The sequence below is a fragment of the Henckelia pumila genome, chromosome 4 (genome assembly GCF_033568475.1).
Source record: "Henckelia pumila isolate YLH828 chromosome 4, ASM3356847v2, whole genome shotgun sequence".
Taxonomy (NCBI): Eukaryota; Viridiplantae; Streptophyta; class Magnoliopsida; order Lamiales; family Gesneriaceae; genus Henckelia; species Henckelia pumila.
In genome coordinates this window covers 53,703,027-53,775,115 of record NC_133123.1, presented here as the reverse complement: position 1 = coordinate 53,775,115, position 72,089 = coordinate 53,703,027, and the positions used below count along the sequence as shown (strand labels likewise).

Sequence of the window (72,089 nt, the reverse complement as noted above, 5' to 3'; positions counted from 1 at the left end):
CAAAATATGCAAAACTCTTCTCAGATGCTCTGCATGCTCGGCACGACTCTTAGAATAGATTAAGATATCATCAATGAAAATAATCACAAACTCATCAAGAAAACGTTGAAAGATTCGGTTCATCAATCCCATAAAGACTGCTGGGGCGTTAGTCAAACCAAACGACATGACAAGAAATTCAAAGTGGCCATACCTCGTTCGAAACGCAGTCTTAGGAACATCCTCTTCACGAACTCTCAGTTGATGATACCCAGACCTCAAATCTATCTTTGAATAGAAACAAGAAGCCTGCAACTGGTCAAAAAGGTCATCGATACGCGGTAAAGGATACCTGTTCTTCACCGTCGCTTGATTCAGTTGGCGGTAGTCGATGCAGAGTCTCATTGAAACGCCTACTACTAATAAATGCGGAAAAACTTTTTTTTTTAATAAAATACTAAAAATAATACTATACATATACGCCCATACATATATGTATAAACATAAAAGAAATAATATTACTACATAAAAAAAATAACTTAAATACTTGCTGAAAATGTCATTGTGCATGAAGTAAAAATTCTAAGTTTGATAATTCAAAATTCCCATAATTAAAATAATAAAAAGAAGAACTTGTTTAAAAACTCAGCATAATAAAATAATTTTTTCCCCAAAATCAACTAAAATCTGCGACGGTCACGGGGTCCACTGCTCCGTGAGCTCATAAGTCCTCACCACCGGTAGGAGTTACAAAAACGTCATCATGCTCACCTGCACCATATAAGTGTAGTGAGCCTAGGGGCTCAACATGTCTAATCCTTTATAACAAGGTTAAAAATAATGCATCACATAATTACTAATACATATACATGTACATGAATGAGCATGCTTAAAAAAATAATTAAACATAGCATAAACTTAAATTAAACTTAAATATCATAATAATACACAAACATTGTTGAGCAAAGTATTTTCTAACATCGAAATGTCGTATCCATAGTGTAACCATACATACATTAAATACTGATCAGCGTGGTAAACCAACGTACGTGGCGGTGACGAATCACCTCTTAAATTGGCAGTAAACTGCCCTTCAATAGTTTACATATGGGGACGAATCTCCCTTAAATTGTCACACTACTTCAACTTCCAACATAAAAATTATTTTCTTTTGCTCAACCTTAAACATTAAATCATGCATAAAAATTATTTCATGAATGCATGCACTGAAAATATGTCCGTAATATATATTTAATTAATTTTTTTCATAATATAATATACTTATACTTAAAATAGACTTTATGCATAAAAATAATTAAATATATATACCGGACTTATTTATTTTTCATGGGTTGGTCCAGACTGCTGGTCACTCACTCTAAGCCCATTAACTTAAATAAAAGCCCAATAATCATATCTTAGCCCAAATAACTTAATTAAACTTAATTGGGCCTAAATAAAAATATTTAAACCCATTAACTTAATTAAATACAATAAAATTCTAGACTGGCCCAAAAAATCCACTGACTGGCCCAAAAATTCTCATGGGCTCCCAAGCCCATAAAAATCATTGGGCTAACTTAAATAAATTATTTAAGTCCCAAATAAAAATATTGGGAAGCCCAAATAATTTTCTAACTAATTATTAAAGCCCAAAAAAACAATTAAACTCTTAATTAATTATTAAAAATAAAATACCCGAGCCCGGCCCACCTAACCCAGACCCAAACCCAACTGACCCGACCAACTACTTACCAGACCTGAACCGGACTACCCAGACCCGACCCAGCCCAGCCCCCAGCCCAAACCCGATTCCCCCCTCTCCTACCCTCTCGGCTGTGCAAGCAGCAGTTACTTCCGGCGATCGGCCGTCCAAATCCGGCCACCAATGATCGGAGTATTACCACACACATCTAACCTACTTCTAGGCGGTTCTAACAAAACAAGAATCAGCCCAAACGGTGGTCCGAGGAAGGAGAACGAATCCTTGCAACAGGCTGTCCCCCAGCTCGCGCCCAGCCCTGAGCGGCTGCCGTAAATTCGATCGTTCTCTCTACTCCGACCATATTTTTTTGTGAAACCACTTCTCAATCTTAGCCAACATCAATGGGGGTTCTAACCATTCAAACCTCATGCCAAACCATTGCATGAGGAGGGAGAACGAAGCCTTCTTCCTCTGAACCACAAATCTGCACGCCTTGACATCCGAAGATGACAGCTTCGTTTCCAGCCTATACCAGCCTCAAATCTCGACCTAACTCGACCCTAGGGACCCTGATACACTATTTTAACTTCAATCCAGAAGCCGAGATCCTCACCATGTCATAAAACGTGAGATTCATGCAAGGAAGCATTCAAACCGTGAACATCGAAGGCATATATGCAAGAATTTCATAAAATTTCGTGATGTAACATGCTAGATCAAAATTTTTGATGCATAAAAATTTATGTATCTTATATGGTGTTAAATAAGAGAATTCGACATGCCTTAGACGAAGATAAACGAAGAAATGAGACAATAATCGCGTGTACGGCGCTCCGGGACGACGAACGGATCAAAAATAATCCAAGAAAATGATGGATCGGCTATGGAGGTTGAAGTTTTCTGTCAAAAATATGGTGGAGGCTGATGAAACGTGAGTAAGACGATGAAAAAATATGGGGGATGCGGCTAAAGATTTTTAATCGGTACAGGGATTTATTTTTAGGTTTAATTTGAGTAGATATTGGTTTAAATAAATAATAATAATCAAAATAAAGATAATATACCAACAAAACTTTATTTAAAACTCCTAATAATAATAAAAATCTGATAACACAACCAAAATCCCGAAATATAAAATTAGGGAATTTTTAAATATTAATAAAAGTCATTAAAATGACTTATTTTGGCTAAAAATCAACCTTAAAATAAATACATAACTAAATACTAAAAATTTTTTGACAAAATACCTTAAAATATTATTTTAAGGCTCATAAAACTCATAAAATATTTTTGGCTAAATATTTTGGTATCTCGTCCGTCCACGGTCCCGTCTACGCGATCAAGACAATTAATTCCTTAAAAATATAAAAATACCATAATTGCGGGTTAAAATATTGTTTACAATATTTAAATCCTTGCGAAATTCTTTCATTCTGTATACTGATCTTGAACATGAAGTTTTCCGTCTACCACACACGAAAGCATCAATACAATCATGTCAGTAGACCTTTTCCACGCAAGATCTAAAAGATCTTATCCTACTAGAGATGCCCAAAGCTTCATGAGGCATTTTCTTGGCAGGATCTTCTGACAATCTCTCCAACTACTTGCAGAGAGTCTTCATGGGCATCTATGGATGATAGGGAATCTAGAAGATCACGTCTTCTTACATTCCAATAGATCCCAAGAAGTACCTAGAGTTCAAGACTGGATATTCTCTTCCAACTTCATCCTGCTGGGATCCAAATAAGGCGAAACTCTGATTCCAATCATGGCAATGACGATCTTGGAAAATCCTATGTGTCATGCTATTCCAATTCTTGTTACTACTATCGTCATTGTATCCAACTCATAACCTCAAGGGTAACCCAAATATCAATACCATGTCCCAAAGAATCTTATTGCATGCTCTGATACCATAAATGTAGTGACCCGCACCGTGATCACCTACTAATCAAAAACTTAGGCATGCAATTAAACAATAATTAATCTAGATAAGAGTAAATGCGGAAATTAAAAAGAGATAGATTAATACCAAAAAGGTAAATCCTAGTGGCTGACCCTACAATCCTGTCTTGGTCACCACCCAATCTCTAGATCTCTAGAAGAAATACCTACAACTATCCCGTCCAATGGGGTGTCCAGACAACAGTACGAGGACGTGAGCATAAAATGATCAGTACGAAAGTATGAGTATACAATATTATATGTGCATGTATGCAAGTATACGGGTAGCATGACTCAAGGTCAAGAATATCTGGTCAAGAACATACTAGGGCCCTGGGTAAGTAGCATGTTGTGCCGTCGCTTCAGGAGGTGACCTACATACTCAACTGATGGTGACCTGACACAAGTCCATGTGTCCAACCATCCACTAACAAGATAGTGTAAATACCCTACTACATGATATCACAAGGATACAAGCTCAAGATGATCATGTATGCAACATAATACCATGTCACAATATGTGACGCCTAATATCGGATTTACTAAATTACATGCATTAATTTAATAAATATTATGATTATTATTTTTTTTTCCGTTTAATTGATTTAAATTCTTTATTTGAAATTATGTGCTAATAAAATATTTTATTATTTGTTCAAATGATTTTATTTTACTAACTATTTAATTAATGTTTTTTTTAATTGTTTAAGTTTATTTGTTTAAATATTTTGAGTGCCAAATTATTTATTTTAAATAGCATAAGTTTAGAGATTAATTATTTTAAATTATTTTAAATGTCAGCTTATTTATTTTAAATCCTTTTTAATTGTCCAAATCATTTTAAAGATTTTTATTCTGCTTGAGTATTTATTTAATTTGATTTTAAACGATTGGTCTAGCCTGTTTATATTATTTTAATCGCTCTGTTTATTGTTAAAATTTTTATTTATCGCTGCGACATCAAAATATTTAAAGTGTTTATTTTTAATTCCTAAGTTTCTAAGTTTGGTCTAGCATTTATTAAAAGTGTGTAGCATTTTTTCCTAAAATATATACACTCACATTTCCTATGGATACACCTATACATACACACTCAACCTTATCCTTAAACTTAATTCAAACCCTAGCCCAACTAACAAACACATTCCACCTAAATACACACACTCACTCATGCAATACACATACTCAAACACACACAAGAGCCGAATTTATTCCTTGTTCTTCAAGCAATTTACCATCGACTTCTTCTTCAAAATTTTCTCCACCATTCACGTCGCCAGCAGCTTCCATTTCCGGTGAGTCATCTTCAAGAAAGCTGGTCGAGCTACTCCCCCTCCCATTGAGCTCGATTTCAGCTCCTTTCTTGTCCTCCATAGCTGGACCGCAGCTCACTTGTCTTTTGCTCCCTTCGATTTTTCCTTTTTCGAGTTAGGCAAGGATATGGTTTTTTCCTTGCCCATTGTAGATTAGATATTATGTGGCTTGAATTTTCTTGGATATTTTTGAAGTATATATGAATATATGTATCAATGCACTGCTCGAGTTTCCCTTTCCCCTTTCCCAGCCGAGATTTTTACGTTTTTTTCTAAGTTCCTTGTGAAATCGTATTATTTTATGAGTATGATATATATATATATATATATATATATATATATATATGAATCTGAAAATGCAAATACGTGAATTTATGCAAACTGGGAACATTTACAGAAATTCTCTATGCCTTGAGGTTTTGAAATTTTTGAAGTTTTCTAGCATGAGCAGTTCGAAACTGTGTTGTTTTCTTTTATTGTGTTGTGATGATTTGGATGGTGATTGAGGAGATACCACGGTTGATATGTAGTTCACGTGGTAGCTTTTAGGAAGGCTTGGAGTTGTGCTTAGTATTGGTTTGGAGGAGGCAATCGAATTCGTGAGGTAAGGGGGAGGTTGAGTTGAATTTAAGGCAATTCAAGTTGTGTTGTAAGGGCTGGTATTGAGGTTGAACATTGGTCTTGGTCCTAGGATTAGATTCATGGGAGATTGAAATAAATATAGCAAATTTTGGGTTAAGTTTGAATTGGTAACTACAACAGAATTTTGAATGTTGAGTGGGCTATCCGGAAGCTATTTTGGAACTGGGTCTAAACTCGGGTTTTTGGGTAAGTACTCGGGCTTAGAATTGTTCTAGGATGTTTGGAATACGTTAGATCAAGCGGGAATTAATTTGGTTAAGATTCGGTCGAGTTCTAGACATTTAAAGAAAGGTTTGCAGACTTTGAAGTTATAGGAGGGGGGCTGTCCGAAGTGGAATTTTTATAAAATGGTTGTTTAGGAAATAAATTTCAAGGATGATTTTCCTACTTAGTTCTAAGTGTCATGAAGTCGTGGTTTCAAGCGGAATCCTTTTTGAATAAGAATCAAACAAGTTACGAATTTTATGGGCGAACCGCTCGAATATGTATTAAGCGCTAATTTATGGTTTAGTTTCCCACCTTTTGGTTTGTCTCCTAAATCACCATCCTGATCATCCATGTGTGAGTCATATGCATGATTATTGATTAATATTTTCATGTACGTCATATTTACATATGCATGCTAAGTCCATATTTAAGTATGAAAGGAAAATATTTTTAGGAATAAAGTGAGATGATTGTGACTATAGAAAGTATGGGTTTGGACGAGTTAGGAGACGTTCTGACTTCCCTTACCAAATTTATGGGTTTGGACGAGTTGGAAGAAATCTTGGCTTCCCTTACCAAGTATGGGTTCGGAAGAGTTGGGAGAAATCCTGGCTTCCCTTACCAAGTATGGGCAAGACGAGTTGGGTGTTATCCTTACTTCCTTGCGGCATAGTGCTCTGCAGCTATGATCATGATCGAAATCACAAAGTCACAATTCAAGGATCTAAGTTCAAATATTTATGACTATGTATCAGTACAGTTTATTCAGTTACGGTGTTTATATTCGACTTAGCCATGCATATGTTTCATTCATGTTCACTCCTTTTATTTAGAAATCATTTATTTAAGTTAAGGGCACAAAATTATTTTACTACAAGTTATTTTTAATCTTCATGTGGAGTGAACAAATTATTTAAGACTATCAAATGGACTGCAATGTAGGCCCGGCACATCCCTCCGACCTATGCTCGTCTTCCGTATAGTTACTAGAGTTTATATATTATGGAGCATTTATTTTGCTTATTTGTCAAATGTATATGTAATGTTTTGATAGCATTGTTTTTGGGCATGTAAACATTAGATTTCTAATCTTGTGGATATTTGATATGTCGAACGTCTCTCTTGGGCCTCGTTCTTGTCTCGGTCTAGTTTTTTGTGTCGTCAGTTGTCAATTTCTTTTATTTTATTTTGGTTGTTGTATGAGACAATTTGGTTGTATTATAAATAGAGAGGTCATGCCAAAATCTTTAATAAAATGTTTAATGTTTTGATTTTTTTGAAAATCCGTATTTTTATTTAGTTTAATTTAAAGTAGAAGTAGAGTCATTTCAGTTGGTATCAGAGCATGGTTCTTGTTTGGGTTGTGCCTACTACCGGTTGCAAGAAACTCGAGAAATCTTGCCTCAAAGTCTGTAAGTTTTAAGGAATTTTATATGTTAGTCGTACTTGAATTGATGCTTTAAATATTTTGATGTCATTTTTTTAAAATATTTTCTTAAATAGTTGTTTAATTTATTTAAGTGTGTAGTTTAGTATTTATTCTTGTTTAGAAATTTCTTTTAATAGTTTAAAGTGTACTATTTGACTGTTTATTTTTATAGCATGTGATGCCAAGTTAAACGGAGTTGGTGTACCAATACTCCTTCAAGTTTTAGACAGTACGTGGATGTTGTTTGAATTATTAGGTAATATTAATAATTTTGATGAGTTTGTAGGAGTTTGCTGGAAAGTATTAAACTTGCGCATTAGGAGATACTAATTGTTGGATCCTTGTTGTAATTTATTTTCTCATAATGGATTTTGGTCAGATACCACTAAGCGAATAGTTTGTTTAAGAAATTGATAAGGCGTATGTTTTGGTCTTCTAAGTTATTGAATCGAAACTCGTGTGAACACTTGGGATACGAACTTGGTTTTATATTATTATGGACAGTTTGAGTCTTTCTTTTGTTATTTGGGCAAATATGATTTTTAGAATTAGTGAATCGGTTACTATGAGCCTTTCGATTTTACGAACTATTATTCCGATCAGTATTTTATTTTTCTTCTTTTGTGCTCAAATCCGTTGCAATATATAATTTTGAGTATTCAAAATTTCTTTGCACTTCCTTTGAGAATTTATGGATTCGTATGACATTAATCAGCTTTGAATTCTGCCACTTTGGCATTGGTTGAACTTCTTAATAAACCTTGTTTATATTTCAATCTTCTTTAAAAAAATTTTCGATTCTAGAGCCACTTGTTGATGTGAGTAAGATTCACTTTTTCTTTCTTTTCGATAATCTAACTATGTTGCGTGGCTGACATCTGATTTAATTTGAGACAGTTGTTTTCCCTGATTATTAACTTGTGTGGACTTCTTTCGACTGAAGTCACACCGATTTCTCTTAATTGTGCTTTGATTGTTTGAGCATGATTTCACTACCCTTGGATGAATGGTCATGAGGTTCGTATCTTGTTGTCTCATATTTATTATTCATGGAGCCTCCAATATTATTCATTCACCCCTAGAATTGAATTATGAGTGAGTTGTTTTCACTTACCTAGATTTTTTTGTTTTCAGCTCGTTTGTTGGTAATGCTTTCACTATTTCATTTTGTATTGAGTGACATTACTTGTATGTTTGTTTCTTTTCATGATCCACCATGACAGAGACTTGGGTGGATTATAGTTTCAACTATCATTTCGACTTCTTGTGTAGAAATTTGACTCGTAACCGCATAGTAAGTGTTTAGACCGTTGGAAATTAATGTTAGTGCTAAATAAAACCCTAAGTTATCGTTGTGTTCTGAGGAATGATGACTATCAATTATATCTGGATCTAGCGAGTAGACTGCTAGGTATTAAATTAATTGAATAGGTTGTTTCAATTTTAAATAAGATCGTTAAGAGTAAATAGTTGATTTTGGTAAGCTGAATGACGGGTCAGTCGCGAGATAGGGAACAGAGTTGTCCCTAGAGACTTTTGGGTACTTTATATTAGCATTCTAAGATTTTTTGAATGCCAACCGGTGAGGCTATTGCACCAGCTAGGGGAATAGAATGATGAATAGAATATTCAGGTAGTTTCTAGATAAGTTGTATATTTAGCCATTAGTGAAATACTAAGGTACTAGAGAAACAGTTAGGAAGCAATTACGATTGGGTTACAAACTCTTGGAGATGTCTAATTGTACGCAAAGTTCTTGAAATATGAATTCAGGATGTACATATAATAATTTGAGAATTTTTGGATTTTTTTTTCAGACTTTCTGTTAAGTTGAACTAAGGATTTGAGATAAATCTTCAGGCGATATGTTGGAAATGTTTGGTACGTAGAGACCATCTAATCCAATAAGCGGAGAATATATCGTAGTATATTTTGACTCGAAGTATAATTATGGATTTTTTAGTCGTTGCGTCTGGGATCGAAGAGGTGAATAAATTTATTGGGAAATTTTAATTAAGAGTTGAACTTGCGGTAGTATCAAAGACACTAGAGATGAACGCATAAATTGGTGAATGGATATTTGGGATCTGTCTAGTCACCTATTCGGGTTCTTTATGTTATCGGATAATATCTTGGAACCGAACAACATGATATGGGTATATTTTCTTATCAAGGATTAGATTAGATTTATTTATAGAAATGGGTCAGATTCATATCTTATTTCGAGGTCTAACGAGATAGAATTATATAGTCTCTTAGCTATCCTACTTAGAAGGGTTTAGTGTTTAGTTGCTAAGTATTATGGAAACTTGTAAATTTCTTAAGAGCTCAAGTTGTATATCATGCGAGTTAAGTTTAATGGGTAAATAGACGATAAGCGTAATTTTGTTGTTAGAAAGTTTTAAGTCTTGGTAGAGGTCGACATAAATGATTTATTGGTCTTACGGATATTTATTGATTTAAGTTGCGATCCAGAATTTAAGGGTATCAATCTAAGGCAAGCATCAGATATTTTAGAAGTTGAGGATACGAATTAAAACTCTTACAGTCACATGGGAATAGTGATTAGAAATTTCTCTTGGGCTACAATCATTTGAGGATAAATAAGAATTTACAAATTTATTTTGCAGTGGGAGTTAGTTAGCCCCTTGCTTTGTAGGTGTTGATAACCATCAGAGTGCACAGCGAAAGCTGATTTGGACAACTCTTGTAGGTGCAAAGTTGGAAAACTTAGTGTTGATCTGGTCTAAGGTACCCGGACATAGTTAATGAGTTTTGAATTTCGAGGACGAAATTTCATTTAAGGGGGGAAGGAATTGTGACGCCTAAAATCGGATTTACTAAATTACATGCATTAATTTAATAAATATTATGATTATTATTTTTTTTCCGTTTAATTGATTTAAATTCTTTATTTGAAATTATGTGCTAATAAAATATTTTATTATTTGTTCAAATGATTTTATTTTACTAACTACTTAATTAATATTTTTTTAATTGTTTAAGTTTATTTGTTTAAATATTTTGAGTGCCAAATTGTTTATTTTAAATAGCATAAGTTTAGCGATTAATTATTTTATATTATTTTAAATGTTTAGCTTATTTATTTTAAATCCTTTTTAATTGTCCAAATCATTTTAAAGATTTTTATTCCGCTTGAGTATTTATTTAATTTGATTTTAAACGATTGGTCTAGCATGTTTAAATTATTTTAATTGCTCTGTTTATTGTTAAAATTTTTATTTATCGCTGCGACATCAAAATATTTAAAGTGTTGATTTTTAATTCCTAAGTTGCTAAGTTTGGTCTAGCATTTCTTAAAAGTGTGTAGCATTTTTTTCTAAAATACATACACTCACATTTCCTATGGATACACCTATATATACACACTCAACCTTATCCTTAAACTTAATTCAAACCCTAGCCCAACAAACACACACATTCCACCTAAACACACACACTCACTCACGCAATACACACACTCAAACACACACAAGAGCCAAATTTATTCCCTGTTCTTCAAGAAATTTCCCATCGGCTTCTTCTTCAAAATTTTCTCCACCATTCACGCCGCCACACTACAATAAAAAAGACAAACAACAACGCTTTTTCCGCGTTGTTGTTGTCCCAAAAAAAACGTTTTCGTAGGCAGTGTTGTAAAAGATCGCGGTCATAGACAACACTGAAAAAGCGTTGTATTTTGGAAAAGACAATGCTTAAAAAGCGTTGTGGTATGTGGAGAGGACAACGCTTTTTAAGTGTTGTCGTATCTATTAAAAGCGTTGTCGTAGCTACAATCTACAACGCTTTTTATGCCTTGTCATTTCTACAAACAACAACGCTTTTGCAGCGTTGTGTTTTATACAATCTACAACGCTTTTAAGCGTTGTAATTTCTAGTTTACCACAACGCTTAAAAGCGTTGTAGATTGTATAAAATACAACGCTGCAAAAGCGTTGTTGTTTGTAGAAATGACAACGCATAAAAAGCGTTGTAGATTGATGATACGACAACGCTTCCTCAGTGTAAAAAAGCGTTGTGCTTGGCAGAGGTTGCTTAAAAAATCATTGTGCTTTGTTGTTAATTTGTGCCAAAATAACCAATAAAAAACGTTGTCGTTAAGAACGTTGTTTTCGTTTTTTTTTTTGCAAATTTAAATTTCTTTATAAATAACACTATTAAAATATATGAAATTGCAAATCTGTGGCAAAATATTCTCATAAAAAAGTATAGAGTCATTGTGCTGCAATATATTGAAAGTGCAAGGTATCAACAAGCATTTAACGCTAACTATCCCCACAAAGATGGTGCTGCAATATTGAAAAAAAATTGTTCCTAACAATGCAATTTTTCTGAATGCGACCACAGTTAGCGACGATCTCTGCCACCAGTAAGAACCAGACGATCTCCGCCACCAGTAAGAACTTCTGAAATACAACACATTAGATAACACAGGTTAAATATAACACAGCAGTGGAAAATGAAATTTGAAATAACTGTAGAGAATTATGCTAGCATGAATCTAAACATAAATTTATAAATGACAACACAGTGGAAGAATATCAAACATCATGAAACAGAAAATAGGTTGAAAAAATGTAAACCTCATAATGACAGAAAATTTTAATTCCCAGAGACTTAAATCCGCTTGCAACCAAACCCATTATCATTTAAAGACACTATAAAAGAGGTCACTGTTAAGACTCAATCTAGCTCCCATCGATTCCTTTCTTAATCCTTTAATCCGTAAAAACAGAGAGACTCACCACCAACTTCTATATCATGTACAGGAGAAATTTCCTAGATAGTTTCAAAGACCAACAAGTCAATGATGAGAACAAATGAAATTACTTAAATTAAGCAATGTGACGCATAAACATCTATCACTCCCACTGGAATTTTAGTAAACTCCTCACATCAAATGAACAAAAACTAATAAATTCCACACCAAAACATGGCAAAAACTGCAACCCGTCGTATAATCAAGATCGTAAATTCGAAGGAAAATCTAGAATCATAAATTGATTGCATTAGCTGTTATTGACCAACTATTCCAGTCACAAGTCAACCACATATCAGTATCAAAAAAGCTCGAGCTCTTCTCTGTGGAAAAAGAGAAGGAAGACTGAAACTTCCCAAGTCTAGAACTAATCATGGAACCAAAAATCATGGCAAGTTGGCAACAGTTCACTTCTACAGTATCAAAAACATATGTAATTTCATCATTTACCAAATATTGAAAATCAATCCAGCGATCCAATTACCTTGCGGAGTTGTATTAGACAAACAATTTGAAAGCACAACCATTCAAAATACCAAAATTTTCAATTCAAAATCAAATAACAGCAGCTCCATAAAAAAGAAAACCAAAATGTTGCTAACAAGTCGAACCAGTTTTAGCCCAATACCCACCCACAAGAACACCACCACCACCATTTACACAGACGCAAAGTAAAAAGAAGCATGAAAATAACGTAAACAACACACATTCGAACCAGTTTCAGAAGGCCTCGCCTACTGTCTGCTCGAAAAAAAAATATGGACAGTAGTGACATGTGCCCAAATCATCAAATTCATGCATGTATTTAAATATCAAATCAGACTTAGGGTTAAACAAAAGTTGGAATCAGACTTAATATAAAAATAAATGAGCGTCCATGGACCATATATAGTAGACTATCAATTTCTATTCATATGTTCAAAACGCCAACTTTTATCAATGTATTAAACTTCAAAACAACAAAATCAAGTAGAGAAAACAAAAATATTTGTGTTGTATTCTGTCGGAAGGTTGCAACCACTAGCTGCAAGGTGTGTTAAACTATATCCCCAATAAAACTTAAAGTGTAATGAAATACATCCATGCATTATGATAGCTATTGCATTATTCAAGACACAAAATACATGTGCATACCTATTCATAAACGTGTTCTTGTATACATTCTGTCAACTCTGAAAGCACCTCTTTAATTTCTTCTAACGAGTACTCACCTTTTGAGAACTGTCACATATATTATGTTAATAAAAAAATCATATAACAATAACTTTGCAAATTTAAAACAATTTAGTTGTAATTATTTGAGTTAAGAAAGATTACTATTTATCGTAGTGAAACGTTCTCGGTATTCTCAACTTCTTGAATAATTTGTCTCATATATATCATCACATAAAGACCACATTGTTTTGCATCTGGCTGCCGAGGACCCTATGGTAGTAGAGAAAAATTTTTGGTGACAAATTTAGATATTTAAACATAATATATTAAACATAAATTATGCATACATGTACTACTACCCACATAGCATTCTTTCTACCCTTCCTTATTTTGTTTGAGTTAAACAATCGCAAGGCCCTTCAATATACTTGATATATGAGTTTTTGTATGAGTGAAATAAATATTTGATAAAAATAAATAAATATGAACTCACATTTTCACTACATATTTCCAATCATCATCACGAATGCGGTGACTTAAGGAATCCAACACAAAAATAACATCCTTGTATGGTTGAATAACAGTGAGAATTCAATGATAGCTACGCAAAAAAAACATAATTAGTGCTTCTAATTCAATAAATAATCGAAATAAAGCAACCAAATTGATATTTAAATTTTTACTTACCCGATATTACATGGCGCCAAAACTAGTTGATCAACCGATGCACCACTCAGTATATCTGCTAAAGCACTCGCCCTTTGGTTCAACCTTTCAAGCTTACTCTTTTTGTCGTGTGTAGTTTCTCCCATATCCGAGATTCTGTGTGTATTCACAAATCTGAATTTTCCTTCCTTGTTATCTCCCAACATTTTTGTGTAAAGATACCTTTCATTGTAAATATAATAAAATAAAAATGAATGTAAGAAAAAATATGAAGTTGATGTATTACTTAGCTTAAAACCAAAAAACTTACCATATATAGGCAATTACACAATTGCCTGATATTGGCCCAACATGATACAAACCATCAATGTCCTCACAGTGCAAAAGAATTACACAATCATCATCGAACACCTCACGATCTAAACGCAGTGATATAAATCTTCCTTCACCCAAAGCATGCTTGCTATAACAATACATCATATGTAGTGACATTGGGACAGAAGGTGACAGAGCATGTTTCTCTTTGGGTGGTGCCAAATCCTTCTTTCGAGGCTTCTATTAATTGTAAATACATACAAGTTAGATAGGTTGAATAATGAATAAAGTTACAATATCACATATACCTTATCTTGCTCCACTATCAAGTGTTGTGGCCAAGCCACATGGGTTCCAAGAGCATCACTCACTACTTCACATTCATTTGCAATAGGAAATGGCAAAGGCGCTGATTTATCAACTACTACATCAATAGAGACTCGGTAGCAATTCTTTGGTAATAGAACCCCATGAAGCAACTTTTGAGGATCAACACAAATAATTGTACCATAAGAAACAATATTTGTGCTAGATTCCAAATTTAATGCAACTGATTTACCCTAAAAAAGACAAATAGACATGTCAATAAGTTTTATTACCTCTATTTAATATGACTCAAACTACTGTCATACCTGTAAAGAATCGGCTTTGCTCAAAATCAGCATGTCTTCATAATCATTGTCTTCCATCTTGGCTTGGTTAACTTGATTTTTCACTGAGCAACTGCCTTTGTCATCCATTAAAATGTCGTGTGCATCCATGTTATGCATCATTTCCTCAAGTCTTTGTAAACGTGCACCTTGTTCTGAAATTATTCTATTTGCTTCCATCAACTTCCTTTCATGCTCCTTTAGTGCATCCTTCATGTTCGAAAAACCGTTGTCTATTGAGTGTTGTTGAATCCCAAATTTCTTGTAGTGAACGCTCTTCAATGTTCTACCAGCATTGAAATATAAGGTTGGAGTGGCATGACCTCCAATCCCCCTCACACGCCCATCATATTCTTTGGTCTTAAGTGCTTTTGTAAGGATATCCTCTTTTGTCCCTTCAATTCTCAGCACACCATCTCTTTTTTCTTGGATATAATCATCATGTCATGCAAATTAAAAGAATAATTACTAAAACAATTGTCATTTCAAAAAGCATGCTGATTTTCTAAAATTTGAATTCACTTACAATCTTTTGTACTCTTTGCGTCAAATCCTCCCCTTCAAAGTCTCCTGCTTTGTTGGCTCGTCCTTTCTTCCACATAATAGCCCTGCTAATGTCATCATCGTCACATAATTCAGCCGCCTACAAGCAAGAAAATACAATAAAACATGTGAATAAATTGTATGTGAATAATTTGGATGGTTTGTAAAGAAATAATTACTATTTCAGACGCAAATCGTGCATATCCCTTGCGTGAAAGCCGATGAGGATATACGTTTTGTTTTCTTCTATCTTTTTGTTGCTCACTTAGTTTCTATTCATTTCAAATATTCGACAAATCAAATTTGAATAATAGTTAAAGAATGACTTTTGGTTGATTATGTACAAATTATAAATAATAAAGAATCTTACAGTGAAGTCTCCAGACATACGACTGATGACAAACGCACTCCAATCATCTTTTAGTATACCATGACCAGCAGGTGGCTCATACAACTCCTCAGGTTTATCAAGCTTGCCTAAAATAAACGTCCGAGTAAGATGGGCTTTGTATTGACCCCACTTACTGTTTGCTGATCTCAAACAGCCCTTCTTCCACTTTGCGTCAACATTATATAACAACTACAAATAACAAAAGCGAGAATACATTAGAAAGATTTAATAACATAATATTAAATATATCCTAGATTTTAATACATGATAAATTACTTACATTAACCGAATCCCATATCAATTCTTTAACATCTATTGGAACTTGCTTCCATGTCTTGTAAGAAATCTTGACCTTTTCCCGTGCAACCATGCCAATGTAACTCTGCATTCCAATAGCAGCTTCTCCAACTGGCTGTCCAAGTTTATTGAATGCAACATCCTTTTTAATTCCTTTAACTCTTTGTATTGCAAGACTATCCATTTTTGTGCGACCTCTAGGAGTTCTAGTGGTGTCAGTGTTAGCAGAATCCAACCCAGTGTTACCCCACCAACTCTCTCTAGTGGCAGCATATTCTACTTTTTCTTTACCCTTGCCCAACTTTGCGTCTTCTATAGTGGCAGCATATTCTACTTTCTCTTTACCCTTTCCCATTTTTGCTTCTTTCACTAATATTTATTGTTTGCAATTGTAGAGGGCAGAACCAACTTCACTAATCTGATTCTGGAAAAAATTTAATCTTCCATTAGCAAAGTGATTGATTCTAACAAAAAGTTTTAACAAGACTGATGTTAATAGAATCTATGAGACGAATGGCACATAACAGATAGATTTAACATCAATATAAGATGAAAAAGTTCAGCACAGAACAATGAACAAAATGTAAGCTGTAAGCTTTACAGTTCAAACCAGATTTAGCCCCAAAAAAGCAGAAAAAACCTTGAAACAACAGACGCTAATCAGGAACTGCTTTGCTTCGTTGGGCAGCTTTATATTTGTTCTCCAACATGCACTGATAATTATTCGCTAGTTGTCAAACTCTTTGCTGTAAACTTTTAGATTCATTATGTAATCACAAATAAATGCATTGTCTAGAAATAAGAAAGAAATATAGGCAACAACAAAAAACAAGAACAATTCATGGAAGATAGAAGTACTCTCAATATCCAAGAAACTACTAATTTTCCATTGTTCGATTACTGAATGTCAAAAAATATCTGATCATAAATAACAATGTCAAACAAGCATCTTCAAAGCGTAAATAACATATCAATGTAATTTTTTTACAAACTCATCTCAAATGTGAAACTTAAGTACTTAATTATTTTCAACTCAAATCCCATCACAGTCTTCTCGAATGCATGGTTCATTGTCATCTGCAACATCAACATCCATTGGTGCTAACCCTCTGCTAGAAGACTGATAATGCATTGCAGTTTCTTCCAACTCTTCACCCTTTGTGCATTCAAAGTACTCTCTACTTGGAGTCGCAAGTACAACACTCCATAAAGGATCTTCAGGAGCTTCAATGTAAAAAACTTGCTTCGCTTGGCTCGCTAAAATAAATGAATCAGATTTGTATCCAATTCTATGGAGGTTGACCAACGTGAATCCAAGATCATCTACCTTGATACCATTACTATTCTCCACCCAATTATATTTAAACATCGGAATTTGAATTTTTGGTAATCAACCACCCATATTTCTTGTATTACTCCATAAAAAACCATATCTAACACGATAGGATGTTTATCCTTTGCACTAGAAACTTGCATTGTCTTTGCAACTAATCTGACTCCGGAGTTTTGAACAACTCGCATATCATCACGCTCTCTTGTAGCATAAGTAACCCCATCAATCAAATAACTAGAGTACTTTAAGACTTGCTTGGAAGGTCCACGCGCCATCCACTTTAATCTTTCGGATACTTGAAAAGTGGAATGATCATCTACACGTGCAATCTATATTATTTATGTGATAACTTATTATTTATGCACAGTCGTGATAATAAATGTACGCCAATTGTGATAATAAATGAACTCACATGATCAAGCAACCAGGTACTAAACATTTGGTTATGCTCATCCTGTAACCACCTCTTGGACTTAGCCCTTTGTGGAAATCTTGCATTCAAATATTACATGTGTTCCCTATTCAAATTATTATTAAGAGTAAGCTAACATGTAGATTTAAGAAAACTTAATGAACATATTAGTAAGTGGAAGAAATTACTCGATATAGCGATCAGTGTCAACATCATTTACCAATACATAACGATGTTATTGTTGCAACTCATCCTCAGTAATGGTTTGCACAACTGCAGCCGACAAAGGTTTAGTAAGTTCTATTTGTCGATGACTTGTAGGGATCCCAATTGTGTGCAAACTACCAAGATAGTTTGAGCAAAATTCAACCGCCTCTTTAGCAATATAACATTCAGCCATGCAACCTTCAGGTCTATTGCGATTTCGCACATAACCTTTCAAACTCTTCATGTATCTTTCAAAGGGATACATGTACCTATACCAAACTGGGCCACATAATTTCACCTCTCGCACAAGATGAACTGTTAAATGAATCATTATGTCAAAAAACGAAGGTGGAAAATACTTTTCAAGTAAACACAATATGATCACAATCTCTCTCTGCAGCTCATCCAACTTTGAGGGATCCATCACTTTATTACATAGCTCATTGAAGAAGAAGCACAAACGAGTGATAGAGTCTTTGACATGTTTGGGCAAGACACCACGTATGGCCACTGGAAGTAATTGCTGCATTAAAGTGTGGTAGTTGTGTGACTTAAGGCCAACAAGTTTCAAGTCCTTGATCGAAACAAAGTTTTTAACGTTGGATGAGTAACATGTAGGTTTTGCATTCCAGACAAAGAATTCAAAATCTTTCTTTTCTCATCTTTTGTAGGTGTATAACATGCTGCTGGCAGAAAAGATTTCTTCTCCCCCATCACTGGAGCCAAATCTGTCCTCAAATTCATTTCAGCAAGGTCTAATCTAGCTGCAATTCCATCCTTTGTTTTTCCCGGAATGTCAAGCAACGTACCGAGAAGACTTTCACAGACGTTCTTTTCTATATGCATCACATCAAGAACATGTCTAACATATAGATGTTTCCAATACTCAAGTTCAAATAAAATTGATTATTTTACATCATCCTTCGTGGACTGAATCTTCTTTCTCATTTTTCCCCAATGACAATGAATTCCATCGACTTTTTTTAACACTTCATCGCCACTCAATGGTTTGGGTGCAGGGTTGAACTCTTGGTCCCCATTAAATGACTTTCTTTGCCTTCGATAAGGATGATTTGCAGGTAGAAACCTTCTATGGCCTGTGTACGACATTTTCCTGCTATGTTTCAACCTTGTTGAATATGTTTCTTCACCACAAATCGGACATGCGTGATATCCTTTCACAATACATCCTGACATGTTTCCATATGCAAGAAAGTCATTCATGGTCCACAGCAAGACAGCTCTGAGCGAGAAGGTTTCTTGTCTATATGCATCATATGCCTCAACACCTGTATCCCATAGGAATTTCAAGTCATCGATTAGAGGTGCTAAGTAAACATCGATATCATTTCCTGGCTGTTTGGGACCAGAAATCAACATTGTGAGCATCATAAATTTTCTCTTCATACACAACCATGGGGGAAGATTGTAAGTGATCATTAAAACTGGCCAACAACTATATGTAGAACTCATCATACCATGGGGATTGATCCCGTCAGCTGAAATGGCCAATCTAAGATTTTTTGAATCAGCAGCAAAATTTGGCCACTTGTGATCTACTAATTTCCAAGAAGGTGCATCAGCTGGATGACGTAAGTATCCGTCATTAAGTCTTTTATCAGCATGTCCATTCTTCTTCTTCATCTTGTTTTTTTTATTGTTCGGTTGATCTAATATCGAATATAATTATCATTTTCACAAAATTATGATATTATATTAGTTCCAAGGATTTATTTTGATGGTCATTTTGAGCTCTTTAAAATTATATATTAGTCCACAATAATTTATTTAATTTTATTACATTTACATTTTTACTGCATTACGTTTTTTTATTATCTCAATTTATTTTAGCGCCTATATAGAATTATGTAGCTTAGAATGAAAATTACTTTCTGATTGTGAATTAAATGTATGAGATAATCTTTGATACACTGTTGGTTTTCTTGTTTTAATAGTTTAAGTTATCAATGGTTTGTGTTTTTTTTCCATTTTATCTTCATCTTGTTTTTTTTACTGTTCGGTTGATTAATAAAATATAATTATCATTCTCACAAAATTATGAGATTATATTAGTTCCAAGGATTTTTTTTTATGGTCAATTTGAGCTCTTTCAAATTATATATTAGTATATAATAATTTATTTAGTTTTATTACACTTACATTTTTGGTGCATTAAGTTTTTTACGATCCCAATTTTTTTATCCCCTATATATTTTTTTATGTAGCTTAGACCTGGCCACGGTCCGGGTCGAACCCGCTGGGTTTGGTTCAGCAAAATATCGACCCTTAACCGGCCTGCTCGTGGCCGGTTACGGTCCGGTTCATGAAACAGGTGGTTCTGATCTAGGTCCGGATTCGATTAACCGCCGGTTCCGGGTCCGGTCCGACAGTTGTATTTTGTAAAAAATTATTTTTAAATAAATATTGAAAAAATGAATTTAAAAAATAAAACTTTGCACAATTACCTTATAAAAAATCTATCAAATATTTCATTATCTCAATAAAAAAAATTACATTTATTCAATAAAAAATATATAACATTTCAACTTTTAACATTTTATATAAAAAATATATATATTTAATTTTTATTATATTCAATCACATCCCCTCACATTTCATAATATATTAATATATTTTTTAAAAATGGGCTGACCCGCTGGTTGACTCATCCCAACCGAAAGTTCGACGAGTTTATCACTCGTAAACCACAACCAGACCACCTAATGGCCAATCCAGTCACGGTTCCAGGTCAATCTTGTTCACCCGGTTAACCGAATCGTTGACCATGGGCCGGGTCCGAGTTAGACACTGGCCCTGGTTAGACCCGGGCCCTGGCCCTTGGCCAAGTCTAATGTAGCTCTATTTAAACACGCACATTAAATATGCTAAAATTTAGAGGATTATATCACAAAATGTAAATTTTTATTTTATAAAGAATTTTTTCATATAGAAAACTTTTGGGTTGTTCTTTTTCGTAAATAAATGTAACTTTGTTCACTTCTCTTTGTTGTCTTATTTGTTCATTTTATATACTTTCGATTATATATATATATATATATATATATATATATAGAGAGAGAGAGTTTTTAAACTCATTTTTAAATGACAAAACTGTTAATATTGAATATTACACATTAACTAGATCATGATTATTAATAAATAGTAAATTATTATTATAACTGCAACTCAATGGAATGTAGATATGAACAAATGATTGTGATTACCACGTCCAAATTTATTATGATAAAATTGTGGGGTGGAGTGTGGGTGATATGATATAATATATTGATTTGCTTTCGGATGAGATACTTTTATTTGTAATCGAATATTTATTTGCAGTACAATTTGATTAGTTTGATTTATTTCAACTTTCTTCATAGAAAGATAAATTAATGAGAAATTTAAAAAATAAAAATTATTTTCTCCTTTTGAATTAAATGTATGGGATAATCCTTATAATTTTTTAAATCAAGTTTATCCTTACAACAAATATGAATTCACAAAAGCTCCTATGAGATGGCCTTATAACAAATGAACATAAACGATTTATGATCAAGATGCATTTTTATTTACTATGTTTTAATCTATTTAGATTTATAATCAATCTATATCATACCAATTATAAAAGTGTGAACCAAGATCAAAGTTTTTCATTGTGTATTTTTAACTTTGTCTTTGGTTTGTACACATCTAATAAATTCTGTGAGGATTTTTTGTAAAATTAATTATTATGATAAGGTCAAAATTGTCAAAATATGTGCATACTAGATAAGGTTGCAGTTTTCAAAAATATTGAAATATCAAAATACTTTAGTTTTTATATTCTTGTAGCTAAAGTTAACATATTTTTTCCACAAAAATATTAATTAAATACTTATCCTATTTTCTAAAAGATTGAAACGTCAAAATATTTTAGTGAACCAAGGTCAAAAATTTTCATTGTGTATTTTCAACTTTGTCCTTGGTTTGTACACATCTAATAAATTCTATGAGGATGTTTTTGTAAAATCAATTATTATGATAATGTCAAAATTGACAAAATATGTGCATACTAGATAAGGTTCCAGTTTCTAAACAAATTGAAATACCAAAATATTTTAGTTTTTATATTCTTGTATATAAAGTGAACAGATTTTTTCCACAAAAATATTAATTAAATACTTATCCAATTTCTTAAAAGATTGAAACACCAAAATACTTTAGTAATTTATTTGTTTGTAGATGGAATGAACATGTTTAATATTCAACAAAAAATTTTATGTATTTTAATTTGGGTAAGGACTTATTGAGCTAAATAATTATATCATGAGTTCAAAAATATAACAAAATATCATATATGTAAATGTTATTAAAATATATATATTAATTAAATTACACATCGACATTGAAATAAATAAATTTATGTGAAGTCAAGTTTTAATCTAAAATAATAAATAAGAAACACGCAAACACACACATATCATATATATGCAAAAACTGGAAAAAAAAAATTTATTTTTCCTCCTCATAAAGCTAAAAACTATAACAATTATTTTACGAATTGATCTTGCAATTAACGAAAGAATATTTTTACAAGAGTTGGATATAAATAACCCGGTTATAACTTTCTATAACTGCAAAGTACGTGTTTGAAGGTAAATTTTTTTATAAATAAATATTTACAAAAATTATTCATTAGCATTACTCCATACTTCTTTTCGTGACTAATAATATGAAAGGTTCAGCTAAAAAACAACGACGTTCGCAAAATTTGTATAAGGACCTATGAGCTAAATAGTTCAATCATGAGCTCATATATAATTATATTATATATTAGAAAATATCAGATTTTATTTAAATTAAATTACACACCGATGTTGCAATGAATCAGTTCAAATGAAGTCAAGTTTATCTAAAATAATAAATAAAGAACACACCAACACACTCATACCATCAAAAAAAAAAAAACTCAAACTCGGCACCGGGTTTTAGTGGTTGGGGATGAAGTGGGCAGAAATTTGTTGGGCAGTTTAAAACTTCTCCTCATACCATATATATAAACATTGAAATTTAAAAGTTAACTATTTTCTCTTCATCATAAAGGCTAAAAACTATAATAATTATTTATGAGATGATCTTTCAATTATCGAAAATATTTTTACAAGATTGGATATGGATAAACCGATTATAGCTTTCTGTGCAACATAAAAATATATGTTTTGAAAGTAAATTTTAAAAAATTTTGTAATTAAATCTTTACAAAAAAAAAAGTTATTAATTAACATTACTCATTACTTATTTTTATGACTAATGGTAGAAAAGATTCAGCTCAAAACAAAAAAGACATTCACAAACCCGTCTTGCATATAAAAAGAAACAACAAATACATAATATGATTGATATTATTTCATTTAATTATTGAAGTCTGTAAATATATCTGTGTTAATCAATCTACTACGGGCTAGGTAATAAAATCGAAAAATGAAGTCTAAAAAAATTATGGATGACACATCTCACATTAAATTAAAGATCGTATAAAAATGATCTCTATTTAAATTTTCAATGAGATGAATAAACAAAGAAAAAATATGCATTTACTCTCAAAATAGACAAAACGGCTGAAATAAATATGAAATGTTAACTTTTATAATTAAAGACATTCAAAATTTAATTAAAAATTTCAGCAACGAGAGCATTGTTAGCAAAAAAATATATATCAGTAGATTCGAAAAAACAAGAAATTAAAAAGAAAAAAAGTATATCCAACAAATACATTGATGGTTAAGAAAATTATTGCTGCAGCTTGAACCTAACTAATTATTCAGTTGTTTAGAATACGTTTGATTGCCTAATGGTTTTACAAGACATGTAAAAAAATTGAATTTCATACACAAAAAAACTTCAGACTTCATCAATGTTTTTCCACCAAACAAAAAACTCATAACCCTTGAAAAAACAAATAAATATTATAAAAACTTATTTAATTTTTTTTAAAAAAAATACTTAAATAAATTTTAAAAACAAACTATTATATAAATATGTTTCTATTAACTATATAAAAATAATAATAAACTTATAAAAGTACACCAGCTAGAAAACTATAGATATAAATAAACACACATACATTCCGTAAAAAAAAAAGACCCACACCCACACACAAATACATGATACATGCACATAGAGTCAAACTGTAGTAGGCCACATCTTTTTCACAAAATTATTCACCAGGGCCAATGCATTGCTCGTCACCTCCGTCACTTCCACCATCCGACCACAGACCTCGGCTTTCACCGGCGGATCATCTCCAATCTCTTCGAATCCATCGGTACAGGTATCCTCATTCGTCAGCGCAGCGCTCATCTTAGTTTGCACATTGCTCATCCCGTACTTCATCTCCTCGCTGCTGCCATTGAGGACAACCATCTGGCGGAGGGAGCCACATACGTGATCCACGGAATCGCTCAGAAGCGAGAAGCAGTCACGAACGGCCGCCGAAGCACGAGGTTCGTCTCCAGATTCATGGGAGAGGTTTCCGACATAGAGGGATATGCTTCTGGTCTTGAAAAAGCTCACGAAGATGGCTGCACGGGCTAGCAAAGCTGAGTCTTGACGCACGGTGTCGGAATAGCCAGCTAGAGTGTTGTAGCAGCGCCCTGGGTATCGCGTGGTGTCGCAGCTCGTGCGGATGAAATCGGTGGCATTGGGTGACGTGGAGGGACTCGGAGGTGCAGAAGAAACCGCGGATAGGGCAGGGAGGAGGAGGGAGATTAGGAAGAATAGGCTTAGGACTCTCATGTTACAAGTTTGGTTTCAAATTTCCAACAAATAAAATTCTCAAGTACTGCCATAAGATAATGAACCAATCATGATACTATTTTCTACATACTTTTAAAATAAAAATAAAAAAATATCTTTTAAAATACTTCCAAATTTAAATAACAGGGATGGAGAAATGTTTGTCCTAATTGACAGAGACAAATTGAAACTCTACACGTATGCATAAACTAATCAAGATCCAAAATTTTAGATTATCTGTAAAAGAAAATAACAAAATCTAATGGAAGATTATACAAACTCTTGATTTTAAAATACACCTTGGCCCTATTAGTGACTCAGATCATGTGTCATTTTCTTGCTATCCGATGGGACAAATTAGAAGCACAAGCCTGGCAGTGCCTAAACTGCAGAATAAACAAGAGGAAAGAAAAATAATTCAGGACTATTGGTTGTGTATCAAACAATCAAGTAGTTCTTAAACTATATGTTGATAATGTCGATCACTGATTGGTTTATTCATAATATCTCACTCTTCCAACATTAGTTTCAGATCATGCGAGTTTCAAGTTTGCTGTAAGTTATAGGATGTGATTTTCCCAGTCTCGGGCTTCTTGACTTTACCACTCGTGCCAGCAAATGCAAAACATTCGAAACGTCTGTAGGGGACTCCCACACGTTGCTCGACCATGTTCAGCACACAAAGCTTAATAAGGGGTGGGGAATTGTGGACATTGAACGCATGACCTCTCGGGAGAGGTGATGCCACTTTGACCAAGAGGTAACAAGTCCCATTTAGCATACACCATGACGAGGCTTGAACCTAGCCACTCATTCGCACAATCTAAACCATCCGTTTTATATAATAGACAAACTATCAAATATCTGAAATGAGTTCTCCGATTCAAGTATTTAACTTGCCATTTAGCATAATCTCCAACACATTCAATAATTCCAAGTGTCATAAACGCATGCACCATCAACTTCTCAGGATCATCCATCTAAAAGCAAAAGGATACAGAAGGCATGACAAGATATAAAAATCTCAATACATTTATTCTTCTAGTCAATTCCATAAATACCTTAAATAACTCATGTCTTGTGTTTATCAAGTTTTTAAACTATTTGATCAAAGCACAAATGATTTAAATCTTCAATTCCATAACCCAAAAGGTAAAGTTCAAGATATCCTACACCCTACTTGAAAATCATTCTTATGAGGATTGAGTTGGTATTAAGACCTGAAAGATTTACATGCATTCTGATCCCACAAAATTCATTCTTAAATCTGCACTTGAAAACAAAATATGCATCCACAAAATTTCTTTTCCAATCTGAAGGTAGAACATAATATAAACTCAAAACAAAGCAGATTCACGGGGAAAAAATTACTAATCTACCACCTTCACCCAAAACACCGTTGACTACACTATCCATTCTAAAAAACTATTGACCTACAAACAATAAGCTGAGAAATTACCTTAAAAAACCAAAATCAATTGCACTGTACGCGGCGATGTGCGGGCACGAGACAGGGGCCTCATGTGAAAACATGCATATCACGTGTTTTCTTCCTTCATTTTACAGCCACTTTTTTAACCAAAGAAAAAGATGGCTGTAAATGTGAATTGAGAGTCATTTTACTGACCAATGTGCATTGATGAATGATTCTTTAACTTTCCTTCAACTACACACACACCATAGAACGAAAAATTTGATTGTAACATTCAGTGTTTCAAGAATATCAACAGCTGGACACAAGCATTGGACGTGTTTAGCAGAAGTGTGCGCTTCATGGAAGTGGTACACCTTGGAGTGTGCTCTAAGCGCAAGGTTTGACTTTTCTGCCACTTTGTACTTACGTGAGCACTGTGTGCTTTCAACAACTATGGTTTAACTTGCAACATTAGTCCACTGGTTTTTTTAATGTAGCGAATGTTGAATATCAGAGGTGGTTAGGTACGGGCTCAGACTTGGGCATTATTTGATGCAGTATTAGAAAATAAAATTGGGAATTCCAGTTGTGTTTGATAATTTTTTTTTTCTAAAAAATAATTTAGAAACGCTATTTCTTGTTTAAATTTGATAAATGAAGGAATCTGAATTTGAAGACCTTGCTTCTGGTTCCGGTTTTCGAACTAATATAAAAAATGGTGTTGGTTTCAATTTCTGAAAGACAGTTTTGGTTTAAAGTTCAAAGAAAACCGTGGCCGAGTCTAGTCCTCAGGTTACAGATTTTCCAATAATATATGGAAATTTACTCATTGCATGGCTGGACTATAATGAGGCAATCAAATGATATTCAAATTTCTAAATATCAAAGGTTTGAATCCTATACTTTGAAATTGAAGGATAGGAAATTCAATAAGATTCAGACTATTAAAATCTACGTCTACTAGATAATTCACTAACTATAGTCGAAGATTTATTGGATAAATATCATCGAAAATATTTTCTATCACTAATTCACATTAAATTATATCAAAGATATATCACAAATAATACCAAAACTGATTCTAAACTATATTCTCTACTTTATGAAAGTTAATTGACTCACAAGGTAAACTACTAAATACTAATATAAAGCTAGTAACTCTGTGCCGAAGGGGAAGGATGAGAAAATGAATCTTCTTATGATTAATTGGGTGACAAACCTGAAGACATTTAAGCACAAAAACTATTTGTAGATAGGCCATGATTCATCTTCCAGTTCCTCTTCTGTTTTCTTGGCCAACGGGAGACACAGAATTTATCTTTGTTCCCAGTTTCTTTGCCCTTCGTTGAACACCTATTTGCTTCTGACGTTGATTGTGGCTCTTCCTTTTACTGCATTCTCCATTAAACCAGTATAGTGAGCGGAATAAATAATTACGGAGGATGTAAAGCCTTCAACTAGTAAAATATCATGCGAAAATTTTGAATTTATTGACAAACAAATTTCCATAAATCTAATTCATCAATTTAAGAAAATAAAATAAATTTATGGTCCTGAAAGCAGAATGCAAAGCTGGTTTCAATTCGGTATTTCAAATGGACAAGTCACAAATATAGTCCTGCACTACACCAGCCAATTTCCAAAACCATCTCAAATCTCTTTAGCTTCTTCATTTCTTGCTCTTGCCTAAAAGGAATTTCCAATTCCATTGTTAAAAATAATCAAAACAGACACCAAATTAGTCTAATGAAAGAGATTAGAAATGCTACACGGATAGTAAACATGGCAAAAACAAAGAAGAGCAAAAGAATGAATGGTAGGGCCACTCATCTTTTGCAGATTTTTCAATATTGGCTTCACATCTATCTGGACTACATTTCGCTTCAGAAAAATACAAAAGAAATGTTTAAATTTTTACAACTATGCAAAAAATTGCCTGACCTTGCAAATACAATTCCAGCGGTAAGAACCATCCCACCAATAGCCCAAGAAATTCTTTCACTAAACGACATATTAGCAATCCAGTGCCTCAAATATTCTACGACCCCAGTATTTTGATTTCCATGTAAAATATCGGAACGTGAAGTCTTCCACGAATTAGTAATATAATCCAGACCACTCTTCCCACCATAGCATGATGTTTCTTCAGGATCGTCAAATGAACTGACGGAGAAACCCGAGGCATGGCAGAGCTCTGTTCCATTGGAAACCCATTCAGAAGCTTTACCACAAACAAAGTCGCCTGATCCACATGGTGCTAAGACCTGCCATGTGATTTTCCAATGAGCTATAAAATCTGCTGAGTATCAGTAAGGTAATATATGCAAAAGCATGAGCAATAAATTTCTAAACTCAAGATCTCTTTGGTCCAGCGTCATCAAGGCAAGTCTACTCAAAATTAAGTCCAAAACAATGAACAGCAAGCCAGTGCTCTCATACTCTAACTTGTTATATTTCATTTTAAGAAACATGCATCTACATCCAATGAGGTATGCTCACGATAGATATATCTCCCCCCCACCAAAAAGCACAATCATGTCAGCCTTACTAGAGCATCTCCATAATTTTTAACATATTAAAATATGAGAAAATTTTTAAGATCAGAATAGTGTACAACAAACCTGTGTCTTTACATCCATAGAAAAGTATGCAGTTGAGCATGCTTCATACACTCTATTACAAAAGGAAGCACATATACATGGAGGTCCAGGCTGCACACCAACCCGTGGATCACAGATAGAACATTCCAAGAATTCCCATAACTGCAAGCAATCTTGGTTTGCTTCCCCAGATGAAGCAAGCCTTCTAATGGATAATAAAGCAGGATGAGTCTGTGTTACATCACAGCAACTCCTTTTGCGAAAAACCCGGCAGAGAGTCATATCCTTATGGCCCTTGCTTGCTTTTTTTGGTGGTTTACCCTCATTTGCAAATTGGGGAAATCGACCACCCTGAGAAATGCAAACTTCACTGGTTTTACCTGTGTTTATCAATAATATTTAAAGATCAAGATGTATTTATGTGCATTTGAAAATTTTGCGATAGCTTTCGCACCACAAATAAATCAGTCAATGTTTCATGTTCCTACCATTGAAATTAATTATTATTATACATGGAGTTCTATTGATATGGATCACAATCATATTTCATGATGACGCTTCTATTGTGTCCTCTATCAGGATTCAAAAAACTTTCCAAAACATAAGATGGACACAAAATCATGTTCGAGATTTTTATCCCCAAGGTTATTTTCTCACTTCATCAAGCAAGGCATCTTGATCGTCTGACTTTAGCTTCTTCTTTTCTAAAGATAAATTTTCAGAATATCTAATCATTAGAAGTTTAGAACAAATTCACCTTTTAAGGTACATTTCTAAGCATATCCATTAAAGGCACGTGCACGCCTAGGCCACAAGCACAGAAAGGCCTAACCTCATAGCATTTTTCAATCATAAGATCAACCAAGAGGTGTGCCTTTATCACAAAATCCCCACCCCTTGTTGTCTTAATTTTTTTCTTCTCCCTCCTTTTCTCTCCTCTTTCTTTGCACTTTCCATTACTTTTTGTGTCCTCACTCTTTCTTCTCTCAACTCTCATTCTTCATTCCTTCCACCATCTATTGAAATACACGATTGAATTTGAAAATTCCAGAATTCCATTGTAAAGTCCATGAAATTCTGTGATTGATTGCCAAAAGACCAAAATTAATGATTGACTTTATATTCATCTAAACAAATAGCCACAGAGTTTGCACTGTTTTCTAAATGTATCTTCTTTGAGCAAAATGCATTTATCTCTATGATATTACACACGCAGTTCCTTTAATTTGGAGGCATAAAACATAAATAAAAAAAAACTCTGCTTTCAATAACATCTAAGCCTCTTCCTGAAAACATTGAACAAATTTCTTTGATCTGCTCTGTTAACATATATGTATAACTACATGCCTCGTATTGAGCCTTGCGGGCTTGCACCTTGCATCTATGACCCAAGATATATTTTGCACCTAAGCACTAAAACCTGATTATATATAAATCAAAACATAAATAAAAACCCTTTTTGAGGAGAATTTACAAAAAATATCCAGAAAAAATCATGATTATTTCATAAGAACATTGATATAAACTCAATAGGTTTACAATTCACTCTTAGTTTGATGAGTTAGCAACTTGTAGTCTCACAACAATGAATACTGAAGACTGAATAGTGAAGTTAACAAGGTAATGCTAATATGTATCTGGATTATAATCTTTCCCAGATACCTTAGTCATCAAAACAAGACGCGTACTACTAAGTTCATGTCCAACTGAAGAAATATTTTGCTCATGGGTGCCCCTAGTTTGATTTTATTTCATGGTCTCATCTTATAGTTTACCGATTGGGAAAAAGGTATGGACACAATCAATTAAAGAGTTGATTCCAGACTCAACTTCTAAACAGACGAATGAGCACATGCGATGCATATGTAGACGCTATATTGTCTCTTCAGCAGCAATGGCATACGCTACGACCAGCATAGCAAATCCCATTGAAGACAGAACATATAAAAATGTCAGAGAAACTACCACCAGAAAAAGATGTAAGGTGGAAACTCGAAAGGGCATCACGTTCACTAATGCTAATCATAAAGCCTTCTCAACAGATTTTGGAAGTACAAAAAAAGTTGGAGTTCATTTCCAAAACACCTTCTCAACAATAACATTTAAAAATTTTAACAATTGAAAAACAGAGGATAGCTAAAAGATTCTGCAAAAATTTAGGCACACACAAACAAGAAAAAGAAAGATACAAAAGGAGGAACAAAAATTAACATGCGTCCGGATCAAAAAGCGCCAACTTTAAATCAAAGAATCATATTTCCTGCTGCCCAGATGGCCTGAATTATGAGTCAATCAAACAATCATGTTCCAAACTGCTCGAAAGCTTGACCTTTGCATACTCAAAACTTCAGTCCCCCGCCACATACAACTATCAATTGTTCAAATAAAACATGACTGGGCAGACATTTCACTCCTTCCGACCAAGAGAACCCCCCAGATAAAGAGGAGAATCAACAGCACCAAAATAAAAGAAATTTGATTTATTTAACACCAAACAAAGCTTAAAACAATTTTAACCCTTGATAACAAATAACGTAACCCAACACGAAAAACTACTAATAAGTGATAAGATTACCAAATTCCCACAAAAATAAAATCCGAAAAAGTAGCAAGGAGCCAAGCTATAAACCCAATTGTTACAAGATAGAGAAGAAGAGAAAACACCAAACACCAAACACCAACCACCATAAGCATCCTGTAACAGAAAATTGGTGATTGCGAGCAACAAGAAGAAACTGAGATTGTGCTTCATCTTCTTAATCAACTCCATTTGTTATTTTCTTGGGGTATGTCGCTGAAGGGTGGCGGAAGCATGAATTTGATTCGATTCCTTTTTGTCGAATGACAATGAATTTGGTATGGTCGAAGACGACTTTCATTTATTTATTTATTCTTTTTTTTTTTTTAATCATTGAAGACGACTTTTGACACTAAAATCACCCAAATAGCTTATGGGCTATTCTAGGACTCAAATAAAATAATTTTTTTTTAATCTTTCGAATTATTGGATTTATGGTTATATTATTATACTTAGGGATTGTTTGATATGTGTGATGGGATGAAAAAGGACATAGTATATTTGTGATGTGTAGTGAGGGTATGTAGATAAGTAATTGAATACTTTTGATTATTAATATTTTTGAAATAGAAAAATTTATTGTTTATCAAAAATACCCTTGAGAAGGGTTTACTATTTTCCTCCATTGCAACGTTCAGCTCCATTTCTCTTCTCACGTCTCAGCAACCAAAGTACCCAGTTCTCTGCGCTTACAAAAAATTGATGTAGAGATCTCCATCGTTCCGGTTGCCTCGTTTCTTTTACCTACTTCAACCGACAAGAAGATCTTCAAAGTTTGGTGAGTTCTCAAATTTGCAGATCATTGTTGTTTGGTAATTTAGGGATTTTTTTCCTTTCGATTCCGACTTCCAATTTACTGTCAGTGATGTCTTTTTGTTTGTTTAAAAAGTGTACATAGTTTTTAGCTTCCAATCAGGTTTCTATTCGTATTCGTATGTATTGATGAACCATGTTTATTAGGAATGACAATTTTCTTCGAATCCGATGGGAATCCGATATTTGACTCGAATGGAGGTGGGTATGGAGTCGTGTTTTGAACCCGATTAAATAAATGGGTAAATGGGTATGGGATCTCGTATATGGATATGGAGGAGGATCTAGTAATATCATACTCATACCCGACCCGATATCCGATTATATTTATATATATATATATACGCATATTGATTTATATTAATTAAATGTTAATTTAATTTTTTTGTTGAATTATGTTAGTTGGATGGAACAATGAAAATTATTCGTATAAATCTAATGTTATTTTGTAGGAGTTTAATTTTTTATACTCCCTCCGTTTCCTATATGTTGTCTTGTTTTAGTTTTCACACGAATTAAGAAAAATTTATTGAGAAAATAAATTTTATATAAACTTCATATTTTATCCCTATTTAATGTATTAAAAAATGATTGCACAATTTTTAAAGTGTAGTTAATAGGGGTATATTAGTAAAGAAGTGTAAAAAAAGTATTACTAAATATGATATATAGTATATATATTTGAGACAAGCAAAAAAAAAATGTGGACACTATAATTGGGACGGAGGGAGTATAATTTTTAAGTTGTAGATTTTCTACTATGTTTCATTTTTTCTATTGTTCTCTTAAAAATTTTGGTATAAAAATCTAGTAAATAAGTATAGTTTTATCAAAATAATTCAAATTTGAAAAAATGTATTTGTATGGAGTAGATATGATAAATGGGTATATGGGTAGGGTATGGATATCCGATCCTCCGACGGATATGGGGATGAGGATGAAATTCAATACCCGATGGGTATGGGTATGTGTATGGGTATGAGGATGAATTTAATAAATGAGTATAGGAATAGAGATGCGATATCCTATCCATACCCGACTCATTGTCATCCCTAATGTTTATTGGTATATTTTCCAATAAATTTTGATTTACCTAAAGCCACTATATTGAGAGATGTTTGAAGGCGTTGAAAATTTTAAACCCATTTTTTGTTAGTATTTTGATTTAAGAATTATTATTCGAGGCATATTAAGTTACGGAATCTCAAGCCTTATAAGTAGCTTCAACGTAATTTTATTTTAAGAAACAGCTTGAATGTAATATTTAATTTCTTTATTTGTATTACACTCAATTCATGAAGTATATGTGGGGAATTTCTAGTAATTTAAACAGTTATCTTTTTTTCTAAATTTATTCAATTGTATTAGTTAATCAATTAATCTACATTTTAAAATCTAGTGAAATGGAGCCACTGAATCCACCCAGGTGCGAGTGTGGGAATGGTGTAATGGTTCTACGTCAAGTTGGAGGAATGTCTATGTGAGGACCTCGGGTTGCTAATCTCATCTTAGGGTAATTAACGATTAATAAAATAATTAATCAAACAATTAAAGAATAAACTAAAACAAGAGCATTTTTTTTTTAAATGAGCCTCCTCGATCGGTTAACATCACCGATCGAGCGAGCAACAATTTACCCACTCTCGGGTTCAAGCCAAAGGTGGCCTCGCTCGAATTGTCACCTCTTATCAATACTGAAAATGAAGAATAAAGATGCTACAACATCAGCAACATCTCTACTAACATCTCAGCTCAATCATCGGCTATCTAAACGGCTTAAAAACATAAATCGACGGCGTAGCGATCGAAAATCGATAACCGACTTAATATCGAAACCATTCTAACTACATATGCAACTTCTAGTCAACATAACAACATATATATCCTCATATCAGCAGTGCAAATAATCAAACTCATGCTGTAAAATCATAACCAATACAAATGATAGCCTTTCGTCGATTTGGTTTCGGTATCGAAATGCATACAAGTTCAAGAACACATATATAAACTCAATTCCTGATATCTACCGAATTTCAATCTTCAAAGCATGCCGAAATAAATAGAAACTTATAGCAAATCGAAGTCCTCGTCGCAAGGATTCCAGAACTCTTTTCGGAATCAAAATCGGACGATCGGATAAAAAGTTACGGGGTTTTAAAAATCAAAAATCAAAAGGAAAAGAAGGTTTCAGCTCCTCTGTTCAGAATTTTTGAATTCATGAAGTGAATACACGTGACATGCTTACAATCTGATTCAAAATCAGATATGTATTGCATATTTGCAATTTAACCCCTCAAGTCTTCATTAATTGCAATTCGGTCCTCGGCCCTCTTTTTAATTCAATTTCAATCCGAAATAATTTAAGAATATTAGAATTTAAATCAAAACTCTAAATATTCCAAAATTAAATATACTCGACTTAAAATTAAATAAGTTCGGATTAAATCAATTAATCCCGGCCTTTTGCACTTTAGCTCTTGAAACTTCGATATTTCAAATCAACCCCGGATTGGGTTTCACCTTCAAATTAAATCATACTAATTCTCGAAACTTGGAATTTAAACTTAAATTCCTTAAATATTCAATTCGAATATTTTATTTTTTTAATTTAAGAATCCCAGAATTTAATTCTCAAAATCCGTAAATTTTCAAATTAAATATTTTCGGCTCGGAAATTAAATCTATAATATCCATAAATTCTCAAATCAATATTTGCCCAAAATATGGAATTTAATTCTCAAATCTCGTAAATAATAATTTAATATTTTCTGGGCCTTACAATTCCTCTCTTCTAAGGAATGATTTCGTCCTCGAAATCGAATTCAATCGAAATATCAAATCTGATAGACTAATGATTACCTGAAGTAATTCTCACTTCAATCATATAACTCCGAACTTCGTATCTCATCTCATAATCTCTTGTCAGGTTATCTCTTTCAATTTTGTGTCTAATCGGTAGTTCTTCTATTGTACTTCAATTGACTGAAAAGAAATCTTTCAAATTTATTTCTTTCCTCAAGCAAGGATATGTCGAATACTCGACTTAACTCAGAATCTTTTCAATATCTAACTCGTTTGATCAAAGTACATAGGAAGAATCTAACTGACACTTCCTTATTCTAGATACGTGGAACAAATCGGATCCATCATATCAAGCTAGAAAGAATACATCTTTCAATGAATTCACTATCTCTGTCTGAAATCTCATCCAGTGAAATTCAGCTTTTCTATATCTTTCTATGTTCTGTTCCGAACATATATCAGATCAACATCGTCATTCTATTCAGAATTGAATGATAATTCAAAAATAACTTTCTTGCTGACAAGTCAGTAACAACTTCAAAAGTTATATCGATCATTCATTTACTAACTCTCTTCATTCTGTATAGTTTCCTATGCACATTCTCTGCATTTCTCAAATCCAATCGGACCTGATACTTCTGAAATATCATTTCAACACAAAGAAATCTGATTCTCGTCTCATCGAATATTCAAATCTCTATTCTGATATCACTCGATAGCTTAAACAGGAATCATAATAATCCAGTGGCAATTCATCAAATCAACTAATATCAAATCAGGTACTAGAGTTCTGAAAATATTCTCAAAATCTGGAAAATCAATTCAGATAATCCATCGATCAGAGAAATGGTATAATGCAATAACATATAACCAAATATTTAAAACATTGATTAATCAATGCCAAACTCGATTAATTAGATCTAAAGTCTCTATCATGATAATAGATTTCAATCATTCCTGTAATTCCATCATATCATTAACTTCTGAGCATCTATCTATTCAAATCTATATCATATCTGACACAGTTTATTCTTGAATCTGATCAATCTGCTCTGACTATACATCAATTCAATGATAATATACTGTATTCTTACATCAAAATACTCAGAGCTTTCGATAATCTGTATCACAATTCAATAGTAAATCTAATGTATCAATCAAAAACAATAATGTTTGGATTACTATGCATCTCATAATAATTCTGACCCACAATTCAGTGATCTGGTCATAATTCATATCATCTTATTCAGTACTTCAAATCAATCTGATCATAACTACCACAGCTTACATCATGCATACTGTTTTATCTTGGTAGTTCTAGTAACATAATCTGTCAAATCGCAATCTCATTTCGATTCTGAAGTTTCTAAACTGTCATTGAACTCATCTGATCAATGCATTTCAATTTCAACTGAAATTCCTTATGCGTTTAAACTTCAGAACGACAAATTCTATTACATCTGTTGCCTTTATCTTCTGATAAAACAACTATTGAATGGATATTGAACTCATAATTGTGCATTTCTTTCAAAATCTGATATTTCTTTTCGGAAATATCAAGCACAATCATATAATCAATCACAATATCTGTAGTGACCCTACCCGGATCCACTAGCTAATCAGAGTTAAGAGCATAATTAAACATGCATTAAATAAATTCGCGGCGAAAGACTTAAATAAAAACAGACTGGCAGAATACAACCGGTTAAATAAATTCGATTATACAAACCAATCGAATAAATAGCCTAAAGACAAAACCTACAGCTAATCCTGTTGTCTTCACTGGTCACTGGCTACTCCAAGCTCCTGGTGCTCAACCCTGCACCTACACCTGCCCCGTCAAATGGGGTGTCCAGATACATAGAAAAGACTGGACGTGAGCTCTAAGCTCAATACGAAAGCACTGGGTAAAACATACAAATATGATGCATGCAAATGATAGGGTATCCATATCTGGGATAACTATATATAACTGCTCAGTAATGGCTCCTAGGACATGAGTGGTATAACCCGGGGAGCAAACCCTGTGTACACTGCTCATTCCTATAAGACGTGGACCGTGTCCCCAGATGCTAATCACCCATGACCCGTCAGTCACTGGTCACTAAACATCACCCATCCAGACAAGGCTGAGCAGCCCTACATGGCTCATCTCACAAGATGGTCAGACACAATATGATATGCATATGCTGCATAATAATATGACACATAAATGCAACATATAAGCATGCAAAAACCGCTGGCTATCTCAGTCTGTACTTATGTACCTTTCTACAGGCAATTCCTAGCAGTCCCGCTCTAGGTTCCAAGCCTATATCAGCTCTACAATGCAAATACCCATGCATCAATAATTAAGCTCTAAAAGCCTTAACTAAGCTATTGCATACTCCTAAATAATTTAAGGAGACCATAGCTATACCTGCGTCCGTCGTCAGCCCGCTGATGACAATTGCCTCAAAAATTAGGCACATCTTCGCCTCGACGTCGGGATCGCTATGCCATTTCCGGATTCCCAATAGGATGCCTAGAATTCCATAGATCTGAGTTAGAAGGCTTAGGAATCAGAGAGAAGAGAGGAAAACGGTGCATTTGAAAATGAAATCTCGGCCCCCTATTTATAGATGGAGTTCGGAGCCTCCGAACCGGGTTCGGAACGTCCGAACACGATCGAAACCTCCGATCCCATCTTCGGAGCGTCCGATCGCCCAATATTACGTCAGCCATGACGTCACTTTGCTGACATCAGCGATGACATGTGCCCTGGTCCCGATAGGAACGTCCGATCTTACCGACGGAGCTTTCGATCCACTTCGGAGCCTCCGATCCTGAGTTCGGATCCTCCGATCCAGTTCGGGGCCTCCTGACTTGGTTCGGAGCTTTCGAACCCTCCGGATCCTCGGGACCTTCTCGGCTATTTTCGAGTGTTCTGAATCCATTTCTGGACTCCGTTAACCAATTTGGAATTTCCTTAATCATGTTTTACTTGATCTAAACATAATTACATGATTAATTACTCATTAATCGTCAATTCTGGATACGGGTTACTACATTCTCCCCCCCTTAAAAGATTTCGTCCTCAAAATCTAGGGTAAAACCTCGAGAACGTACAAGAAACCCTTGCTCGAGTGTCTGGTCGAAATATCCTCCGACACGCTCAGACTCCCGTCGAATTCTCTGCAAGCTTCATTAATGTTGAATCGCAGTAACATTTCCCCAGCTGAAAATTACTGCGCTACTGGTCGACAATCAAACTCCTCTAGCACTCGCATATCACAACATTGATACGTCTTCCAAACTGACCCCGATCTCTCCGGTCATGAAAGATACTAACACCCACTTGATCGAGATTATCGTCTCAAAGAAAATCTTATACTGACGAAGACCAAGTCATAACCTGACTGGTTTTACTGCATTCGTCGAATCACTAATCAAAACTAATTATCTAATGGTTCCAAAATTTCTCAGTGCTCAACACCTCTAATCAGAAAACACTATTCCCAATATTGTGCCAACACAACAAAGCCCAAATTCTCCTCAAGAGAATCTAGTTGATACCAAGCTATACTCCAACGTAACTGATAACAATGTTCCCTAGACTGGTTACCCTCCCCACTCTCCCTGAAGCACAACCAGCTTCCCAAGAAATACTGGAAACTTAAACCATCATGTCTAGTACATTCTGCTGTCCACGTTTTTTAGTATAACCTCGACACTGTGCTCTGATGAAAACTATCATCGATCACTAATAATGACACTAAGTCATCTCTTATCCATTGGCCTACGAAATCACGCATACATTGCGATGGAAGTCATCACACCTTGGATGATCTACATCATCTCGATCATAGGTTATTCATCTCATGAATTTCAATCATTGGACATCCTCCTGATAGTTATACATACTCGCAATCACTGTATGCTCATCAAGACTAAGGTAAGCTCCCACAAATATGCTCGACTGGGACATCCCACAGTGCACAGACATATGGAAACGCTTCCTATTCCGTCTCGAAACTCGACAGTCATTGCACCTGGTATAACTCAACTCAGAGTCTCTGATAATACCATCATCTCATACCAACCTCCCAAGGTTGAACATACTGATCCTGGAATTAAATTCCAACGGATTCTCAATAGTCAAATCACTCCCTTGCCGAACGCATCAGTCTCAGCACTGAATGATCTAATTCGTCGATTCCCTAGTCAATCCTGAGAAATACTTGTGCTCGAAGTAACTTGCCACCCGACGCACATCCGAATATCGTCCATTGCTAAAGCACAATATCCTTGACGAATGGTCCGCACTGATGTGGATTGTCGACTGGAAAGAACAAAGTTGCTTCATCGCTATCTTGCGAAATCTTCAATTCCCACAACAATCTTGTTGGCTACTAAGTTGAAATTTTACTATCTCTGTCATTTCAGAGACATCGTTCATCACACGCTACAAGACTAGTGACACATCCTGCTAGATCTCGAGGATCAGATCCTAGCTAATGTCACACAGATCAGACAACTGATGTTTCCTTGCTAGTGTCCATTAGCATTTCCAACTACTCGTCGGATCCAACCACAACGGTACACATAGATGCCCTCACTTAACCGAAATGTCCGGTCAACAATCTTCACTATTGTTGTTCAATAAAAAACTCTCATATGAAACAACAACATGATCCTTTCCTGACCTATTGCTATCACTAAGCAATTGATTGGATCAATATCAGCTTCCTTCCTAACAAGAATGCACTATACTGGAAACTACCAACTCCCTTGCATATCTCCACTGTCAAGTTAGCACCTAACTTGATCATACATGTAACGCCCGGGATTATTTAATTTTAATACGAGAATATTTAATTTGGGAATATTTAGAGTTTAGAATTAAATTCTAATATTATTAAATGAATAAGGATTGAAGTTGAATTAAATCGCTTTTCCGGGGACTGAATTGCAAATAGCCAAAAGTTCAGGGACTAATCTGCAATTTGGCTAATATTTATCTACACTTATACCTTATTCAGACCATTTACACGTGAATGAGCAAAAAAGAAAAGGACGAACGCCTGAAACCCCAAAAACTCCATTTTTGCTCTGAAAAAGCTTCGATAACTCGCGCTCCGGTTGTCAAAAATTCCAGATAAATATATATCTGCGATCACCGCTCCGAGACCTTCGTTTTGGTACAAGTTTCATTCATCTTTCTCAGACTTTATTTGTATGTTGAAGATAGAAATTTATGATTTTAAGATATAAGCAATTATGAGCTGTACCGATTACGTATTCGCAGACGGTTCGGAAAAAGACTATCGTTCGGATTTTATATGATTTTATGAAGCAAAATTCAAACTCTACCCTATCTGATTATGATGTTTTTGATGATATTGATATGAGATTATAAGTGATCTTGATTGTTGGATTGTTTGGATTGCCGGTTTGTAGCCGTTACGCCGTCGATTCGCAAAATGTCAAGACTTTGATATGATTGATTAAAAGGAGCATGGTTTGAGTTGCATCTGATATTGTTAGTTATTTGATATGTTATTTCTCAGCTTTCATTCGAAGATTGACGATTCGAGAATTCAGATTCAAACCGAGAAAGAGTTGAAGCAAGGTTTGCTAGTATTGTATTTGAAATGAAGTTGAGAAGCTGAGCAGATTTTGACATGTTGTTATTGATGAAAGAGTAGGTGCCCGGTGAGCCAACTTGTGGCTAAGGGCTTTGATGACTCTTTGTATAAACAATCTTTTGTTTAATATAATTTACACTTTTATTAATGGCAATGACTTTATCTTTCTTCATATTGTTATATTGTGATATACTATTGTTGTTTTGATAAAGACCTTGAATATACTATAGTGTATGTAAGATGTGGTAGAACATGGGGATGTCTATCATGAAACACATCTTATAGTCACTGTATATTCTAAATTGTTCCTAGTCGATTGAGCCGTCCGATAATAAGGATAAGGATCGCTCGAGTTTGAGACTAGCATTTGCGATGCAGAGTACCACGTTTCATTGGTAAGGAACATAGAGATGTTCGAAGCATGCAAATGGATATTCATACGATGAATGATCGAACTACCCTATCCGGACTTTCCAAGTGGTTATCACTTATCGGTGGATAAAGTCCGCGGTTTTGGTTGTACACCATTAGTCCTTACTACTTGAAACATCATTGAGACTCTATATGCTAGTACTGTGCTTTGACTCGTTTACCGACTCTATTGGGGTCATCAGGTGTCGGGATTGGGTACAGTTACAACACATATAGGAGTTGATGCTTTGTTGTCAAGGATTCACCACATACTTGCGAGTGTGGATATCCTATGCGATCTGAGGAGATATTAGTGTGACGAATCTCTGGCCAGAGTACATGATGTGTTTTAAGAAATGGTTTCTTAGTAACACATGCGATGTCACTATTTGATCTTCAAGATGTATTGCATAGTTGTCGAATCTCGAACGACTCTCGATATACCAATGGTTGTTGATTCGATCGGGATATATGGATGAAGGGACCGTACTGTACGCTAACCAAAATCTATTGGTTCTTGCAGGCACTATCAGTGATACCTAGGAAATCATGGGGCGATGTTGCTAGGCGCTCTTACCATGATTCGATGGGCAAGTCGGAAATTGTTGTTCCGAGTCACAAGGAGTTGTGAGCCCACGGCTAGCTGTATCCCTGAACCATTGAGGGTCACACAGAGTAATGGATTTTTAATCCCCGTTGAGATAGTTAAATTTAAAGAGTTAAATTTAATGAACAAAGAAGTTGGACTTCTTATTTAAGAGTAGAGGAGTAAGATTTCCTAAAATGACATAGGGATGGGCATTTTTGGAAATCACTGAATTCGGATTCAGAAAAATTTATCTTGACTTTAAAAGGTGCAGAAATGGTTTCTGTGCACATTGGTGAAATCGGTTTATCAATCTGAGTCATGATGAATTTTATATTAATTTCTGAACATGCGGGCTTTGCTTGTCGGGCTTGAACTTATGACTAATGGGCCCTAAGTTTTTAGTGGCCTACATTATAAATAAGTTATTGCAGTACAGAAATTACAGACAACAGGTCACAAATTTTCGAAAACCTAGTGATTTTCTCTCAGTAGTGGCCGCCCCCCTTTCCCCTTTGCTCGGTAAAATCCAGTCTGTGAATTTTGAATTACAGTCTGGTTTAACGGATCAAATTCGTTAATCTTTTCGTAGAAACTTCTGATAGATTTTCTAGTGCAATCTATCAGAGGGATTAATTATCCGTTCGTGGACCTGATTGAAGAACAGTTCGTCCATCAGTTCCAGGGATATACAACAAGAGCAGAGCAATCTGTTGGTGTCCAAAATCTCGATTCGAGATTGAAGGTAAAAATTTATAATCGTTATTTAATTTTTACACACACAATTTAATCGTAAAAGTTTTGATACCCAATATGGAATCGTTCCATATAAAATTTTTAACTTTCGCTGCACCGGGTATCAATTCTGATTGATTTGACCGCCACGTTCTCCAACAGTGGTATCAGAGCCAGGTTGCTCAGATCAAGCGATTAAATTAATCGATTGTACAAAAAAATTTTCAGCCTCGGTTTTTGAAACAGAATAAATATTTAAAAATAATTTTTTTTTTTTCGGGCAAAAACCCGGGCAGCGATTGGATCGCTGCCGGGGGGGGGGGGGGCGCCCCGCAGCGCCGGCGCACGGCGCTGCCCATGGGCAGCGATATGATCGCTGCCCTAGGGGCAGCCGGGCTGCCCGGCCCGAGCCCTATGGGGCGCGGGCAGCCCGGGAATGTCCCGGGCGGCCCGCGGAAAAATTAATTATTTTTATTTTAAATTAAATTTTAATATGTTAAAATTCTATTTTTGGTCCGATCGAAAATTGTTTTTGATTGGTCCACGAGGCGTCGGATCGAATTGTTCGAGTCCGAAAATTTTAAAATTGATTTTTGGATAAATTTGAATTTTTGGAAAATTTAAATATTTTATCCGTTAAATTAAATTTTGAAATTAATTATTTTTGGTACAATTGATGATAAGATATGATCTTATGGATATATTGAGTAAAATATGATTTTATTTGATAAAAAGATAAAATATGATTTTGTATGTAAAATAAGATTTTATATATGAAATATGATTTTATCCTTTTAAATTTAAATTGCCATTGCATGTTATCCAATAAATTAATTTTGAATTAAATGTTATTGGATAAGGATGATCGATTGCCATGACCAATTTTGTAGGTGTATGTTAGGAATTTACATTTGTTTTTATTGTTGTTGGTTTTATTAATGGCCTGGTTTATGGCCCAAATATGAATTGTCATATGTAATAAAAGTGGGCTTGGTTTATGGCCCGTTCCCACCCCTTAAAAGTGTCCCCTACTTGTCATTGTTATTTATTGTAAATACATTAGATTTAGTGGGAGATGAAGATTTGAAGATGGAGGTGGGCCCAGCAGACAATAAAGACAGAAGAAATGTAAATTGGAAGCACAATGTAATAGGATTGCATTGCATACTACATATAACCTAGGATTGGACTAAGACTCGTGATTGGCAACCACGGGTCGATTAGAAATGGAATCGATCATCCTATATAATATATGATATTATTGTTGTATGCATGTTTTAGACAAAATTGTGTGAATCCGGCAAGCATACAAAATTTTAAAAAATGATGAGACAAATTTTCAAAATTAAAATCCCTCATTTTAAATATGATTTAAAATTGATATCAAGATAAATAAAGGAAATTTAAAATTGTTTAAATGTTCCTACCTTCCATCAACGATCAATGTATGAGATGCTACCCGCGGATATGGTCCGGCTCATATTATTGGGGGGGCCCGTTCGTCGGAAAGCTGTACATTGGATCGACACATGTTGTAAGTTGGGTGGAACTCCCATGGGATCGGCTCATATTATTGGGGGATCCACATGGCGACCGTCCATCACAACTTAATATTGATGGGTCATCTTGACATGTCACAATAAACGACGTCATATTATTAGGCCCTTATTGGACATGAGGTAAAAACATGGAGGTTGCTTTGGAAGCAATTGGGCTCTACCTTTTGAAAATTATGGTTGGCTGATATTATTCGGGACCATAGTTTGTCAATTGGACTCCATGTTCTCACTAAGGAAAACAGTTTCCCGTTTTCACTAGAGGGTAGTGAAATCGTTAAAATAGTGGGAGTGAGATTCATAAAATAAATTTCGCCTATTTTATGTCTTAGTAAATTGCTTAAACAATCACTGATATTTGTCTGTTTCTTTTCAGTATTTCATAAAGATGAATTCGCGTAATCCACTTTTCTCGATCCTCGAACAAAATAAATTGACTGGCGCAAACTATACGGAATGGTTCCGTAAGTTGAAGATTGTCTTGACTTCGGAGAAGATGCTCTACGTGTTAGAAAAATCTCCTCCGAAGGAAGCACAAGCTGACATAAGTCCGGAAGAGTTAGCCAAACTTGATACATGGTGGGACCATGATATCAAGGCCAAATGCTATATGCAAGCCTCGATGTCTGATGAACTCCAGAGGCGATTTGAGGACACCGTGAATGCTGCTGACATTCACGTACAACTCAAGGAACTTTTTGGGGCTCAATCAAGGGCTGAAAGGTTCGCTACTGTAAAGGAGCTAATGACGTGTCGCATGCGTGAAGGGACTTCGGTCTGTGATCATGGGGTACGAGTGATTTGGCTCATACAGAAGTTGGTAACCCTTGATTTGGTGTTGGAGCATGAACTCAACGTGGACTTACTACTTCTATCTCTTCCTTCTTCGTTTGACGGATTTGTGGTGAATATGAACAAGATAGAGGCCTCCCTTGAAGAGATGGTCAATATGCTTGTGACATATGAATCCACTTTAAAGAAGGATAAACCGGCTTTCTTGATGGGCTCCTCTTCTTCTGCTAAGAAAGGGCCAAGTACAAAGGGTAAGAAACGTTCTGCCCCACCCAAAAAAATCGAACCCGAGAAGAAGTACAAGACAAAGGCTTCAAACATGGAAAAATCCAAGGATGTTTGTCATTACTGCAAGAAGCCCGGTCATTGGAAGCGTAACTGCAAGGAATATCTAGAGCAGTTGCGAACTGCGAAGGGTATGTTCTATATTGAAATAAATGTTTCACTTAATACTACTTCTTGGGTATTGGATACCGGATGTGGATCTCACATTTGCAATGATTTGCAGGTGATGACAAGAAGTCGCAGGCTTAGAATGGGTGAGACCCAGCTGAGGCTCGGAAATGGTTCCAGAGTTGAAGCTAAAGCTGTGGGAGATATTTATTTAATTTTGCAGAACGGTTTTAAGTTACTTTTGAGAGATGTTTTATTTGTTCCGGATTTGATTAAAAACATTATTTCTGTTTCTATGCTTGATAGAGATGGTTATTCTTGAAATTTTGTGAATGCGATTTGCAATATTTACAAGAATGAATGTTTGATTGGAAATGGACAACTTGAAAATGATCTATATAACTTAAAACTAAAAGACGTTCCAATAAATTATGTTGATAAACCGGCAACAACAAATAAAAGGAAAATCGATAGTCAAAACCCGGCAAACCTTTGGAATGCTAGGTTAGGTCATATTTCCTCAAGGAGGATGAACAAGCTAGTGGGAGAGGGCATGTTTGATATGTCTGATATTAACTCTCTACCTACTTGTGAATCCTGCCTGAAAGGAAAAATGACTAAATCTCCTTTTAAGGGGAAACCTGAGCGTAGTCAAAATCTGTTGGATTTGATCCATACAGATGTTTGTGGTCCATTTAGAGTTGGTACTCAATATGGCCACACCTACTTCATTACCTTTACTGATGATTATTCTAGGTATGTGTATTTATATTTAATGAAATATAAGTCTGAAGCATTTGAAAAGTTCAAAGAATTCAAGGCTGAAATAGAAAACAAGCTAGGTAAAAGTATTAAAGCACTTCGATCGGATCGAGGTGGAGAATACTTAAGTACCGAGTTTTTGGACTATCTAAAAGAGAATGAGATTCTCTCTCAGTGGACTCCTCCTATGACACCACAGCTGAATGGTGTATCGGAGCGTCGTAATCGAACTTTGTTGGACATGGTTCGATCCATGATGAGCTTCACTGAGCTTCCACCTTCGTTTTGGGGCTATGCGCTTGAAACGGCGGTATTGTTGTTGAACAACGTCCACACTAAAGCAGTGGACAAAACACCATACGAGTTATGGAATGGAAAAGCTCCTAAGTATTCGTACTTGAGGATTTGGGGATGTCCTGCTTACGTGAAGCGGACAGTGGGAGATAAGTTGGATAGTCGATCCACCTTATGTTATTTTGTAGGGTATCCGAAGAATTCAATCGGATATTATTTCTATTATCCTGCTGAAACAAAGGTGTTTGTTTCAAGGAATGCCACCTTCTTGGAGAAGGAGTTCTTATTGGATAAGAAAGGCGAGATGATGGAACTCGAAGAAATTCGAGAAGAACCCGAAATACAAAATAACGATCCTACACCTCAGGAACCATTGATAGACACGCCTGTACCTAGAAGATCCGAGAGGACTTCTAGACCTCCTATTCGATATGGTCTTCTTCTTGAAGGGGATCAAGTTGAACCCGATGTTGGATGTAATCCAAGAAATTTCAAGGAAGCAATTTCTGATGCGGATTCAAATTTATGGCTTGAAGCTATGCAATCGGAAATAGATTCGATGCATACAAACCAAGTTTGGTCTTTAGTAGATCCTCCCGATGGAATTGTTCCAATAGGGTGTAAATGGATCTACAAGAGAAAGCTTGGGCCTGATGGTAAGGTATTGACCTACAAGGCGCGATTGGTGGCGAAAGGTTATACTCAAAGACAAGGAGTTGACTATGATGAAACCTTTTCACCAGTTGCAATGTTCAAGTCCATAAGAATCCTTATTGCCATAGCTGCTTGGTATGACTATGAGATATGGCAAATGGATGTGAAGACTGCTTTCCTTAATGGAGACATTAAGGAAGAAATCTATATGAAGCAGCTTGAGGGGTACACATCCATGGGAAGCGAGCATAAGGTATGCAAGCTTCAGAGATCAATTTATGGTCTAAAACAAGCATCAAGAAGTTGGAACCAGAAATATGATGAAACAATAAAGGATTTTGGTTTCATCAAGAACCCGGAGGAACCATGCGTGTACAAGAAAGTAGTTAAGGATGCTGTGACATTCTTAGTACTTTATGTTGATGACATCCTACTCATTGGGAATGACGTAGGGATGTTGCAGTCAACAAAGATATGGTTATCATGTAGATTCTCGATGAAGGATTTGGGTGAGGCATCCTATATTCTAGGGATACAGATCTATAGAGATAGATCTAAGAGAATGATAGGACTCACTCAATCAACCTACATCGACACCATATTGAAACGGTTTTCAATGGATGGGTCCAAGAGAGGACATCTACCCATGTGTCATGGAGTTTCTCTATCCAAGTCTATGTGTCCCAAGACTGATGAAGAGATAGAGAAAATGACACATGTACCATATGCGTCAGCCATAGGTAGTATCATGTATGGGATGATATCTACCAGACCGGATGTAGCATTTGCTCTGAGTGTCACGAGCAGATATCAAGCTAATCCCGGTCAAATGCATTGGAAAGCCGTGAAGGACATTCTTAAGTACTTACGAAGGACTAAGAATATGTTCATGGTATATGGAGGAAGAGAACTTAAATTGGAAGGCTATACCGACTCTAGCTTCCAAAGTGACGTGGATGACTCGAAGTCAACCTCTGGATTTGTGTTCATGCTCAATGGCGGTGCTGTCTCTTGGAAGAGTTCCAAGCAGGACACCACAGCGGATTCCACCACTGAGGCAGAATACATTGCAGCATCAGCTGCTGCTAAAGAGGCCGTTTGGATGAGGAATTTCGTCCAAGAGTTGGGCGTCATTCCTGAAGTTGTTGGTCCAGTCCCGGTGTACTGTGACAACACGGGTGCCGTTGCTCAGGCAAAGGAACCAAGGTCTCATCAAAGATCCAAACACGTACTGAGGAAATACCACATCATCCGGGAGATTGTGGAAAGAGGAGACATCACTGACGAAAGAGTGGCCTCTGCAGACAATATCGCTGATCCACTTACTAAGCCTTGCCAGAACCATTATTTGACAAACATCGCGAAGCAATGGGTCTACGTAGTATGACTAGTTGGCTTTAGGGCAAGTGGGAGATTGAAAGAGTAGGTGCCCGGTGAGCCAACTTGTGGCTAAGGGCTTTGATGACTCTTTGTATAAACAATCTTTTGTTTAATATAATTTACACTTTTATTAATGGCAATGACTTTATCTTTCTTCATATTGTTATATTATGATATACTATTGTTGTTTTGATAAAGACCTTGAATATACTATAGTGTATGTAAGATGTGGTAGAACATGGGGATGTCTATCATGAAACACATCTTATAGTCACTGTATATTCTAAACTGTTCCTAGTCGATTGAGCCGTCCGACAATAAGGATAAGGATCGCTCGAGTTTGAGACTAGCATTTGCGATGCAGAGTACCACGTTTCATTGGTAAGGAACATAGAGATGTTCGAAGCATGCAAATGGATATTCATACGATGAATGATCGAACTACCCTATCCGGACTTTCCAAGTGGTTATCACTTATCGGTGGATAAAGTCCGCGGTTTTGGTTGTAAACCATTAGTCCTTACTACTTGAAACATCATTGAGACTCTATATGCTAGTACTGTGCTTTGACTCGTTTACCGACTCTATTGGGGTCATCAGGTGTCGGGATTGGGTACAGTTACAACACATATAGGAGTCGATGCTTTGTTGTCAAGGATTCACCACATACTTGCGAGTGTGGATATCCTATGCGATCTGAGGAGATATTAGTGTGACGAATCTCTGGCCAGAGTACATGATGTGTTTTAAGAAATGGTTTCTTAGTAACACATGCGATGTCATTATTTGATCTTCAAGATGTATTGCATAGTTGTCGAATCTCGAACGACTCTCGATATACCAATGGTTGTTGATTCGATCGGGATATATGGATGAAGGGACCGTACTGTACGCTAACCAAAATCTATTGGTTCTTGCAGGCACTATCAGTGATACCTAGGGAATCATGGGGCGATGTTGCTAGGCGCTCTTACCATGATTCGATGGGCAAGTCGGAAATTGTTGTTCCGAGTCACAAGGAGTTGTGAGCCCACGGCTAGCTGTATCCCTGAACCATTGAGGGTCACACAGAGTAATGGATTTTTAATCCCCGTTGAGATAGTTAAATTTAAAGAGTTAAATTTAATGAACAAAGAAGTTGGACTTCTTATTTAAGAGTAGAGGAGTAAGATTTCCTAAAATGACATAGGGATGGGCATTTTTGGAAACCACTGAATTCGGATTCAGAAAAATTTATCTTGACTTTAAAAGGTGCAGAAATGGTTTTTGTGCACATTGGTGAAATCGGTTTATCAATCTGAGTCATGATGAATTTTATATTAATTTCTGAACATGCGGGCTTTGCTTGTCGGGCTTGAACTTATGACTAATGGGCCCTAAGTTGTTAGTGGCCTACATTATAAATAAGTTATTGCAGTACAGAAATTACAGACAACAGGTCACAAATTTTCGAAAACCTAGTGATTTTCTCTCAGTAGTGGCCGCCCCCCTTTCCCCTCTGCTCGGTAAAATCCAGTCTGTGAATTTTGAATTATAGTCTGGTTTAACGGATCAAATTCGTTAATCTCTTCGTAGAAACTTCTGATAGATTTTCTAGTGCAATCTATCAGAGGGATTAATTATCCGTTCGTGGACCTGATTGAAGAACAGTTCGTCCATCAGTTCCAGGGATATACAACAAGAGCAGAGCAATCTGTTGGTTTCCAAAATCTCGATTCGAGATTGAAGGTAAAAATTTATAATCGTTATTTAATTTTTACACACACAATTTAATCGTAAAAGTTTTGATACCCAATATGGAATCGTTCCATATAAAATTTTTAACTTCCGCTGCACCGGGTATCAATTCTGATTGATCTGACCGCCACGTTCTCCAACAGTTGATTGTATTTACAGACTTGAAGTACTTTCAGACTCGACATCGAAAGGTATAAATGACAGCTATCCAGATGGGATTGAACCCTCGAGATAGCTATTATTCTCGAGTAAATCACATACGTTCTTGCTATTGTTTTGTTATGTGCTTCTATGTGATTTATATGAGTATTGATGCTTTGTTTGATTATGTGATTACATGTTCAAGATGTTTTACAGTCTGAATGCATACAGCTTATGTTGCATTCATCTTGAACTCCAGCCTGTAAAGCATAAAGGGCAGATTTGCCTAGAGTGCGAAATGATGTTTGGAGAATTATAGTTGAGTGGCATGGATTGCAGCCTTAGCTTTCAGAGACAGAAGACTCTCTATAATTGCACCAAAGTCAGAGGATTAAAATACTTGATGCCGCCTCGATTGGGAGTGTCGGCAGTTTGATAGTTATTTTATTCCTCGGGATCCCAAAGAACCAATCTTTATTGATATCAGCTTTGATAGCCTATTCTTCAAACATGCATTGCATTTATTTTATAGCATTAGATGAGATGCTATTGTTATTGCATGTTTTGTTATTTATACTGAGATTTTATTCTCACCGAAGGTATCCGGCTATTGCTTTGTTTTGTATGTGTGCATGACAATAGGTGGGGCAGGAGCTAGTCAGAAGAGACAGTGATGGCTCGAGATAGAGTTGTAGCATGTGAGGACACGGGTGTTAGCAGCATTACATGTACTTTGAGTTGATGAAACATGTTAGAATAGATACAAGAATGTTTTATAAGTAGTTGAATATGTCTTAGCTTGTGTATGGAAGCTTATTAGATGTTATGAGATAGCATGTATCTTATTTGGTAGATTGTACAAGAGATTATGGTTATTGTTTCTACCTTTGACAGCACTTTGTTAGCAGCAGAATTTTCTGAGTTTGGAGCCCGCTCGATTGGCTGAAGTTCACCGATCGAGCGAGGCCCTTATTTTTCAAGGCAGAGAAATCAAGTTTTGTGCCCGCTCGATCGGTAGAAATTCACCGATCGAGCGAGGCCAAGTATTTCCTGGACCCGAGAGCTTCAAGTTTGAGCTCGCTCGATAGGGCAACTTTTGCCGATCGAGCGAGACAGTGTAATTTTTTTTTTTTAAAAAATTTTTTTTTAGCTCTTGGTTCTTTATATTTTTTGTGTACTTGATTAATTGTTAATTCTAATAAATTGCCCTAAGATAAGATTAGCAACCCGGGTCCCAACAACAGGTGGTATCAGAGCATAAGTTTCTGGATTTAGTTAGAAGTTAATGAGCGGGGTAGAATGAGTCTGTCTGAATGTTTGATCTTATGACATGAGATGACATGTTGTATCTGATTATGTGCACTACATGCTAGCATGCTTTATACTGCAATAATTATGTGATTGCATGATTATGTGCTTTCATTGCTACTGCATGCTATATATGCAATTGTATTCCAGATTATCCTCAGTCAGAACCTGAATTCTCATGAGAATGCATGAGAATGCTTATCAGAGAAGGATGGAATAAATTGCTGCATATGATATTGTTTATGCACTAATCTGTTTGACAATCAGATATGCCTCCCCGTAAAGCACCGGCCATTAGACAGCCATTAGTGGTTCCTCCAGCTGAACCAGCACCAGTACCACCGCCAATGGTTGAACCCCAGAATGCACAGGGTAGTACATCTGCTGATCTTTTGGATCCTACTGCTACTCCAATGGAGACTTTGTTGAAGCGATTTCAGTCATTCAAACCGCCAAAATTGAAAGGAATAGAAAACTCAGTGGATTGTGAGAATTGGCTTGAAGATATAGAACAGCTGTTTGAATCACTCGACTATACAGATGATCGTCGTATCCGAATGGTAATACATCAACTTCATGAAGTTTCCAAAAGTTGGTGGATTACAACAAAACGGGAATTGGAACAATGAGGTACGATTATCACCTGGACTGTCTTTAAAACTGAGTTCTATCAACGTTTCTTTCCAGTCTCCTACAGAAAGGATAAGGGTGCTGAATTTGCCAATCTAAGGCAAGACAACTTGAATATTGAGGAATATGTGGCCAAATTTTCAAGTCTTTTGAAGTTTGCTCCACATATAGCAGCAATTGATGAAGCAATGGCAGATCAGTTTATCAATGGCCTTAATCCCGATGTGTTTACATTGGTGAACAGTGGAAGACCAAATACTTTTGCTGACGTCTTGAATAAAGCTAAGGGAGTAGAAGCGGGGTTATTACGACAATGAGGAACACCGTTCATTCCCCAGCCATTTCCACAGCTTGTATCAGCATCAGTTCCACAGAATCCGCCATAGTTTTAGCAACCATCTCTCAGAGTTGAGGGAGGAAGCAGTGGCAGAAAGGATTCTAGATTCAGGCCGAAAGGGAAGCAATTCAAGCGGGCAGGTAGTACTTCTTCCAGTTCTAGTGGACAACGACAGTTTGGTACAGGTCAGAGAACTGGTGAATCAGGAGTGTTTTGTGGTAAGTGTGGTGGATGACATGCTATCGGTCAGTGCAAAGGTGTATCAGGTAATTGCAATATTTGTCGCCAACCAGGTCACTATGCCAAAGTATGTCCCCAACGAGCTATGGGTGAAAGTTATTCTCGACCAGCACCGTAGGCAGAAAGGCAATCAGTGAATTCATTTTAGCCTCAGCAACAGACCAGAGCAGGAGGAAGCCAGACTGTGACTCAACCTCCTAGACAACAGGCTCGAGTCTTTGCACTTACTGAGGAACAGGCTCAGGCAGCACCTGACTATGTCATAGCAGGTAACTGCTCTATTTATGGTTATCCTGTCTATGTTTTGATAGATACATGTGCATCACATACATTCATATCTGAAAAATTTGTTATGATACATTCTTTATCGTCTGAGCCATTGCCTACTGTTGTTTCTATTTCTTCACCTTTGGGTGAAGGTATTATCTCTGTTCAAATGATTCGAAATTATGCATTGCAATATGACGGGAATGTGATTGATATAGATTGTATAGTACTTGGATTATCAGATTTTGATTGTATTGTTGGTATAGACATGTTAACCAAGTACAGGGCAACTGTAGATTGTTTCCAGAAAGTGGTTCGATTTAGACCAGAAATGGCATCTGAATGGAAATTCTACGGTAAGGGTTCTCGAGCCAAGATCCCTTTGATATCTGTGTTATCTATGACCCGTTTATTACAGAGAGGGGCGGAAGGATTTCTGATTTATGCAGTAGATGTATTAAAATCCAGTCCAGCAGTAACAGATATTCCAGTTGTGCATGAATTTGCTGATGTATTTCCTGATGAAATTCTTGGTTTATCTCCAGTCCGAGAGATAGATTTCAGCATTGATTTAATGCCAGGTACACAATCAATATCCAAAGCTCCTTACAGAATGGCACCTATTGAATTGAAGGAGTTGAAGGATCAATTGGAAGATTTTTTGGCTAAGGGGTACATTAGGCCAAGAGTTTCAACTTGGGGTGCTCCGGTACTATTTGTACGAAAGAAAGATGGTTCAATGCATTTATGCATTGATTATCGGCAATTGAACAAGGTAACAATCAAGAATAAATATCCATTGCCTAGAATAGATGATTTGTTTGATCAACTACAGGGTTCGAGCATCTATTCTAAGATTGATTTGCGATTTGGATATCATCAGCTGAGAGTAAGAGATGAAGATATTCCAAAAACTGCTTTCAGAACAAGGTATGGACATTATGAATTTATCGTCATGCTTTTTGGTTTAACCAATGCTCCTGCAGTATTTATGGGATTGATGAATTAGGTATTTCAGAAATATGTAGATGAATTTGTCATTATCTTCATTGATGATATCTTGATATATTCCAAGAATGTGGATGATCATGCTGAACATCTCAGAATCATTTTATAGACTTTGAGAAATGAGAAATTAAATGCCAAGTTATCGAAATGTGAATTTTGGTTGCAGAAAGTTGTGTTTCTTGGGCATATTATTTCAGGTGATGGGATTTCAGTGGATCCAAGCAAGGTCGAGGCTGTTTTGAATTGGCCTAGACCTACATCAGTGCCAGAAATACGGAGTTTTATGGGCTTGGCAGGTTATTATAGACGTTTTATCAGAGATTTCTCCAGCATTGCGAAGCCTATTACACAATTGACTCAGAAAAATAAGCCGTATGTCTGGACTGAAGCTTGTGAAATGAGTTTCTCGGAGTTAAAGAAGAGGCTTACAAGTGCACCTGTCTTGACGATTCCATCAGGTACGGGTGATTTTGTAGTATATTGTGATGCTTCTCACAAGGGTCTGGGTTGTGTGTTTATGCAGCGAGGGCATGTTATTGCTTATGCTTCGAGACAGTTAAAGCCACACGAGACTCGATATCCTATCCATGATTTGGAGCTTGCCGCTATTGTCTTTGCATTGAAGATATGGCGACATTATCTTTATGGTGAGAAGTTTGACATCTTTTCGGATCACAAAAGTTTGAAATATCTGTTTTCGCAATCAGAATTGAATATGAGACAGCATAGATGGCTTGATTTACTGAAAGATTTCGATTGCGAGATTAAATATTATCTAGGAAAATCTAATGCAGCTGCAGACAACTTAAGTAGAAATGTATGTTCTTTATCCTTGTCTACGATAGGTGTATCTCAATTGGTGGAAGATTATTGTATTTCTGGATTAATATTTGAAACAGATATGCGACCTATTCATGTTTGTGCTATAAGAGCTGAGCCAGAACTGTTAATGAGAATCAAAGAAGCACAGAAAGAGGATCAGACTATTCAGAATTCGATTGCTATTGTCAGATCTGGACATCAATCTGAATATCAGGTCAGTGCTGATGATGTGTTATATGTGAATAACAGACTTGTTGTTCCAAATGTTTCAGACTTGAAACAGCAGATATTGAAAGAGGCTCACAGTAGTCGATTCAGTATTCATCCTGGTGGCAGGAAAATGTATAATGATCTGAAGACACAATATTGGTGGAAACAGATGAAAGCAAATGTCACAGATTTTGTGTCTAAATGCTTGAATTGCCAACAGGTAAAAGCAGAAAGAAAGAAAATAGGTGGTCTATTGCAGAGTCTATCAGTTCCAAAATGGAAATGGGATCACATTTCTATGGATTTCGTTACACAGCTACCACATTCATCCAGAGGGTGCAATGCCATTTGGGTGATTATTGATCGTTTGACGAAATCAGCATGTTTTATTTCGTACAGAATGACGTACAGACATGATCAGATGGCAGAAATCTACGTCAGAGAAGTGGTAAGATTACATGGTATGCCTAAATCTATTGTTTCAGACCGAGACCCTAGATTTACATCACACTTTTGGTATAGCTTGCAACAAGCTCTTGGTACTCAATTGCATCTGAGTACAGCTTATCATCCTCAAACAGACGGACAGTCAGAGCGGACTATCCAGACACTTGAGGATATGTTGAGAGCTGTAGTACTAGATTTTGGTACTAGTTGGCAAGATTCATTACCACTTGCAGAATTCTTTTATAATAATAGCTATCAGACGAGCATTGAGATGGCTCCTTTTGAAGCATTGTACGGAAAGAAATGCAGATCACCGTTGTACTGGTTTATGTTATTTCCTTATCTTATGTGTATATAGATTGTCTATACAACTTGCTTATGATTTCGAGGACGAACTCATGCCTTAGTGGGGGAGAAATGTAAGGCCTGGGATTATTTAATTTTAATTCGAAAATATTTAATTTGGGAATATTTAGAGTTTAGAATTAAATTCTAATATTCTTAAATGAATAAGGATTGAAATTTAATTAAATCGCTTTTTCGGAGACTGAATTGCAAATAGCCAAAAGTTCAGGGACTAATATGCAATTTGGATAATATTTATCTACACTTATACCTTATTCAGACCATTTACACGTGAATGAGCAGAAAAGAAAAGGAAGAACGCCGGAAACCCCAAAAACTCCATTTTTGCTCTGAAAAAGCTTCGATAACTCGCGCTCCGGTTGTCAGAAATTCCAGATAAATATATATCTGCGATCACCGCTCCGATACCTTCGTTTTGGTACAAGTTTCATTCATCTTTCTCAGACTTTATTTGTATGTTAAAGATAGAAATTTATGATTTTAAGATATAAGCAATTATGAGCTGTACCGATTACGTATTCGCAGACAGTTCGGAAAAAGACTATCGTTCGGATTTTATATGATTTTATGAAGCAAAATTCGAACTCTACCCTATCTGATTATGATGTTTTTGATGATATTGATATGAGATTATAAGTGATCTTGATTGTTGGATTGTTTGGATTGCCGGTTTGTAGCCGTTACGCCGTCGATTCGCAAAATGTCAAGACTTTTATATGATTGATTAAAAGGAGCATGGTTTGAGTTGCATCTGATATTGTTAGTTATTTGATATGTTATTTCTCAGCTTTCATTCGAAGATTGACGATTCGAGAATCCCGATTCGAACCGAGAAAGAGTTGAAGCAAGGTTTGCTAGTATTGTATTTGAAATGAAGTTGAGAAGCTGAACAGATTTTGACATGTTGTTGTTGATTGTATTTACAGACTTGAAGTACTTTCAGACTCGACATCGAAAGGTATAAATGACATCTATCCAGATGGGATAGAACCCTCAAGATAGCTATTATTCTCGAGTAAATCACATACATTCTTGCTATTGTTTTGTTATGTGCTTCTATGTGATTTATATGAGTATTGATGCTTTGTTTGATTATGTGATTACATGTTTAAGATGTTTTACAGTCTTAATACATACAGCTTATGTTGCATTCATCTTGAACTCCAGCCTGTAAAGCATAAAGGGCAGATTAGCCTAGAGTGCGAAATGACGTTTGGAGAATTATAGTTGAGTGGCATGGGCAGCCTTAGCTTTCAGAGCCAGAAGACTCTCTATAATTGCACCAAAGTCAGATGATTAAAATACTTGATGCCGCCTCGATTGGGAGTGTCGGCAGTTTGATAGTTATTTTATTCCTCTGGATCCCAAAGAACCAAGCTTTATTGATATCAGCTTTGATAGCCTATTCTTCAAACATTCATTGCATTTATTTTATAGCATTAGATGAGATGCTATTGTTATTGCATGTTTTGTTATTTATACTGGGATTTTATTCTCACCGGAGGTATCCGGATATTTCTTTGTTTTGTATGTGTGCATGGCAATAGGTGGGGCAGGAGCTAGTCAGAAGAGACAGTGATGGCTCGAGATAGAGTTGTAGTATGTGAGGACACGGGTGTTAGCAGCATTACATGTACTTTGAGTTGATGAAACATGTTAGAATAGATACAAGAATGTTGTATAAGTAGTTGAATATGTCTTAGCTTGTGTATGAAAGCTTATTAGATGTTATGAGATAGCATGTATCTTATTTGGTAGATTGTACAAGAGATTATGGTTATTGTTTCTACCTTTGACAACACTTTGTTAGCAGCAGAATTTTCTGAGTTTGGAGCCCGCTCGATCGGCTGAAGTTCACCGATCGAGCGAGGCCCTTATTTTGCAAGGCAGAGAAATCAAGTTTTGTGCCCGCTCGATCGGTAGAAATTCACCGATCGAGAGAGGCCAAGTATGTCCTGGACCCGAGAGCTTCAAGTTTGAGCTCGCTCGATCGGGAAACTTTTGCCGATCGAGCGAGACAGTGTAATTTTTTTTTAAATTTTTTTTTTTTAGCTCTTGGTTCTTTTTATTCTTTGTGTACTTGATTAATTGTTAATTCTAATAAATTGCCCTAAGATAAGATTAGCAACCCGGGTCCCCACTATACAAGTCCACTTGCAATCGTTCCCGCTTACAGCAATCCCAGAGGATTCATCTCTGGCGATCATTGAGACTAAATAACTCAAATCTTCGATTTCTCTGAGATGGTATTCAGTACTCATCCCATAAGCATTACTTGACAAAATACTATCTCAAGTATTTCTTAATTGCTATATCCTGATCAACCCTGATTGGCTCAACCAATCGATCTCGTCGATCTACTTAAGCTCGCACTTATCAGATCAGACCATGTCACCACTAATCATCCAACCTATATGGCTCGGTCAATAACCATGACTCAGCTGCCACAAAGAACCATTTCCAAACGGTGTCAGATCACAGTACATAAGTAGTTTACTTGGCACAAGTCCTGCGCCTTTTCAGCACTACTAACCGCTGCTTCGTATTCTGAATTTAACCATCCTAACTCTGACAGAGTTACCCAATAACCACTAGTAGTCACTAGCACAGATCCCGTGCCACCTTAGTACTACTAATCGTTGTTTTGTTCATCCAATGTAAACATCAAGATAAACTAAGCCCATTCCATCCCATGGAAAATCTTACGCTCCACCTCTGAAAATATCAGACAGTACTTAGCGCAAACACTGCACTAACTATCCTTGCTTCGTTCATCCAGGATGAATATCACGATTCGTCAAATTCAGAATCATAACTAACGAATTTCCAAGATTCTTACAATCTTCGAACACTCTCCTGATTATATCCCTCGCTAAGACTGTACAACAGTTCAAGACTAAGGTAGCTTACCTCAATAACCCACCTGGACAACCACCAAGGTTTCACGGGTATAGGCCATGCTTCCCTCACATCTCAGATAGCTCTTGTACCATCCTTAGCGTCTGACATAATCTATCACAGATGAAGTCAATCATCAAGGAGTAGTTCTCGTATTCGATTCTAAGTCTTAAAACAACATTCCATCCAGTATCTTGGATAATTCCTATCACAAGGAAATTCTAACCACAACTCTGATGACAACCCTTAGTCATCGCTGATAGAAATCCGTTCACCTACTAGATCCACACGTCTAGTAGTAACCCAAAGGTTAATACCTATCTACTCAAGGTACACACTTGTCAAGGAAATCCCTCCATGACTGGTTTCCATAGCAAAACACTCAAACTATATCTCTGGCACACCAGACGATATCGAACCATCGATATCAAACCTAATATCTAATCCAAGGTCATACCTCGTCGTGACTGTCACCAAATCCCTAGACTGAGTAGCCTTCCCACCGCCATCTCCTGAAGTACAAAGGCTCCCAGGTAACCTCTGAAGTACAAAGACTCCCAGAGTAATACTGGCATAGGGTCGCGCCCCATCACGTCTAGTCCTGGTCATAGTCCACAACTCTCGGCATATACTGGACCTGGTATCCCGATGAAAACCCATCATCACAAGTCTCAACCTAACAAAGGTCAGACAGCCTACTATTCTAAGGAAACAACTTAGAACAAAGCCCAAATGTTCTAAACCGAACAATACCCTTAATGCCTCTAGATGAGTCCACTCATTGCTGACACTAGAATAGTCCACTGACTAACTAGGTCAATCCTAGGAAAACGCCTAGACTAACCGCAAGTCACACTGTCACAGTCGGCCCACTCAAATCCCATGAGCTGCAATAGTTGAACACTAATCAACTAAACCCAATCCAAACTTCCGCACAATCATGCAATCATCCACGAATTGCTGGATAAATAAAACATGTATCACTTATTTCAAGTTATGTACAATTCTCTTTATTACAATCTCATGTAATACATACAGTATTCAAAATACAATGAAATGTACAATCGAACTTGAAATGATACAACCAAAGTATGATGATTCATTACAACTGAAATACTGTTTACAACTACATCAATACAGTATTTAAATCATCGTACTAGTCTTCATTTCTTGAGCATGAAGCTTTTAATCGACACATGCATCGATAAAAGCATACTCCCGACCAAGTCTCTCTACATGTCCTCCTACGAAGAACTCTAGAGAAATGGCTCGTGATAGCTAACCAGCTATGCTCTGCGTCAGTGCATGTCAGTCGACCCCTTCTACTCACGATCTACCATCAGCGTTCTTCTTGTAACCAAATCATGCTTTTGAACATGAAGTTTCCCATGTGCCTACCGAACGCATCGATATCAGCATACCAACAAAACCATGTACTGCATGAGGTTAAAGACCTTACGCTCGAAACCTGTCATGCCTTAGGCACTCGAGGCATTCCCTGGTAAAGGTCTATCTGACAATCTCTCCAACTACTAGTGGAGAATCTTCAGAGTAGTGTCCTCATGGTAATGACTGTACAGATGCAAGCATCAAGTAAGTCCCCACCAATCCTATACCACTGCCTCTGGCATCCGGTACTCGATCCAAAACTAGGATCCACCTGAGTAGAAATCTTGAAAACTCAGACACGATCCATCACTCCTGTCCGCACTTGCTGGAATTCCATTAGCCAAATCCTCAGAAATCCTACCGATGATGATAGTCTCTGGGAAAACTAATTGTCGCATCATCATTTCTCCCAGGGTCTCATCCATCCTATAAGGATAACCCAAAGTCTCATTACTATATCCCAAGTTTCTTGCATGCATATGCTATGATACCAAAAATGTAGTGACCCTACCCAGATCCACTAGCTAATCAGAGTTAAGAGCATAATTAAACATGAATTAAATAAATTCGCTGCGGAAGACTTAAATAAAAACAAACCGGCAGAATACAACCGGTTAAATAAATTCGATTATACAACCCAATCGAATAAATAGCCTAAAGGCAAAACCTACAGCTAATCCTGCTGTCTTCACTGGTCACTGGCTACTCCAAGCTCCTGGTGCTCAACCCTGCACCTACACCTGCCCCGTCGAATGGGGTGTCCAGGTACACAGAAAATACTGGACGTGAGCTCTAAGCTCAATACGAAAGCACTGGGTAAAACATACAAATATGATGCATGCAAATGATAGGGTATCCATATCTGGGATAACTGTATATAACTGCTCAGTAATGGCGCCTAGGACATTAGTGGTACAACCCGGGGAGCAAACCCTGTGTACACTGCTCATTCCTATAGGACGTGGACCGTGTCCCCAGATGCTAATCACCCATGACCCGTCAGTCACTGGTCACTAGACATCACACGTCCAGACAGGGCTGAGCGGCCCTACATGGCTCATCTCAAAAGATGGACAGGAACAATATGATATGTAGTGACCCTTACCCGGATCACCTACTAAACAGAACTTATGCATGCAATTAAATTAATTAAACAGATATCAGAATAAAACTGCGGAATCCATAAACAAAATACAATCCCAAATAAAGGAATCTGTAATTTATCCAATAATATACAACCAAATCGAACAACAGTAATAAAACCTAGACGAAGCTCCAGCTGGCCAACCACTGACTAGCCCCTCCTGGATCCACCCTCCTCGTCCAATCGCAAACCTGCCCCATGGAATAGGGTGTCCAGAAAATACAGAGTACGAGACGTGAGCATGAAACGCTCAGTACGAGAGTATGAGTATACATGCATGCAAGGTGAACTCCCTATAGACTCGAGTTCAAGGATCAGATAACAGAGACAGACCGGGCCCTGGTATGTAGCACGCTGTGCCGTTGCTTCAGGAGGTGGCTCCCATACCGAAATAACCGTGGATACGCCGGACCCAAATCGATGGAAGTCCATCCACTAACAGGATAGGGTACAACCCTACTAACAGACATCTCGAAAGAGATACATCAAGATGCAAATGAATGCAGCATAATATCATGGCATATAAATCATGCAGTCACATAATACATGCATACTCAGTCAGGATATCTCGAACAGTACTTTCGTACCTCAAAACAGTGCAAGCTCTACCAACTCTAGGTCCACGCCTATAGTCTGCTCTACACTGCCTAATGATACTACTATCATTAAAGTGCTCTAAAAGTTTTAACTAAGCTATTGCATACTCCTAAATATTTATAGGAAGCAAAATCTATACCTTTGTCCGTCGTTAGCCCTTTGATGTCGATGCCTCCAGAACTTGGGCACAACTCCGCTACGACTACCGAACGCCTCGCCGACCTCCGGAACAAGCCTAAGAAGACTAAAACAGCTCCAAAAGGACTAGAAAGGAAAGGAGAACTCGGAATTGGCAAATGAAAGTGAAGCCTCGGCCTTCTATTTATAGACAACGATCGGAACTTCCGATCCTTGATCGGAACGTCCGAACCTCGATCGGAACATCCGATCCTGCCATCGGAGCTTCCGAAGATCCTGATCTGCCACATGTCAAAATATCACTTGTTGACTCCGGATAGGGGTGATCGGAGCTTCCGGTCCTGATCGGAGCTTCCGATCTTGCCACACGTCATGCCTGACGTAATATCGATCGGAGCTTCCGATCCTGTTCGGAGCTTCCGATCCTGATCGGAGCTTCCGATCTCACCTTCGGAGCTTCCGAACTCTACCCAAGTAATTATGATTAATCCCTTAATTACTGATTTTGTTTACGGGCTACTACATGATATGCATATGCTGCATAATAATATGACACACAAATGCAACATATAAGCATGCAAAAACCGCTGGCTATCTCAGTCTGTACTTACGTACCTTTCTACAGGCAATTCCTAGCAGTCCCGCTCTAGGTTCCAAGCCTATATCAGCTCTACAATGAAAATACCCATGCATCAATAATTAAGCTCTAAAAGCCTTAACTAAGCTATTGCATACTCCTAATTAATTTAAGGAGACCATAGCTATACCTGCATCCGTCGTCAGCCCGCTGATGACAATTGCCTCTAAACTTAGGCACATCTTCGCCTCGACGTCGGGATCGCTATGCCATTTCCGGATTTCCAATAGGATGCCTAGAATTCCCTAGAATCTGAGTTAGAAGGCTTAGGAATCAGAGAGAAGAGAGGAAAACGGTGCATTTGAAAATGAAATCTCGGCCCCCTATTTATAGACGGAGTTCGGAGCCTCCGAACCGGGTTCGGAACGTCCGAACATGATCGGAACCTCCGATCCCATCTTCGGAGCGTCCGATCGCCCAATATTACGTCAGCCATGATGTCACTTTGCTGACATCAGCGATGACACGTGCCCTGGTCCCGATCGGAACGTCCGATCTTATCGACGGAGCTTCCGATCCACTTCGGAGCCTCCGATCCTGAGTTCGGATCCTCCGATCCAGTTCGGAGCCTCCTGACTTGGTTCGGAGCTTCCGAACCCTCCGGATCCTCGGGACCTTCCCGGCTATTTTCGAGTGTTCTGAATCCATTTTTGGACTCCGTTAACCCATTTGGAATTTCCTTAATCATGTTTTACTTGATCTAAACATAATTACACGATTAATTACTCATTAATCATCAATTCTGGATATGGGTTACTACAATATCATTCATCCATTCTAATCTGCGACTTCAATTCATATCTAAATCTGGCATTCTTTACTGAATTTTTACTTCATTGATTTACTTTATGTGTTTCTTTCATCTTCTTAACATATCTGGCTCATTTTCAATCGAAAATCATTCTGATTGGTTATGCATTCGTCTGAATATTAAAATCAGAATACACAAAAATTTGAAATCAATTGATTGAATGCCTATCTCATTCCTCATTTTTGTTTCCCAAATACAGGTAAATCATATATTCAACCCATAAATCTAGATAATATTCTAGTCCTTCTATCAGTTACGAGCCAACAATCTTAAAATACACTGAAATTTTCATCAAATGATTAATAATTCTCAAAATCAAAAGAAATAAATCAAGATTGAGAAAATCTCTCAATCAAGGTCATCCAAAATCAAATCTTCTGGATAACAAACTCTGCTAAGTGAAAACAACTCACTTGCAATTCATAGCTCAGAATGAGTAAATCAACTCAGGCTCTATGAACAAAACAAGAAGAGCCACTCAAATCAAACATTTCAAGAATCATATATCCAATTGATGTAATCGATTCAGCATAATCAAAGAAAAGACTCATCTATAACTGATTTTCATATCATCGTCTATTCTATCAATTCTCATCAACAATATTCAATTCATAACTAATCAATTTGTTATTAAATCCCAGTTCACAACTTAACTAATGTTGGAAATCTCATCTGAAATTTATCTGCAATCTCTTCTCATTGGCATATCTACCAATGCTGGTTTAGATCTTGAACATATCTAGTGCATAGTAAATACTTATTTTGGAACATTTCTGTAATCAAACATAATCTATCCTGAACCGAAATAAAAAGAATCTAAATTCTAAATTCCATATCATATCATCATATTCATATGCACATTATGTTCTTACTGATCTAATTCTATCATTTCTTATCATCAATCTTCTCCTATTTAGCACCTGATAATTGCACTATCATCTATCATGCAACATAAAAAATATCTCAAATATGAACAAAATCATGTTCAATCTCATTTCATCAAAAGCTGTAATTCAATTCTTCAATTCACAAACTCTATCTTCTGATACAGAGGTTAAAACATAATAAATTTGTTACCTGCAATTTCATTTTCAGGTGTCATTTCATTCTGACCCTCTGTACACTTCTGGAACTGTTCTTCATTTGAATTTCCTCTAAATCTGATTCCAGATTTCTCTACACTGATTGTTAGGATATCTCCTCCCACAATGAGTGTAATAATCATTAGCACACACTGCATTCAGACTCAGACCAATCTGTCTTAGTCCGCTAGAGCTAAAGAACTACTTCCATATCTTTTTATCTCGTATCTGCTCTATAATGAAAATTGTAGTTGAAGTTGTGATTGTCTCACATACTATGACATTTCTAAAATTTTATTCATTCCGCCTCATCAATCAATTTCAATTATTTTGGCCCTTTCTTTGCAAAATATGTCAATCATCAACATTTGCTCAAACAAAATCTTATGATTTAAGCCATGAATAGACAACTCAATCTTGAGTTTTTCATCATTCAAAATTCAATGAATCTTAATAGGCTTACCTTCAAATGAGCATCTCCTGTTTTCTTGGCATAATCTTTTATTTTTCATCATTTCTATCTATGCTATATCCGAATTTCTTCGTCACAATTCATCCGCTGGTTGCTAGGTTTTGAATTTCATATACAGTCCATCTGTTACAACATTCATCTGTATCTTTCAAGGATGTAAATAACTGATCAAGTTCTCCAAACCAACTTCTACCTGCAATAGCATCTACTAGACCTTTTCGGGTTAATGGGTGATATTTCTGACTTCTCTTCCATATTATCACTGATAGAGGTATAAGTATAGCATCTACTGATTCTCTGAGATACTGTTATGTTCAATCGGAGATAACTCTTTCAGTTGAGCAATAAGATTCTGTTCAGTCTAGGGTGCTTACGTCACCCAAAGAACATTGTTCTATTCAATTCTGGGTGCTTACCTCACCCGAGGAATCTTTTAACAAAATTAGTAAGAAATTCAGAAATTTACAAATCAGTAAATCAGGCAGTTTAGTTTCAAGAGTAGATCATTCTCACATGCAATTTATCAAATCACCAAATCAAGTAATGCATCATTATGCAATACTATATATGCATGCGACTCAATCTACCCCGCTCAACTTCTATCTTAGTCCGAGAAACATATGCTCTGATACCACCTGTTGTGAGGACCTCGGGTTGTTAATCTCATCTTAGGGCAATTAACGATTAATAAAACAATTAATCAAACAATAAAAGAATAAACTAAAACAAGAGCAATTTTTTTTTTAAAAATGAGCCTCGCTCGATCGGTTAAACATCACCGATCGAGCGAGCAACAATTTACCCACTCTCGGGTTCAAGCCAAAGGTGGCCTCGCTCGAATTTTCACCTCTTATCAATACTGAACTTATCAATACTGAAAATGAAGAATAAAGATGCTATAACATCAGCAACATCTCTACTAACATCTCAGCTCAATCATCGACTATCTAAACGGCTTAAAAACATAAATCGACGGCGTAGCGATCGAAAATCGGTAACCGACTTAATATCGAAACCATTCTAACTACATATGCAACTTCTAGTCAACATAACAGCATATATATCCTCATATCAGTATGTCCATCTTCTCCAGCCATGGAAGATATAACACTGTCATATCATCCAATGTTAATATGAAGTATTACATAACAAGATTGCATCCATAATCATAGTCCAACACAGTGTAATGAATTATGACAATAACAAAACAATAGCGGTAGATAAATTAATATTTGAAAAAATAACTACTTTCAATTAGAAGGAAGAGTCGTAAAACCCATTTGCATTTTAAATGATTTTGGGTTCGTTTATTATCATGTTTTTGTTCCTTTGTTTACCAAGGAATTTAAAAAAAATTAAAATCTAAGATCACATTTGTTGAAATGACACAAGTGTGATAATGAACGAACCCATAAATTTTTAAACCAAAAAAACCTAAATTCTGAGAACACATTTGTTGTTCACCCATAAATTATTTTTTTTAGAAAATCTCAGAGCACATTCACTGTAAAAAATTTCTCCAGCTTTATCAATAAATAAAATACAAAACTAAATTGAGAGGGTTTATAATATTCGACAAAACCCATTATTCTCACCAAATTTGGTACGAAAATCCGAGATTTTTTAAACTGAGCACTGGCTTTCTTCGAACCTGGATGCGGATCTACATATTGATGAGCCTTTTTCGTAACCCTTTCTCTATGGAAAAGAGAGATTGTGTGTAAAATAACGTGGAAGAAGTTAGATTAAAAGCCCTTCAATAATTGCTTCCAAAAAAAAAATCCCTTCAATAATTTAACGAAGGGCAAAATGGTCAATATGATATATATCAATGTCCGTGTGAAGACAACCCAACAAATATCAGGGATGCTTCCTACCTAAATCACAGTAATTTATGCCGGGCCCTTGGACAACTCAAATTTTCCTTAAAACCGAGAGGAACATAGGATGACATGTGTTGTAGAATCCTATCCAATAATAATACAGCGAAACAAACTATGCCTTAGATTAGTTTGAACTCAACTCGTTATGGTAATACACCTAGATTAGCTTGAACTCAAGCCTTTGATTGTTATATTAATACTTTGAGATAAAGGAGTTCTACTAGTGATGATGAATGAGATGTTATACTTAATTTAGTATCATAATCATATATTCACTATCGTGAGACTAATTTTAATGTTGATAATGCTAGTGTGACTGAATACGAACTGATGCGAGATCATAAAAATGTTTTCTCGGGAGAGTGATGGGTGATCACCCGGGAGATCCTGACGATGGTATTATGCTTCCAATACGGTTTCTACACACACGAAAACAAGGAAATCGTCAGTGGAGACTCCGGCGTCGTCACTCCGATGCTTAAGTCAGATTAAGTGTGGAGAAAGGGCTTACGAGGAAATATATGTAAGTTTGGGAATTTGAGTTAACGTAAATATGAGAGTGTACCTTTTCCAGGGGGACCTCATATTTATAGGAAATCTCGAGGGAAATCCAATGATTACTCAATATGGGTCCTTCTAACAGCATTAAATGTGAAGTGATAGCATTTAATGCGAAATGACGGCTCCCGTATTTCTTGGGGAGGACCATGCTGTTGCAACGTGGTCTTTGAGGTACTTTTTGAAAGAGTGGGTGCCCGGTTAGCCAACTTGTGGCTAAGGGCTTTTGTGACTCTATGTATAAACAATCTTTGTTTAATATAATTTACATTCATTAATGGCATTTTCTTTGTCTTTTTTCATATTGTTATATTGTGATATACTATTGATGTTTTGATAAAGACCTTGAATATACTATAGTGTAAGTAAGATGAGATAGTAAATAAAGAGAGATCACTATTATGAAACACATCTTATAGTCACTGTATATTCTAAACAGTTCCTAGTCAATTGAGTCGTCCGCTAATAAGGATAAGGATCGCTTGAGATTGAGACTAGCATTTATGATGCCAAGTACCACGTTTCATTGGTAATGGACATGGAGATATTCAAAACATGCAAATGGATATTCATATGATGAATGATCGAACTACCCTATTCGGACTTTCCAAGTGGTTATCACTTATGGAGTGGATAAAGTCCGCGGTTTTGATTGTACAACATTAGTCCTTACTACTTGAAACATCATTGAGACTCTATATTCTAGTACTGTACTTTGACTCGTTTACCGACTCTATTGGGGTCATCAGGTGTCGGAATTGGGTACAGTTATGACACATATAGGAGTCGGTGCTTTGTTGTCAAGGATTCACCACATACTTGCGAGTGTGGATATCCTATGCGATCTGAGGAGATATTAGTATGACGAATCTCTGGCCAGAGTACATGATGTATTTTAGGTTACTCGGTTTTCCTAGTAACACATGCGATGTCACTATTTGATCTCCAAGATGTAATGCATAGTTATCGAATCTCGAACGACTCTCGATGCACCAATGGTTGTTGATTCGATCGGGATATATGGATGAAGGGACCGTACTGTACGCTAACCAAAATCTACTGGTTCTTGCAGGCACTATCAGTGATACCTAGGGAATCATGGGGCGATGTTGCTAGACGCTCTTACCATGATTCGTTGGGCAAGTCGAAAATTGTTGTTCCGAGTCACAAGGAGTTGTGAGCCCATGGCTAGCTGTATCCCTTAACCATTGAGGGTCACACAAGTAATGGATTACTAAACCCCGTTGAGATAGTTAAATTTAATAGTTAAATTTAATGAAAGAGAAGTTGGACTTCTTAACTAAAGGGAGTGAAATTTCCTAAAATGACATAGGGATGGGTATTTTTGGAAATCACTGTATTCGGATTCAGAAAAATTATCTTGACTTTAAAAAGGTGCAGAAATGGTTTCTGTGCATATTGGTGAAATCGGTTTATCAATCGGAGTCATGATGAATTTTATATTAATTTTTATAATAACGGGCTTGGCTTGTTGGGCTTAAGTTATGAATTATGGGCCCTAAGGAGTTAGAGTACTAATATAATCATAACTTAATCTAGTTTAGAAATTATCTATAAATATATGAGTAGTGTTCGAAAATCATAAGTATTCCTCTCTTGCAATTTTCGAAATCACACATATATTTTCAAGGGGAATTTTCAAAAATTACTCTGTCCCTTTTGACAAAATTCGGTCTGTGATTTTTGTGAAAAATTACATTCCGAATTAACAGATCAAATCTTTTTATTCTCTTCGATAAACATCTGATTGATTTCTAGTGCAATCAATCAGAGGGTTTCCGTTTTCTGTTCGTGGACCTTATTCCGGAGATTGATCGTGAAGCCATTGGTTCCCGGGATATACAAGAAGAGCAGATTAAATTCTGTTGGTGTCCATAATCAAGCCGTTGCTTGAATAGGTAAAAATTTAATTGTGATTTTATTTTTACTTGCATAAATTTAATCGTAAAGTTTTGATACACATGATATGGAATCGTTCCATATCGAAAATAAAAATTTTTAAACTTTCGCTGCACCGGGTATCAATTCTTAATTGATCTGAACACGATTATCCAACACTTTTTCGAGGAGAAATTCAAACCACGTTCAGACGACGTATCCCTTTTCTCGACCGCTAAAACCATATGAGCCCGGTCTCTCTGATAGCCTGGTTTTCATCCGCTAACCTGGGCAATGCTGCTATCCGAGTTCCATACCTCGGAACACAGATCTTAGCTCCCTTATGAATAATTCCTCTCTTCCCTACTCGGGAATAGCTCCCCACCCGGGCTTTCACTAATCACTCGGGTTTGATGATATCTCGGGAAACCTTACCGGGGTATCACCACACTTCCGAAAAATAGTCAGGCTAGAACTTGCTTTACTGTCCCTAGGAAACTATCCTCCAAACCCGACGTGATGTAAGCATTCCTAAAGACAAGATACCGAGAAATGAGATAGGACTGACGCAAGCTTGATCTCAGCCATAACTGCTCCCTCGAAATGCGGGTTTCAGAACTTGTCAGACGTCGCTCCGTCTTCTTACTCACGCTTTCCCAATCTCCTTCGTCCATTCAAATTTCGACGGCCCAGATTACCCAAGCTCCAGAGTATTTAATCGCTCCTTGCCCGTCTTCCTCATTTCACCGTCTCATAATTTTTCCAAATTCTCTTTGTGATCGCCAAACAATTCCGGTGTTCTCACTCCGCCCCTCTTCCTCAGTCAATTCGCTTGTAAGTTACTGTTACGCCTTAAACGCATACAAATTTCATAGACGAGATTAATGTTTTTAATGCGATAACTTATCTTATTTTGATAATTACAAAACTAGGTTATTTTTACTAATCATTTTCAATGAGACTTTGCAGATTAGATTTTCATTGACAGATAAAATCTTGGAAGTTATTTCGTAGCTAAAAATGAGATTCTGAAGTCTTGTAATTTGGGATGTTCACGGTTCGGATAACCGCCCGATCCGAACCGAAACCGAAAATTCGGTTTGAACCGAAAACCGAACAAAAAATTTGGTTCGGTTTTTGGTTTTTGGATTTTCGGATTTTTGGTTTTTTGGTTTGGCTCGGTGTTTTTCCGCGGTTAAACGAACCGAACCGAAAAACCGTTTTTTTTGTATTTTAATTTGAATTTCTTTTCTAATCAATTAATACGTACATCAATATTGTGTGCTCATAAAATTAATTTCATTGAAAAACTTAAAGAACAAAAGTCATCATTCGTTCTTTTTAAAAAAAACATAATTGGTTTAATTACTTATCTAATTAGTCAAACATACATGGCTTAAATTGTGGATTCAACTTGAAAAATGTATTGATTTAGTGATTTTAAAAAATATTGATTTTTGAAATAGAAATAATTAAAAATTAATGAAGTTATTTTATTATATTATATATACACATATTTGCATTATATATTACATTATTTTTATAAATTCATAAATTATTATTATTAAGATTAAAAACATTAGCAATTTTTTTGTTCTAAGTGAAGTTATTTTCAAATATATTTTTCGAAGCATTAAATCACAAATATTTGATTTAACCATTAATTTTTTCCAAAAAATTATTCGAATAACTAAAAATAATTAGTTTTTTTTGAAAAACAAAGTTTTAGTTTATTTTTTTTTCTTTCAAAAAACCGATTTTTAGAGAAAAAAATTTCCAAATATTTTTTTTAAAAGAAACCGAAATACGATAAACCGAACCGAAAAACCGAAATAATTTTGGTTAAAAACCGAACCGAACCGCCCAATTCGAATCGGTTTTCGGTTTGGCTTTTCGGATCGGTTCGGTTCGGGCCAAACCGCTCGAATGAACGCCCCTACTTGTAATGCTCAAAGAACGGAAGCAACAAAGTCCAGATCGGAAGCAACGTTCATACCTAAAACAAATCAAAAAAATCACGAAAGTTGACGCCGAACGGACGCAACGATCTCAGTCAAAAGCATGATCCAAAAATTAAGGAAGAAATTTGTCCGACCAAAGCTGCAGTATGCCAAAAGGACGCAACTATCTACCCAATGGACGCAACGATCTCAACCAAATTTGCACTATAAATAGAGGCATTCCGAGGTCATTTGAAACCAAGCAACTCACCTTCGAGTCTCTCATCCTTCAAGCAATATTCGAGAAACCTTTCAAGCATTTGAAGCCTATTTCGAGTCCCTCAAAATTTATTTGTATCGAGTTGTAATAAACGCTTGAAAGTTGTTGTTGTATTCACTCGAGTGTGAAGTCCGAGTTGTTTCGAGTTGTGAGGCTATCCTTGGAGCCATCAAGGCCAAGAGACGCGGTGATCGTGTTGTTGTTTGAGCTTTCAAAGTGCTAGTAGATCCTTGGTTAATCGACCTTAACCAAGAAGGGGAGACGTAGACGATTTATCGTCGAACTTCCATAAACATATCCTATCTCTTTACCGCATTATTTACTTATCGCATTTATTTATTGCATTTATTTTGATGGTTTTATAGTATTCAGCTTGCGTACTTGCATAATCACTTTAAATTGCTAAAGTTGCCAATAAAACCTAAATTTCTCCCATTAGGTTCTAAGAAGTGGTATCAGAGCCACAATTTTGAAAAATTTTCAAAAGGTTCTAATGGAAAATCTAGCGAGTGATTATGCTCAAGGGCAATCAACCATTCGTCCACCTTTTTTAACGGTATAAACTATGACTATTGGAAAAATTGAATGTCCTTATATATCCAATCCATAGATTATGATCTTTGGAAAGTGATAGTGAAAGGTCCCTATAAACCTATGAAAATAGTTGATGGGATTGAAGTTCCTAAGGGAATGAATGACTTTTCAA

General features: G+C 36.0%; 3 protein-coding genes across 9 annotated transcripts; 1 reads left to right on the top strand and 2 right to left on the bottom strand.

The window, feature by feature from the left end:
* Window positions 1-24,133: 24,133 nt before the first annotated feature.
* Window positions 24,134-24,745, bottom strand: LOC140861022 (21 kDa protein-like). Its single transcript, XM_073264030.1, has one exon. The coding sequence runs from the start codon at window positions 24,743-24,745 to the stop codon at window positions 24,134-24,136; it is 612 nt and encodes a 203-aa protein (XP_073120131.1).
* Window positions 24,746-24,808: 63 nt separating this feature from the next.
* On the bottom strand, window positions 24,809-31,639 carry LOC140859840 (folate-binding protein 1). Of its 7 annotated transcripts, XR_012143544.1 has the most exons (6): window positions 31,442-31,638; window positions 28,781-29,139; window positions 28,101-28,423; window positions 27,379-27,550; window positions 26,205-26,339; window positions 24,809-25,131 (listed from the first exon to the last, which is right to left on the bottom strand). XR_012143544.1 is itself a non-coding variant. In XM_073262429.1 (5 exons), the coding sequence occupies exons 1-4, from the start codon at window positions 31,527-31,529 to the stop codon at window positions 27,424-27,426; spliced, it is 897 nt and encodes a 298-aa protein (XP_073118530.1). In that variant the 5' UTR covers window positions 31,530-31,638; the 3' UTR covers window positions 24,812-25,131; window positions 27,379-27,423. The 7 variants fall into 7 exon arrangements, 6 of the variants coding, with proteins under 6 accessions (XP_073118530.1, XP_073118531.1, XP_073118534.1 ...); XM_073262429.1 differs by lacking the exon at window positions 26,205-26,339 and having other exon boundaries at window positions 24,812-25,131; XM_073262430.1 differs by lacking the exon at window positions 24,809-25,131 and having other exon boundaries at window positions 25,138-26,339.
* A 204-nt stretch (window positions 31,640-31,843) lies between these two features.
* Window positions 31,844-57,304, top strand: LOC140861021 (uncharacterized). Its single transcript, XM_073264028.1, has 5 exons — window positions 31,844-31,856; window positions 31,944-32,115; window positions 56,443-56,504; window positions 56,582-56,613; window positions 57,203-57,304. The coding sequence occupies exons 1-5, from the start codon at window positions 31,844-31,846 to the stop codon at window positions 57,245-57,247; spliced, it is 324 nt and encodes a 107-aa protein (XP_073120129.1). The 3' UTR covers window positions 57,248-57,304.
* Window positions 57,305-72,089: the final 14,785 nt, after the last annotated feature.

Bases quoted from the DNA above. Each gene is read 5' to 3' on its own strand.
- LOC140861022 (XM_073264030.1), bottom strand. From the start codon at position 24,745: ATGAGAGTCCTAAGCCTATTCTTCCTAATCTCCCTCCTCCTCCCTGCC.
- LOC140859840 (XM_073262429.1), bottom strand. From the start codon at position 31,529: ATGGAGTTGATTAAGAAGATGAAGCACAATCTCAGTTTCTTCTTGTTG. The intron at 28,424-28,780 runs GTTTGTTGTACA...ATCACATGGCAG, and splicing joins CTATGGATGTAAAGACACAG to GTCTTAGCACCATGTGGATC. The intron at 27,551-28,100 runs GTCAGGCAATTT...TGGAGAATGCAG, and splicing joins GCTGGAATTGTATTTGCAAG to TAAAAGGAAGAGCCACAATC.
- LOC140861021 (XM_073264028.1), top strand. The intron at 56,505-56,581 runs GTTTGCTAGTAT...TTGTATTTACAG, and splicing joins CGAGAAAGAGTTGAAGCAAG to ACTTGAAGTACTTTCAGACT. The intron at 56,614-57,202 runs GTATAAATGACA...GCATGGCAATAG, and splicing joins TTCAGACTCGACATCGAAAG to GTGGGGCAGGAGCTAGTCAG.